The following is a 72,089-nucleotide window of genomic DNA, read 5'->3' on the forward strand; positions in this document are numbered from 1 at the left end:
CATCTTGCTCCTGTATGCCTCCTTATTACTGTTATGCTTTGTAATTCCAAAAGATAAAATGAATTAAAATAACACAGGGCCAAGTTTATATGGTTTACTATATAACACAGTTACTATAGAGACATCCGAGGCATCTACAGCATAGTAAAATTTAAATTGGCGCATTTATGACTAAAGATTTAATTGCAGAGGATTTCTTAGTCCTTTGGAATAATGTCTACTGACAAGGGAGTGGGGTTTACCTTGCTCAGCAGAAGAAATTTGTGTTGGCAAAACTATCTCAGGTTCTGGGGCCTCCTCTGTGGTGGCTGTAGGAGTTGACTCCGGAACTGCAGGAGATAGTTCTGACAACTCTGGGTACCTTTCTACTCAAAAAAAAATGGACTCTGCTCTTCTCAGCTGATTGATGTGTCATCTCCAAATGACATCAGACACAATCTCCATTGTGTAGGAGAGTGGTCCAGTTCTGTTCCCAATCTTTCCAAGTACCCACTTTTGATCATCTCTGTAGTCTCTTGCCACGACTGCTTGTCCAGGATTGAAACATTGAACTTTCTTTACTGAAGAGCCCACAATTTGTTTCAGCTGTTTGTCCTGCATAATCCTTTTCAGATTGGGTTTGAGGATCTCCAAGCACAAACACAAGGATGACCCAAGAACAGCATGGCTGATGAGTTGTTGGTTCTACAGTGTACTACATTGTGATATTAAACAAGGAAATTGAACTTCTAGAGTTAGTATATTGTGTTCAGTGTTAGTGTAGTGTTCACCTGACATTGCTCGCAGTGCTTTATTAAGACTTTGGACGAACTTTTCTGCCAAGTCATTTGTAGCAGGGATGCACAGTGCATATGTAATGTGTCTTATTTCATTCATTTTCAACGATGACTGAAACTGTTCCACCACAAACTGTGATCCATTGTCACTGACTAAGTGTACTGGAACACCAGTTCTCGAGAAAAGACTTCTCAACACATCGACAGTGTGTGAGGCTGTAGTGGAGGCTATTGGAAACACTTGTGGGTACTTTGTAGCTGCATCCACAACTACAAAGAAATTTGTGCCCATCGACGTTCCAGCAAAATCCACATGAATCCTCTGCCAGGGCAATGCAGGCCATTCCCAGGGATGGAGAGGCATTGATCTTGACATCTTCTAGACATGTTGTCAACCCAAGCAGTGCATGGTAATCTGCGATCTGCTGATCTATCCTAAGCCACAAGACAAAGCTTCAAGGCAATGCTTTCATGTTGTCCTTGCCTAGATGACCAGCATTTTGCTTCTCCAAGACTTTAGCTCTCAGCTTGGATGGTACAACAACTCTCAATCCCCACATAAGGCACTGCCCTTCAAGAGCATATTCATCCCAGCATTTGTAAAATTGGGGAAACGAGAATTTCTACTGCACATTTCAGCCATTTTAGGGGGCCATGTAGACATGAAACAGTGTAGGGTCTTTTTTGGTTTCAGATTTCCTCTGCCAGATTAGAGACTCTTTCAAGATGTGTAAGGGAGAACACTTCAAGCGGAGCATCCTCTTTTTGTAAATTTTTCAGTTATTTCCTTCTCCTAGTGTAAACAGGACAATCCATCAGCATTTCCACAATTAGCTGTCATCTTGAATATGATGTTATAATGTGTCCTTCAAGAAACAGAGTCCATCTCTGCATTTGTGCTGCTACTGCTCATGTAACACCCTTCTGTGGATTGAAAATAGACAGTAGTGGATGATGGTCGGTAAACTCTCTCCCACAAAAGTACTGGCTGAATTGTTTGGCATAAGCCATATTGCTTGCCTATTCCTCATTTTCATATTGTAAATCTCAAAGCTACTACTGCAAAACTTTCAACATTATTGTATTTTTCATCAATAGCATGCAGATTAGTTCTCTTTTTGAAACTTCAACTTTGTTTTTTAGCTTTCTTTTCCCTGTGCAGTCCATTTATTTTTGTCTGCTTGACATACTCCTTGTATGTGTCCTACATCGTTGCATTTTCTGCAGGTTTTGTCCTTAAATCTTCATTGGTCTGGTGAATGTAAGCCCCTGCCAGAACAGTAATATAATTTGTTCTGCCAGGCTGGTTTTTGTTTAGACATTGCAATTTTGTCCTGACTTTAATTCCTGACTGCAACCCAATTGCATCTCTTTCTGCTGTTTCCATTGATACAGCAATTTCAACTGCTCTTTTAAATGTGAATTGTGCTTCAGTTAGGAGCCATTTTTAAAAGTTTTCTTGTAGGATTCCACAAATTAAACAATCCTTCAGTACATCATTAAGCCCATTTATTAAACTGGCAATGCTCAAACAATATAGTCAATTCAACATCTAAGCTGAAATGGACTTCTCTGCCTTTTAATTCAACTTATGAAACCTAAAGTATTATGGAATCAACAACTGTCTGCTTCTAAATGTTCCTACATTACTTTCACAATATCAGCAATACTTATTTTGTCTGCTTTTTTGGAGCAGTTAAACTTCTAAGCAAACAGAATGCCTTTCCACCAATTACACTTAGTAACACTGGCACTCATTTTGCATTGGCTGTTTCATTTGCTTCAATTCACTCAGTATGTAGCCAGAAATTTCTGCTTTTTCTTTTTTTATTTTCTATTATTAACACCTGCTACTCATTGTTCATGAGCCCATGAATTTTGTGCATTTTCTGCCTTTGGCTTTAATTTGATTGTCTCACTGTGCTTCCAAAGGGAAAAAAACATGCTGTGCTTTTCATGAATTCTCTCTCCCATTTGTGAAGAAGGTACATACTACACTTCAACAGGTAGAGAGTCATCTTGAGTTCATTTTTAAACTTTCTCATCCGTACAGTAACTCCAAAACATAACTGAAAGAAAAGCACAGAGCTGAAGATAACTCATGTACATTTCATTTTACTGTAGCGAAGCATGAACATATGACATAGTAACGTAATGACATATGCCATTCACATACTTTTACATATAACCAGTAATTAATTATGTAACCAAACAAAGAATGCTTAATCATGCAACATATTTACAAGATTATTCAAATATTACTGAAATATTAAATACACAACAGTCGCATCTGAAATTCTGCCAACAATAGCTGTGTCATCAGCAAACTTAAGGAGGGTGTTTGAGCTGTGCCTATCTTCACAGTCAGGGGTGTGTAAAAAGCAGAGTGGTGGGCTAAGCACACATCCTTGAGGTGCCCCAGTGTTGATTGTCAGAGAGGCAGAGGTGCTATTTCTGATCTGTGCAGCCTGTGGTCTCTTGGTGTGGAAGTCCGGGATCCAGTTGTAGAGGGCAGTACAGAGGCCTAGGTTGTGGAGCAAGTTGATTAGAAATGAGGGTATGATTGTGTTAAATGCTGAGCTGTAATTCATAACCAACAGAATAATGTAGGCATTACTATTGTCCAGGTGATCCAAGACCAAGTGAGAAGCCAGTGAGTTTGCATCTGCTGTAGGCTATTGTGGTGAGAGGCAAATTTTAGCTCATTTGATTCAATAGTATGCTTGATTTGTCATGTCACTCAATGACCACTTTATTAGCAGCACTTGTTCATTAAAGAAACTATCTAATCGGGTAATCATGTGACAATATTCCAATGCATAAAAGCATGCAGACATGGTGAAGAGGTTCAGTTGTTGTTCAGACCAAACGTCAGAATAGGGAGGAAATGTGATCTAAGTGACTTTGACTGTGGAATAATTGTTGGTGCCAGACGAGGTGGTTTATGAATCTCAAAACCTGCTGATCTCCTGGATGTTATGCACATCAATCTCTAGAACAGGAGTTTCCAATCCTTTTTTTACCATGGAGGAATACCATTAAGCAAGAGGTCTGCGAGCTGGAGGTTGGAAACACTTAGAGTTTACAAATAATTATGTAAAAACAAAAAAAAACCCTGTGGGCAAACATCTTATTAAGGAGAGAGGTCAGAGGAGAATGGCCAAACTAGTTCAAGTTTACAGGAAGGTGCCAATAACACAAATAACCGTTCATCACAACAGTGGTGTGCAGAAGAGCATCTCTGACAGAGAATAGAGTAGGGAGCTGATGATGCAGCCTTATTGGACACCAGAATACCTTCTGCATGCTCATTTGCCCTCTATATCAAGCCTGCCATTTCTAAAATCAACCTAATGAATCTTTGCTGTGTTCCATCTATGGTAAGTGCATCTAATTTTAGACAAGCAGAGTAGAATTGTACACAATGATCCACATGCAGTCTCCTCAGTGTTGATACAATTGCAAGAAGACTTCCTTAACATATTCAAATTCCCTTATAATAATAGCTAACATATCATTTGCCCTCTTCAAGATGTACAAAAAAGTTGGATGAACTCAGCAGGTTGGGCAGCATCCGTTGAAAGAAGCAGTCAACTTTTCGGGTCAAGACCCTTCATCAGGACAGGTCTCGACCCAAAACATTGACTGCTTCTTTCAACAGATGCTGCCCGACCTGCTGAGTTCATCCAGCTTTTTTGTACATCTTGATTTGACCACAGCATCTGCAATGTACTTTGTGTTTATCATTTGCCCTCTTGCTTGTTTGCTGCATTGTATGTTGGACAACATTGTCTTGTGTACAAACATACTGAAGTCCCTTGGGACATCAGTCCCACACAATTTCTCAACACTTAACAAATACACTGCTTTTCTCTTTTGTGTATGAAACAACCTGCCAGAACAAGTTTCAGAATTATGGAGTGGTTGTTCTCTTATGTTTGCAACAATTAGAAAAAGAAGTCTGCTCTACTAATTTTCAGATAATCGCAATATTACTCCAATATTTCACATTTCCACCCTGGGAAAATGTTTCTGATTATTTCTCGCATGTTTTTATTGTACATACATTATTTCTACTAGATTGCCCTTCAGTCTGTGATGTTTGAGAAAACAATCCAGGTTTGTCCAACCTCCCTGATAATTAGTACACTCCATCCTGCTGAATCTTCTCTGCACCTTCTCCAAATCCGTTATGTCCGTCTTGTAATGTCCTTCCAGAAATGCACAGAGTATTCCAAATGTGGCCTAACCAGTTAGACCGAGTAGGCAATGTGAATTCCCAGCTTTGATTCTCAATGCCTGGCCAATGAAATCAAGCATACTCTGCATTTCTTTACCACCCTTTCACTTGAACTTGCACACATTTCAGGTCATCTGCAAACTTACTCATCAGAATGCCAACATTTTCACCCATAATACTTCTATATAACAAACAACCAGAGGCCCCAGCATCGACTTTACTGACTTCTGTAAGTATCTTACTATTAGTTACAGACCTCCAGTAAGAATAACACCCCTCCACCCCTAACCTTTGTAATCTGCAATCAAGCTAGCCTTAACTGTAATTTGTTTTCAATCAAGGCCAGTCAGCTTCAGCAAATAAAGCTGTTCCTGTTTAAGTGTATGAGAGGTCAAGTAGAGAAAGTATAATGTCCAAAACAACATCAGTGTTTAGGGAGCACAATCAGAATCAGAAGACTTAGTGTGGTCTCTGGTGAGAGAAGGGCAGGACTGGAAATTCAAAGTTCTGGAGTAAAAAATCTTCAGGGTGATGGGGAAGAGGAAATATAAAGAAAGAGGTGGCATTGTAATACTGAAGTAACAAGGTGGGATTTTCCAGAAGATTCTTCATATGAGACCATATGGAACAAACTGGGAACAAAAAGAGTGCTTTGGTAATGACCTTTAAACAATTCAGAGTTTATAAGCTGGAGAACTATCCACCATGGATCAGAACTGAAGAAACCTCTTGGATGAGTAGCGAAACGTCTTCTAGACAACACAGCAAGTCCAGTTGCACTAATTTACTACTGCCTGAGATATGTGTAGTTGTAGTAACTACAACATATAAAAAACATAATTGCACTAATGAGAATGCAGAGGAGATACACCAAACGTATGCCTATGAATTGATACCAACAAGTATTTCAATTATGAAAAGAGACTGGGTGTACTAAGTTTATTTTCTTGGAGTGGAGGAGGCCAAGGGAAGACCAGATTGAGATAAATAAAACTTATGGCATATATAGTAGAAGTAAAGAGAATATTTCCCCCAAAACAGAGGTGTCAAAAACAAGAAGATTTTGGTTTAAGGTAAGGGGAAGAAGTTTAGAGCGGATCCGAAGAAGAAATTGTTTCATCCATTGGGAGAACCTAGAATGTATTAGCTGGATAGGTGGGAGAAATGGGTACATACATTCCCACACAAGTCAATAGATAAGCACATCAATTGCCAAAGCATAGAAAGCTACACTCCATATTCTTGCTAATGGAATTAGCATGGATGAGTAACTGAAGTTTGGAATGGACATGATAGATCAAAGGTCCTGTTTCTCTACTGTATGACTATACGACTCTGCCTCATAGAAGTGAAATGTATTTTTAATATAAAATCATACTCATCTCTCTCCCACGCTTACAAAGAATATCACCTACTCCTTCACTATATCATGACAATAAGTCAAACAAGCAAAATTAGGCCATTCAGCACACTGTGGCTGGTGTTTCCCTCTCAACCCAGTTCTCCTGCCCTCTTCTGTGATGCCTTTGATCCCCATTCTAATCAGGAGCCTATCAACTTCCACCGTAAATACACTGAATGATTTGGCCTTCACAGCCATCCATGGCAATGAATTCCAGAGATTTATCACCTCCAGCTGGAGAACTTCCTCATCTCTGCTTTAAAGGTACATCCTGCTATTCTGGTGCTGTGCCCTCTGGTGGCAGACTCTCCCACTTCTGGAAACATCCTTTCCATGTCCACTCAATCTAGCCCTTTCAATTAACTATGTTTCAGTGAGAACTCTCCTCATTCTTCTAAGCTCCGGTGAGTTCATGCCCAGAGCCATTAAATGCTCCTCATATGTTAACCCTTTCATTCTTAGGACAGTTTTTGTAAACCTCCTCTGAACCCTCTCCAATACCAGAACATTCTTTATTCGTACAGGTTCCAAAATTCTCACAATACTCCAAATGCGGACTAAGCAATGTCTTATAAATCCTTAACATTTTTACTTCTTTACTTTTATATCCTACTGCTCTCAAAAATAACGCTAACATTGCATTTGCCTTCTGTACTGCTGACTCAACCTGCAAGTTAACCTTTAGGAAATCCTGCACTTGGACTCCCTAGTCCCTTTGTACCTCCAAGATTTGAATTCACTCTCCATTTATAAAATATTCCATGTCTTTATTCCTTCTATCAAAGGTGTATGAACGCACACTTCCCTACATTGTATTCCATCTGCCACTTTTTGCCATTCTCCTAATCTACTCTTGGCCTTCTGCATACTCTCTGCTTTCTCAACACCACCTGACACTCTACCTATGTATCATCCACAAATCTGGTCAAAAAAAACCCATCAGTTCTGCCATCTAGATCATTAACATATAATGTGAAAAGTAGCAGAGCAAACACTGACCCCTACAGAACACCACTAGTCACTGGCAGCCAACCACAAAAGACCCCCTCTATTGCCACTTTTTGCCTTCTTCTACCAGTCAGCCAATCTGCTATCCATGCTAATATTAATCTTGTAAAACCATGGGTTCTTGCCTTGTTTAGCAGCCTCATATGTGGCACCTTGTCAAATGTTTTCAGAAAATCGAATTAACAACATCCACTGACTCTCCTTTTTCTCTCCTGCCTGTTATTTCTTCAAAGAACTCCAACAGAGCCGCAAGGTAATGTTGTAGTTCTATAAAACCCTGGTTAGACCACCCACTTGGAATATTGTATTCAGTTCTGGTCATCTCATTATAGAATAATGTAGAAGCTTACAAGAGGTACAGAGGAGAATTACCAGGATACTGCCAAGATTAGGGAACATACCTTATGAGCATACCTTAAGTGAGCTGAGGCTTTTCCTTGTGGAACAAAGGAGGGTGAGAGGCAACTTGATAGAAGTGTACAAGCTGATAAGAAGCATAGAACAAATGGATAGCCAGAGACTTTTCCCAGGGATAATCACTAGAAATGGCTAATACCTTGAGACATCATTTTAAGGTGTCAAAGTATAGGGGGGATTGTCAAAGATAAGTTTTTGACACAGAGAGTGGTGAGTGCATGGTGCTGGCATGATGGGAGAAGCAGACACATTAGGGGCATTTAAAATATCTTAAACAAGCACTAGATGATAGAGAAATTGAGGCTATGTAGGAGGGAAAGGTTAGATAGATCTTAGAGAAGGTTAAAAGGTTGGCACAACATCATGGGCCAAATGGCCTGTACTGTGTGTAGCATTCTATATTCCATTTTCAGGGAACATTTTTCAGGCAAGATTTCCTCTTGAAATCATGCTTAATTCAACCTATTTTATCATATGCCTCCAAGTATGCTGAAATTTTAATAATACTCTAACATCTCGCCAACCACTGAAGTCAGGCTACCCAGCATATAATTTCCTGTCTTTTCTCGCCCTCCCTTCTTAAAGAATGGAGTGACATTTGTGATTTTACAATCCTCCAGAACAATTTCAGAATCCAGTGATTTTTAGAAATCAATACCAATGCCTCCAAATCCTCTTCAGCTGTTTTTCACTTTACTTGTCAGGCACAGTTCCCTCATCCTACATTTAGCTGCTTTTTCTTCTTTAGTATGAACTAGTCCAGCATCTTCTGAAGTGCTCCCAGTAGCTCCATCCATTACTGCTCTACAGTCATCATTACTAGTGTTTCTTCCCAATCAACTTTGGCCAGCACCTCTCTCATACCTCTGTAGTTATCTGCACTCAACTGTAATACCAATACATCCAATTTTAGCTTCTCCCTGCCAAACTGCAGGGTGGATTCTATCAAATTATGATCATTGCCTCCTAAGGGTTCTGTTACCTTAAACTCCCTGATCAGATCTGGTTCATTACATGACACCCAATGCAGAATTGCCTTTCCCTAGTGAGCTCAACCACCAGCTGCTCTAAAAAGCCACCTTGTGGGAATTCTACAAATTCTTTTGTAGAATAGGGGATTTTCCCAGTATTCCTGCATATTCAAAGCCCCCACTGTAACTTCACCCTTTTTACATTCCTTATCCATCTCCCACTGTAAATTGTATACCACATACTGGCTACAGTTCGGGGGCCTGTATATAATTCCCATTAGGGTCCTTTTTTATATTTGTAGTTTCTTAACCCTACCCACAATTGTTCTATATTTTCTGGTCCTTTGTCACTTAATGATTTGATGTCATTTTTTTTACCAACAAAGCCATTCACCCTCTCTCCCCACCTGCCTGTCCTTTGGATACAATGTGTATCCATGTATGTTAAGCTCCCACCTATGATCTTCTTTCAAACATATCTCTGTGATACCCATAATGTCTTTTACTTTACCTACCTTGTAACTACAAAATCATCTATTTTATTTTGTATACTGTGTGCCTTCAGATATACACCTGTGTGCTGCCTTTATGGCAGTTATTTAGTTTATAATATTTTCGCTTAGTAATTTGTTAGCATTTTTTAGTTAAAGTTAGGATTGTTTAAGTAAATTCATTTGTCTGTAATATATCGCGGCTGCGATGACATCACATCCGGTTTCACCGCGTCTTGTGGGAAAATACCGGTTTGGGATAAACGCAAGGGTGGGGGTCACTCACATGTGGCGCCACAGCGCGAGCAGTTTGTTCTCTACGCACCAAAGACACAGTGAAAGCAACGCTTTTTCACCATACGTTAATGTGAAGAGTGAACAGTAAATGGTTAATCTTACTGCGACCTTGTTTTCATTGACTCCGGTTTAACTCGACGTTTAATTCGGGTTCGTTACACCCGAGTGAGAACGTTACAACCTGTATTCACTCCCTCTCTTATGGACAGAATTATGGAATTTCGAATGCAGTCCTTCAGTGCCATGGAATATATGATTGACGAGGACTGAGGCAATGACTTTCCCTGTGGCAGACAACAAAGGGATGCCCTCTGTGGCGACCACAATCAGACTTCTTGTGTAATCTTCTTGCATTGGTCATGATTACAGCATTTCTGGAGGTAACCAAGTATATCCTTCACCTCCCAAATATGGACAATAAGGTTATAATTTGTGATGGAAGCTCTTCATTGTCAAGTTTTAGAATTCTAGAACAGGAATACAGGAACATGCATAGTCTATACAACTCTTCAACTATTCCTCTATTATTTAGATATGCAAAGCTCTATAGCTTAATAATATCTGTCCAATTCGGAACTGGCTCCCCAAACCCCTCTTTCAAAACCTACAAGATTATACTTAGAAATATATTTCTAGTATTAGTGGGTTATGTCTCTGAAAAACCTCAGTCATTCTCTGCCTCATCCCGATGATCACCATGTCACACACAATACCTTTGACTCTGTTAGCAGTTCACAGCCCAAGTTTCTGTATCCCAGACAGAAATTCTCTGCTCTCCCCCACGGTTACTCAAATAATCCTCTTTTCTCACTTCCCTGAAGACAGGTGCTTGTGTTGTTCTGTCTCCTCCTCCTCTCTCTAATTCATGTCACCTTGTGGAAAGGAGCTTCCAGCTGCCAAGTCCAATCATGAGACCCATCTTTCAATTAAATAGAGATTATCCTTGGCATCTGAATCACAAAGTGTCCAAAAATTAGCAGCATTAGCAGACTGTAAGTCAAAGACACGGACACAGGAGATACCACCGTTTATCATTCTGCATAGCATTCAGCATCCCTTCGCCCAATTTTTTTAATTCTTATTTATTGATACAGCACAGCATAGGCTCTTTCAGCCAAACAAGCCACGCCACCCAGCAATCCACTTATTTAACCCTAGCCTAATCGCAGGACAATGTACAATTACCAAATTAACAGGACTAACCAATCAGAAATAAGAGAAATCCGCAAGTGCTGGAAATACAAGCGACACAAGAAATGCTGGAGGAACTCAGCAGGCCAGGCAGCAGGTATGGAAAAGAGTAAACAGTCAACGTTTCATGCTGAGACCCTTCATTAGTCTTGATTAAGGGTCTCAGCCCAGAACATCGACTGTTTACTCTTTTCTGGCCTGCCAAGTTCATCCAACCTTTTGTGTGAGTAACCTACTAACCAATACATCTTTGGACTGTGGGAGGAAACTGGAGCACCCAGAGGAAACCCATACACACATAGGAAGAACATACAAAGTTTCCTCCTTAGGACACCAGAATTGAACTCCAAAACTCGATGCTCCAAGCTGTAACAGCGTTGAGCTAACCGCTACACTAGAGTGGCACCCTGCTATCAGAACACACAGATTACCATCCAAATCCAATGAAATTTTGCAGCCTTTAATGAACCATCTGTTCTAGGTACAAAATGACAGAATTGCATTATTTCTTTTTAAAACCCATCTCCACACTCCCAATCTCTCTCTCTCTTTCCTGTCCTCATAGAGTCATAGAGTCATGGATTTAAGCAACAACTTCACACTGACCACAGTGCCCATCCAGCTAGTCCCAATTTTCTGCGTTCAGCGCATATCCCTCTAAGCCCCAACACTCCATGTGATTATCCAAGTGCTTTGTAAATTATACTATTACACCTGCCTCAAACACTTCTACTGGCAGCTTTTTCCATATACTCGCCGCCCTTTGTGTGAAAATGTTATCCCTTAGGTCCCTTTTAAGTGCTTTACCTCTAACCATTTAATTTCTCGCACCATTCCCTGTAAACTCTCGAGATTGTTGTGGATAAAAATCCCAGGGTATCAGCAATTTCCGAGATACTCAAACCACCCTGTCTGGCACAAACTGATTGTCAAAGTAACTTAGGTCACATTTCTTCACCATTCTATTGTTTGGTTTGAACAACAACTGAACCTCTCGACCATGTCTGCATACTTTTACATAATAAGTTGCTGCCACATGATTGGCTGATTAGATATTTGCATTAAAGAGCAGGTGTACAACTATACTTAATAAAGTAACCACTGAATATATGTTACGTGGTTTTGCTTTGTAGGAGGTGATTGCATTCAAGCCCTGCCACAGCTGTCAAGCATCCTTCTGTGATCCCAATCTGGTTCAGAATTGCCACCTTGCATGTGAGATGGCTTTCTGGAGGTCATGCCTGAATGCCTTGTACTTTCTTTCATTGCCAACCATGAATGCCACTGATCTAGCTTTCAGCAATTTGCTGATCTCTTTGTTCATTCAGGACTTCTGGCTGGGAAGATTTTATGGGACACACTCATCCACAAGCGCCTTTATAAAGTCTGTCACAACCGTAGTGTATTCACCCAAGTTCTCTGAAGGAGGTCAAGGAGTGGCAAATGGATTTCAATGCATGTAAGTGTGAGATGGTGCATTTTGGGAAGTTAAACATATAGATTTTATATTGTGAATGATAGGGCAATAAGGAGTACAATAAGATAGAGGGAGTTAGGGGTACAGGTGCATAACTTTTTGAAAATGCCATTCTGCACCTAATAAAGTGGCCATTGAGTGTATATAACCCTGCTCAAATTGTTGTCTTTTAAACACGCTTGATGGTCTCCTTCCTCCTGCTTACAAGTCCCCAATACCAGCTGTCTACGGTTCTCCAGCATAAATTTCTCTCAGATTACAATTTCTCTCCTCTGGATTCAATTTCTCCTTTGAATTATGTCCACTCTCCCTGACAACAATTCTCCACACATCCATAATCTCTCTGTTGCCAGATGCTGCCTTCTCCTCACCCTTTGTTAAGTTCCCAAATATGATCTCACACCAACCTTCAACCTATGGCCACAATGTATCATCCTGACCAGGATATTCATAATCTTAATCATAAAAACCTGCTTACTATATTGCCCTCTCTTCTTTTCAGTCTCTTTGCTCAGTGATCCATGCTCCAAAGGTCTCTCAGGTGATAGGCATCTTGCTTTTAAGGATACCTGGATAAAAGTTTTAAAATACTTACAGCGGGTATTTTCTGCAGGTTATGCAGAAAATATCAGCCTGCCATTTTCCCACCTGTAGTTTCTCCCCATTTCACTCTTCAGCACTGTGAAATTTCCCATGAAGCCACTCATTACTGTCTAATATACTGAAACTCCCTGTACGCTAGGAGAAACAAAGAAAATAAAATCCTGCAAGCAATGTTCGCAAAAGTAAATCCTTTTTCCTCATTTCTCAATGTTCCAGAGACAAGCTGCTTCTATACTTGTATGATGATTGATACTGTAGTCAAGAATTTCCAACCCATTATCTCTCTGATACACTTTCTAAAAATACTTCAAATAATTAACATTTTAAATTGTCAATCATAAACTTAAGAAATTCTGCACTTGCTGGAAATTCAAAGCAACATAGACAAAAGCAGTCAATGGTACGTTATTCATAGAACAATTTGCAGAGCCAGACAGCATCCTTAATATATTTGTTAAGGCAGTGCTATCTAAAACTTTCCTTATCAAAACTTTATTCCAACCTGAACCAGCAATTAGTCATCTCAACTTATTGTTAGAAAGATGAAAGTATAAAAGGAACCATTATTGTTCAAGCAACAATATCGCACATCTTGCTCTTGATATATTTCTGGTCAACTATGTTATAATTTCAATACAATTTTCTCAAAATTATGGATATACAAAAAGACACATTCTTGTATATACACTGGATTCCAGTTCACTGGGCCATCAGTTAATCGGGGCAGCCATTTATTTGGGGCAATGCTCTAGGAACAAAAACTAATCAAGAAAATTGCTGAGGTTCCTTTTGTTTATTTGGGACACTATGTCATTTAGTTGGGCCAGAAGACTGTTGCTGAACAGGTGCTAACTAATGTCATTCATGCACACTTGTGTGGCAGTTAGATGCCACACTGTGCTGAGAGTGAATAGTTATTTAAATATCGGCGGATGAGTGTGTTTATGTTCAAAAAGCAGCAGTTTTTGCCACTGATAGTTGGTGAGAAATAAGCAGTAAGATAATTCCAAACTGTTTTGCTCACTGTGCTTTCAACCATTCTAACTTGGAGATGCTAGAAATGGAAAGTGAGTGAAAATGAAACAATTTCTCTACTTCAGGTTAAGAACTATGAAGAATTTCGAGGTGCACTGAGATCCTGCTTAACACAGAGGGCGTGTTCCTTGGAGGTGGAGCTCTATGCAAATCAGCACTATGCGAGGTCAATATAACTTTATGTAAAAGGACGTGTTCATGATTTTTAAAAAATCAAACCCAAGGTAAGGTATATGGTATTTTATGTATAGACAGTAATTTGTGGAGTTACAAACACGCAAATAGGCCTAACCTGTACATCAGTGGAGCAGCAACACATGGTAGCAACGGTGGGGGGAAGCGGGTGGTGGATACGTCCTGGAGAAGGGACCAGGCTGTGGGTCTTCCTCTAACTTTAGCTTCTTCTTCAAGTAAGCGTCGAGATTTGACTGTCTTTTCTTAAGTTTCCTCTCATGAAGCAGTTCTCGGTAGCAGAAAATCATGTGGAGAACACTTCCCTTCGCCTTATTGCTTCGCTCCCAGTCAGGGTCATTATCGATGAACTGGTCCATGATTTGTGCGATCGTGGTGATGCCAGTGCTGAGGAATTTTGTGGTGAGGTTTCTTGCTAGTGTTTCCGCTTCTCCATCCGTGTCCTCAGATCCACCCAGGGTGCGTTGCTCTGCCAATCCTCCAAGCTCTTTGTTATTAAGGCTCTCACCATGAGAATGCAGTAACTCTTCAACATTGCCATTGTTAACATCCTCTCATCCTGCTTCATTGGCCATTTCATTGATGTTTTGGATGAGTGGTTCCACCTGAAATCCTAGGATGTCATTGCGTACTCCTGGTCATAGCTTCTTCCACACTCCATTCATGTATTTTGAAGTTACTTTATCCCAGGCTGCTCTGATATTGCCCATGGTGTTTCAGAGTGATGCACAGTCATAGGCTTTAACTTATCCTCATCTTTAGCATTGCCTCCTAGCAAGAGAATTAACCAGTCTTTTGCAGCCTTGAACCCGGATGCATGTTTCCCTTCTCGGGAGATGAAATTATGAGAAGACGTTCTTCTTTCTTTACCAAAATAGGCCCTTTTCATCCACATTGAAGACAAGCTCAGCAGAGTAATTGTCCTTTTCGATATGGCCTTCAGTGTTACAGGAAAATCCTGGGCTGCCTTGCTGTCTGCACTCATACACTGTCTGTACACTATGGTGGTTACTCCGCTGTCTAAATCTATCAAACCGACCTCTGCTGGCTGTGAATGTTACCGATGTATCTTGTGGAATATGATTTATGATGCTTCTTGCCTTGTCCATTATTATCAGCTGGCTTAGAGGGCATGTTTTGTTGTGTTTGGTCACAACACCAACAAAATTTAGTCTTTTTTCCATTTTACAAGTAAATGGCTCCTTGAATGAGACACCTTCATTGATGATAACTTTGAGGTCGTCATTGCAGAAGCTTTTATCTTGTCTGCATTTTTTAATAATTGTTCTGATCGTCGATGGAGCCAATTTCAAAGAGGTGCCAACATCAACATCACCAGCTTCAAACACCGTATCACTTGCAGTTTCACATCCATGCTAGACATCTTACATGTACTACCCTCACTGGAAGTTGCAGGGGGTTTTGCAGACAACATGGGTGAAAAAATGGAACAAATTGGTGAGGGAGCAAGAGCGTTCACTCACATGGGGGAGGCAGAGCATGAACTAATATGTGATTGGCTGTGAGTGACTCACAGCGTATGTAGAGCAGTCTCACTGGCTGATTGAATGTTCACTGTAACGGTGGGCACTCTTGAGAAGCTTTAAGTGTTGTTTAGAATGTAAATTTGTAATTTTTAAAAAATTCAATAAAGAATTGAATAACCGTGTTGTAACAAATCAGCACTATGTGGGTAGCAATACACAGGGTCTGAGTGTAGCATCTTGAATGTTGTAATGAAAATGAAGATTTGGAGGATCCAAATGTCAGTAGTTGTGGTAAACTATGTATACCTGTCTGGACATGCCCCCTCTGCTGACTGCCCTGGTGGCTCCTCCCACAGACCCCTGTATAAAGGCGATTGGAGGCACTGCTCCCCCCTCAGTCTCTGAGATGCTGTGTTCCGTTTTGCTGCTAATAAAAGCCTATCGCTCGCCTCCCGTCTCCGAGAGTTATTGATGGTGCATCAGTAGTGGTACATTATCTACACTAGATGTCTGGATGGACTTGTTCATTGTGTACATTGGATGAATTCCACCATCGATAACTATCAGGAACTACTACACAGTTTTATAGTACAGTAGTACTATTGGTAGTGTTCTAATTTGTTTTGTATTTTGTTTAAATACATAATGTGCTACTCAGTTAAATGGTTATTTGTATTTTTTCTATCTATTTGTATTTTTGATACATTTTTAACTATTTTCATGAAATTTCGACTAGTTGGACAGCCACTTAATTGGGCCAAAATATGCTGGTCTTGGTGGTTCCCCGTTAACCACAATCCACTGTATTTATACTTATTATACTTTCTAAATTCAATTAGCTGCCAAAAAACATAATTAGTAAAAGGTTATTTTTAATCTTATAATGTGATTTTCAGTCATTTAAAATCAGTTACATGTGATGATCTGACACCTTCCATATTAAAAAAGGTCCATGCACTTGTAGAAAGAGACCATTTATAGTGGTACTATTGAAAATGCATCATGTTAATATTAATCATAGCAAAGGATTCTTTTGTAAGCACAAACCGTCTTTAAAATTATGTTCTAAGAAGCTGTTTGTTTGCTCTGGCTCATGGCAGGTTTTGTGTTTTTGAGGATAAGCAGGGAAATTTGATTAGAATAACAAGACAACTCTTTTCAAAACTAGACTCAAAAGAAGTCCAAACTGGGGCAAGTGATTACATCCAAAGCGAAAGTTATGGGCTAAGTCTTTACTTCTCCAGGAAACCACAAATCATCACAAATAATCAGTGAAAAAGCATGAGGTATCCTGTAGTTGAAGACTAATTGCTAAAATGCATTACTAATTAAATCTATTAACAAGAACACAAATGTAGTTATCAGATCATCAGTACTGTAAGAAAATATTGTGTTGAGGGTTTGTGGGATGAAGAGGGAGCAGTAATAAATCCTTAATCATAATAAATTTGGCTGCTTTGATGGATCAATTGATCTTTTCTTGACTGCTAATTTAATATGTTACTATTTGCAGTCAGAGTAGATAAATATTTCCACTTGGTGTTTTGTGATATGGGCTAAGTTACTCTAGAGTGCACAAAGAAACAGAATGTAAACAAAGGTGATCTAGAACTTGGAAAGACGGTAATAGAAGTTGACAACACTAATTTGAAACAAATTCATTCTTGCAGTTGCAGCCAAACCAAGATATTGTCCATCACCCCAAGGCAAGTGATTTAGTTTTTTGGCAGAGCACTGAACTGAAAATAACCTCAACTCTTAAATTAAAAGAGCCATTTAAATACCTCTAGAAGCTTGTTTTCCAAGCAATCAAAAGTACAGATTTAAAATACTGACAATTCACAATCTAAAACAAGAGAAAATCTGCAGATGTTGGAAATCTGAGCCCCACACACAAAATGCTGGAGGAACTCAGCAGGCCAGGCAGCGTCTATGGAGAAAAGTACAGTTGACATTTCGAACTGAAACCCTTTGGCAATACTGGAGAAAAAAAGACGAGAAATAGATTTAAAAGGTGGGGGAGGGGAGGGAGAACCACCAGGTGACAGGTGAAACGGGGAGAGGGAGGGGTGAAGTAAAGAGCTGGGAAGCTGATTGATGAGGTGAGGTGAGAGAGGGAAAAGGGAATGGAACATGGGCGGGGGGGGGGGGAGTTGAGGGGCATTACCCAAAGTTCAAGAAATCGGTGTTCATGCCATCAGATTGGAGGCTACCCAAACGGAATATAAGGTTTTGTTCCTCCAACCTAAATGTGACCTCATCACGACAGTGGAGGAGGCCATGGATGGACCATATCGGAATGGGAATGGGAACTACAATTAAAATGGGAGGCCACTGATAGATCTTGCTTGCTCTGGCGGACGGAGTGTAGATGCTCAGCGAAGCAGTCTCCCAATCTATGTTGAGTCTCACCAATGTACAGGAGGGCACACCAGGAGCACCGAACACAGTAAATGACCCCAACAGACTCACAGGTGAAGTGTCGCCTCACCTAGAAGGACTGTTTTGGACCCTGGACTGTAGTGACGGAGGAGGGGTAGGGGCAGGTGTAGCACTTGTTCCACTTGCAAGGATAAGTGCCAGGAAGGAGATCAGTAGGGAGAGACAAATGGACAAGGGAGTAGTGTAGGGAGCACGACTCCCTACAATTCACCACCTAAGATATTATTAGATCAAATTGTGATCCACTCCATGAGAGAATTGTTTTCATACATGAATCAACAAACATTCAGCTGGAGAACCCAGCAGGTCAAGCAGGATCTGTGGGGTGGGGCGGGGGATAGAAGGAGGCAGACTAAGGACGGAGGACGATGAAAATGGGAAGATAGTGAGGAGGGTAAAGGTGGAAACAGCTGCTGGAGGATAATTAGTGGAAATGGAAAATGCTGGCACACCTGGAATTGATCATTTAGGAAGGTGATAATGGGAACTATTGGGGAAGATGTAATAGGCAGAAGGAACCAAAAGCTGGGGGATAGTGGTGGATACCTATAGTAGGTAAATAGACCAGAAGGATAAGGAGAAGGAAACTGGGGAAGGGGTGCTGGAGTGGTTGAATGGGGAGAGCAGGTTAAAAAGTGTGGGACCAGGAGGAGATTCAACGAGTACGTGGAGAGACAGAATGCGATTAGGAGGAGTTGGTATGGCTTTGTGCATTGAAAACCCTGGGTCTTTGAGAAATTTTGAAGAGGTAACCAAAGATGCAGATGAAGGTTGGGCAGTTTCTGTTGTCTATTTGGATTTTAGCAAGGTCTTCAATAAGATCCCAGGAAGTTTCTACAGAATCCAGGAAGAGTTAGTTAAGTGAATTCAAAATGGCCTTTGAGTGAGGAAGCAGAGGGTGGTGGTTGGAGTTTGTTTCTTTGGAAGAAGGACAGTGTCTAGTGGTGTGAAGCAGGAGTTAGTGTTGGGACTTCTGTTATTCGTTTTTTAGAAAATGATTTGGAAGCAAGTGTATAAGGTTTGATCAGTAAGCTTGCGGATGACATGAAATTAGGGGTTGAAGAAGATTATTGCCGATTATAGTGGGAAGCTTCACCAGTTCAAAATTCAGATTAAATTTATTATCAAAATGATCATATGTCACCATGCCACCTGAGATTCAGTTTCTTCCTGGCATTCACAGTAGGTACAAGGAAATACAATAGAATCAGTGAAAAACCACACACAAAGACTGACAAGCGACAAATATGTGAAAGACAAACTGCAAATACAATAAATAATTCTGATAACGTGAGTTGTAAAGTCGCTGAAATTTGTGGAATCAGTTTAGTATTGAGATGAGTGAAGTTATCCGCTTTGGTTCAGGAGCCTGATGGATAGATAGATAGATAGATACTTTATTCATCCCCATGGGGAAATTCAACTTTTTTCCAATGTCCCATACACTTGTTGTAGCAAAACTAATTACATACAATACTTAACTCAGTAAAAAATATGATATGCATGTAAATCACCATCTCAAAAAGCATTAATAATAGCTTTAAAAAGTTCTTAAGTCCTGGCGGTAGAATTGTAAAGCCTAATGGCATTGGGGAGTATTGACCTCTTCATCCTGTCTGAGGAGCATTGCATCGATAGTAACCTGTCGCTGAAACTGCTTCTCTGTTGAAGAGTTGAACTATTACTGAACCTAATAGTGTGGGACCTAAAGCTCCTGTACTTCCTTCTTGTTGTCAGCAGTGGGAAGAGAGCTTGGCCTACTTTTTCCTGTGATGGTCTAGGCTGGATCAACCACTTTTAGCAGGTTTTTCCTTTCTTGGGCATTGATGTTTCCATACCAGGCCAATATAGTCGGTCAGGATACTCTCTACTGCGATAACACCAGTCAAGATATTTTCCACTGTGATAAAGCCAGTCAGGGTACTTCTATAGAAGTTTGTCAAAGATTTTGACGACATGACAAATCTGCGCAAACCTCTAAGGAAGTAGAGATGCTGCTATGCCTTCTTTGTAATAGCACTTACGTGCTGGTCCTAGAACAGATCCAAGAAATTTAAAGTTACTGACCTTCAACACCTCTGAACCCCTAATGAGGATTGGCTCATGAATCTCCTGTAGTCAATAATAAATTCTTTGGTTTTGCTAATGTTGAGAGAGAGGTTGTTTGCAGCACCATTCTATCTTATTTTGAATCTCCCTCCTATATGCTGATTCATCACCTTTCAATATGGCCAACAACAGTGGTATCCCCTGCAAACTTAAATATGGTATTGGAGCAGTACTTAGCCTCACGTCATAAACATAAAGTGAGTAGAGCAGGGGGCTGACACACAGTCTTGTAGTGCACCTGTACTGATGGTGACTGTGGAGGGGATATTGTTGCCAGTCCAAACTGACTGGTATCTGCAAGTGAGGAAATCAAGGATCCAGTTGCAGAAAGAGGTATTGAAGTCTTGGTCTTGGACCTTTTTGATTAGTTTCAAGGGCATGACAGCATTGAATGTTGTGCTGCATTCAATGAGGAGCATCCTGATGTTTGCACCTTCACTGTCCAGATGGTTCAGAGCTGGATGAAGAGCCAATGAAATGTCATCTGCTGTTGACCTGTTGTGACTGTAGGGAAATTGGAATGGATTCAAGTCACTCCTTAAGCAGGAGTTGAAATGCTACTGGACGAAACTCATTGAGGCAGGTTACTATGTTCTTCTTGGGCAACCGAATGATTGAATCTTGCTTATAAAGGGTGTGCACCTCAGACTGCTGAAGCGAGTGAGTTAAGCTGTTAGTAAACACTCCAGCTAGTTGGTCAGTGCAGGTCTTCAGTACTCAGCCTGGTACACCATCTGGACAGATGCTTTCTGTGGGTTCACTCTCCTGAAGGATGCTCTCACATTGGCCTCAGAGACTGAAATCACAGGGTCGTCAGGGACTGTGCGAGTTCATAAAGGAGCCCCCATGTTCTGTCAGTCAAAGCATAAATGGGATTAAGCTCCTCTGCGAGAGAAACTTTGTTGTTAAATACACTCTGTAGTCACTTTATTAGGTAACTCCTGAGTGTATTATCCTTATGGATCTAGTCCTTTCAATGTTCCTTTAGACAGTAGGTTTTCAAAGGCCTGGCAACTCAAGCAGAAACAAAGAAAACTGAAAGCTTGTTAAAACAAGGGCATTCAGTTAGATGACCTGGCTATTTTCACTACTTTTCAGCTGCTAGAGCCTGGCCAGCTTTGCTTATAAATAGCAACACTGAAACACGGAAAATGCTTTTACTTACAGTTCTATGTCATTGAGAATGAATTGGTTATCTGCACTTCCTCTGTGATCAGGTCAGGTAGGGTGTTAAATCTTTCAAATCTTGTCAAAAGCAATCGCAACCATTCCTGGGAGGTAAAATTGAACAAAATGTCAAAATGAATAAAACCATAAAATGAATTGAACACTGCACTGAATATGCTTGAATCAACTCATTTGTAAATAGAGTGAAACACCATTTATTCATTTTCTGTATCTAATCTAATTATGGCAATTATATACAGTATGCTTAGATTTAAAGATAAGATGTATGAAATATTTATTTATTAATCCTATTCTGATATACTGAAAGCACAGTGCCTTTTAAAGGCATTCAGGCAAGTAATATTGGCTACTGCTCATAACTGTCATGCTGGTTCCGGAATGGCAATTAGTTACACTAGTTGAATTAAGGCCTGTAAGTTAGAACCAGCAAAATGTAGGCCATAGGGACAGATTTACACTTTCAAAATAACCCAGGGGAAAATTGCACAGTGTTTGACACTGTTTGAAATGAATACACTAAATTATTAGTCCTCTGATTTTTGGCCCCGCACACAAACACACCATTTGATCTACTTTGCTGAACTTGTTATTTTAAAAGAAATATAATGCAAACCAAGTCCAAAAATTACAAGTCACTTGGTAACAGATAATTACACTGGTCCTTCAATCTGTAGGTTGATCTTTCTGTAACCTAAAGCCATAATTAAATACAGATCTGGCAAAATGCAATATAAACAGGGGCTTTTATACATCTTTCAGAATGACTCAATGTGCTTTGCAGCCAATGAAATACTTTAGAAAGCAGTCATGGTTGAAATGGGAATAAAGACAACCAATTTGCCACAGCAACTGTGGGACCTAGGTGAACAAGTACATGCTTCCCTAAAAGTGGTATCACAGGTAGACAGGGCGGTGAAAAAAGTTTGGGTCATGAAAGCCTTCATCAGTCAAGGCACTAAGTACAGAAGCTGGATGCTATGTTGCAGTTGTATGTTGTTAATAATGCTGCATTTGGAATGTTGTGTTCAGTTTTGGCTATCAAAATGGACAGAGTAAAGAGGTTGTCAGGACTCAAGGGCCTGAGTTACACAGAGACTGAGAAGTCTGGAGCTTTTTTAATTGGAACATAGGAGAATGAGGGGTGATATTGTAGAGGAATACAAAATCATAAGGGGCAGGGATAGGGGGAATGCATACAAGCTTTTTACCAGAGTTGGAGAATCAAGAAATAGAAGTTATAAGTTTAGTGTGCGAGGAGAGATGGCTGATAGGTAGCAAAGGGGTAACATTTTCAATTAGATGTTGGTCCATTTCTAGAATAGGCTGCCAAAGGAAGTAGTTGAGGCAGATATGATATAACGACAACATTTAAATGACTTTGGATAGACATGTGGATAGGAAAGAATAGGAAAGTTTAGAGGAACATGAACTAAACATAGACAAATGAAACTAGCTTAGATGGGAATGTTCGTTGGCATGAACCACTTGGGCCAAAGGACATGATTCAGTGGTGTATGATTATATGACTCTGCCAGAAACAGAAATGTGATTTTGTTATAGTAATATTGATTGATCAATAGATACTGGATGAAACCCAAACAATAATTCCTATGTTATTATTTAAAACAGTGCCTTGGGATCTTTTGATCACCTGAGAAAGCCAAGAGATCTTCAAGTTAAACTTTCATCGAAAAGGCAACATTTACTAATCCATCACTCCTATTTTGAGATAATCCAGAACTCACCAGGAAACCAAAATCTTTGCATTCAGAGGAGATTGCACTACTTATTGAGCTATTTCCAATACAAAAGTATTTTCCATTAGAGTAGTAATTAAAATTGGGAGCCATAGTAGCATAGCAGTTAGCATGATGCTAACTTGGGGCACTGGAGTTCAGAGTTCAATTCCGATGTCAGCTGTAAGGAGTTTGTACATCCTCCCCATGAATGTGTTCCAGTTTCTTCCCACAGTCTAAGTCATACCAGTTGGTAGGTTAATTGGTTATTGCAAATTGTCCTGTGATTAGACAAGGGTTAAAATTAGTGTGGTGCTGGAAGCGTAGCTCAAAAGGCTGGAGGGACCTATTTTGCACTGTATCTCTAGATAAAACAAATGAAATGAAGTGAAGTGTCCGTATCGATCATTAATGACAAGGAAACCTGGTCTTAAAATCTGTGAAGCACAGAGCAGTGGAAGATGAGCAAATAACTAAACTAACAAACTAACAAATAACTGAACTAACAATACTGTCCCTTAAATAGATGCAATGCTGGCAATTTTAAGCTGATATTTTGAGTGTATTTAAAAGAGCATCGATATAATTTCTCCTAATTAATCAAATTAATTTTAAACATTTGTCCGTAACCAATTTAAGCATACTTGCAGTGATTTGTGCCACTGAGTTAAATGGTGGAGAACTTGAAGATTCACATTTCTTCTTGTCCTTTTTGCTAAGAATACATTATAAGAAAAAAGGTTTTGTATTCTTATTGTAACTTTCATGAATTTTGGAAACCAGGGAACTTGAAAGAACATCATAGCCCTTCTTCATTTGGGATTTTTCATGTCTATCCAAGAACACACTCTGACAGCCACCACCAGCAGTGAATTATTCTCTCTGTAATGGACCAGGGGTGGTCATACATATAATCCTCTGAGATACTGGAACCCACAATCATAGTACATAAAAATGTCACATACAATTATCTTTTCTTGATCTCATTGCATTTTAGCATCATGCATTTTGTTCCCATTGTATCTTAGTCAAAATGAACCATTTCTCTTGGTACATCAGCTTAACATCAGATCCTTGCCAATTTAATGTTCACTTGTGAAGAGCATAGATGGAGCAAGTAGTGAGAAACTTCACCCCAACAGAGATGAATACATCTGAAGTACATAGGGTTGAAGAAAAGGGAAGAAAAACTAGAAGGTTTTATGGAACAAAATGTTCACCTGGAGGCTGAATGAGGCTGAATGCCCATGGGAAAAGTACCCACATAACATTTAAGAATGGGGTGGCACAATAGCATAGTGGTTAGCACAACACTTTACAGTACAAGCGATCTGTGTTCAATTCCCGTCATTGTCCATAAGGAGTCTGTACGTTCTTCCCATGACAGCGGGGTTTTCCTCTGGGTGCTCCGGTTTCCCCTCACAGACCAAAGATGTACCGGTTGGTAGTTTAATTGGTCATTGTAAATTGTTTCGTAATTAAGCTTGGGTTAAATCGAGGGTTGCCGGGCATTGCAGCTCAAAGGGCCAGAGGGCTTATTCCACACTGTATCTCAATAAATAAAATAAAGAAGAATGATTTAGATAATTTAGATGATTCAGGAGTTCAAGAAAATGGATCATTAAAGATAGGTATTTGATAGGTGGCATGGTCACTGTGGGTTGAAGAGACTATTATTGTACTCAGTGACTATGATATGACAAGTGGCTGTCCTTGACATGATTGAAATTCTTTGTTCATTATGTGTGAAAATTCCTGAGATAAAGGCATTAGGAAAGAAACTCTGGCTGCCTTTCTTTCTCCAGGCCAGATGATTCTTTAAGGCTTTTCCTTCTCTGCCAGAGAATCCTTCTTCTTATACAAAGTTCAAGAAGCAGCAGAAAATCTGAAAGACATTACTGCTGTTAATCAAACTTTAATCCTTTATCCCAGCCCTCTTCAAAGCAGCTTCTCCTAGAGACCAGATGGTACTTGAACTGTCTCCATCAGTATTTTATCCCATCATCCTCATTCAGGCAGAGATGTGTTAAAATTTGCAAAATATATTTTGTTGATCTCAAAACAAATACAAGAGTAATGGCAGATTTATATTGCTTGTTAGTGTTCTCATTTATCCACTGATGGGAGAACCAATTAGCTCATTGCAAGTTAGACCAGAAATCTTTCCAAATTCATAAACTAAAATAAACCTGAAAAATATCCAGTCCACTCCTGTCTTTGGACAGATTTTTGTCCGGTATTGTTCTAATTAAAGTCACAATTTGATAACTTTTCGCAAAAAAACAAGTGTTGACAGACTTTATAAGCAAATAATCCATAACTACAACCTGGTAAGGGTTACTTTAAATTAAAGAAAATTATATTTGAAAATCATCAACTGAGACAAAACAATTAAAAGCAGCATTCTGCAGATGCCAAATGTCTAAGGGCTCAAACAGAGCAACAAGACAGAGAAGCAAGCTCCCACTTAATTCTCAATTTTCTTTTGTTTCCTTCTCATTAAACTTATAGGACAAAAGGCATATAGTTATTCTTTATAAACCTGTGATGCACCATCAATAACTCTCTGAGACGTGAGGTGAGATATAGGCTTTTATTGACTGGAAGAAAGAACAAGCTGCAATTGACCACCATACTACATCCTGGAGACTGAGGGCAGGGCTCAGGCCCCAATCGCCTTTATACCGGGGTCTGTGGGAGGAGCCACAGGAGCAGTCAGCGGGGGGGTATGTCCAGACAGGTATACTTAGTTCACCACAACCTGCTTGCTTAATGGCCACCATTTGGAGTACTTTCTGGGGTATCACAAAGATTAATTTACATGATTTTCTTAAACGGTGTATCCTAGATTGTAAAAATCCATGTATTTAGTAAATTTGAGGTGATTGCCCAATAAATACTTATGTTGTTTTGAGTGTTATGGGCACAATAGGTCATCAGTGCAGATTTTCCAGGTGCCTGCTCAAATTAGGAAAGACTCCCTACCTTTCAGGGAGAATAATAGGTAATCATTCAAAACTAAGCCATGGACTGTGACTTTTGAAGCAGGTTGCTGATGGAGGTGCTTGCAAAATTGATATATGAGGTTGGCTCATTTTTATTGCTATTCAACCTAGAATTCTTCAGACATGAAGATATTAAGCTTTGTTTCCTCATCGTTAATATACTGTATGTAATGAATAGTTCGCAGTCCAGTACTGATCTCCGCAGTATCCAACAAGTTATTACCTAGTGTTCAACAAAAATATTTGCTCTCACTTTTTCTACCAGCCAACCAGTTCTTGATCCTTGCCAGTATCTTACCCCAATCCCTTGGCCTTATGCATTAATCTTTCACGTCAATCTTTTAAATGGGACTGACTGAGAGCTTACTGACTCCCTCATCCCCATCTCTGCAGGTCTCTACACTCTGTCCAGTAAGTCAGTAAAACATGAGTTCTTATTGATAAATTCATGTGACATTTAAACCTGTCACTCATCTCCATGTGCAGTGCTACTAAGAATATTCATAATAGATTCTAGAATTTGCCCCACACTAACTTTTACCATTTTTTGCTACTATAGTTTTTAATTGATCATGTTACTGCAATTATATGGGGTACTTCATGGAATTATTGATTCATATAGCATGGAACAAGCCATTCAGCCCAATTAATCCATGCAAACCAAAAGGCTCACTTCCATGTTAATATGATGCCCAGCATTTGGGCCTTAGCCTTCTTTACCAAGTAATACAAGTGTTCACCTAGACACTTGTTAAGTGCTGCCAGCAACCCAGCTTCAAATACTCTCTTAGGTAGTGAGTCCCAGGTACTTACCACTCTGGGTAAAGAAGGACCCCTTCATGCCCTCTCTAAGTTTATCTGCCTTATTCTGAATCTTGTTTTATATATTTCTGATATGGGGAAAGTTTCCTGCATTCTACCCAATCAATGCCCCTCATCAATCAAGTCCCCTCCTAACCTCTTCCACTTCAGAGGAAACAGACCTACATTTCTTCTCCAGTCTCTCCTCACAAATGAACTGCTTCATCCCACGCAACATCTAAGTGAATCTCCCTCTCTAGCGCCATCACATGCTTCCAATGTCAGAAATGCATGTTCAAGCTGATAAGGTAAAGCAGCCTTGAAGGGACAGATAGCCTAACTCTGCTCCGAACTTTCTTCACTCTGTGTCTGTGTTGGCTGAAGATTTGTGATTAAATCAGAAATAATACCCTGAAGATTCCTGAAATCTGCTTGCTTGTTCCATTTCCTTTCTGCCTGTTGTCAATCTGATGATTTTGATCTCATCTTTATCTCTGTCACACATCTTGCAGGAATTGTAGTCAGCTTGTGCAACATTTTGAGCAGACCTTGAATTCCTACTAGAGCTATTCCGCTTGCTAATTTCCTTTCTCTACCACACTGGAATGAAAAGTGATTTTCCTTTTTGCATTTGTGGCACGCCATTCCATAACCTAAATGTTTCTCCTTCGGTGTTCATTCTGTTTCCCACTATAATTATAGTTTATACTGTTGCTGTTCTTTGCTTCCATCAGGCTGACTAGACATAATTGTGCTTCCTACTATTCAACTCATCAGCTCTGGCTTTTGACAACTCTGAAACCCAGTAGGATTTGACACTCTCTCCAAAACTTAAGTCTGTTGCTGTCAACATTCTACATTTTCAACCCAAACACAACCTGTCATGGATGAACAAATCCCTCATATCTCCAACTGCAGCTTGAAACTTCACTTCAATTAAATGGTGTCAAATTGTCTCTCCATTTGCCTGATGTCACTTAAAAACTTGAATCTATCATTATCTCTCAGAAGTTTAAGATTTAAGCTTCTCATTGGGAGCACTGAAAAACATGCCAGTAAATCATCTACTGTTATAATACCATGGAAAATTCAAGCATCTGTAAACTCAAAAGAGACCGTCATAAGGTTGAGCATGAATGGAGGAAGACTAAACTAACAGTTCACTATAAAATATTGAGGGTTTATATAACTAATTCATCCCACGAGACAGTCAGACTTTTCTAAAATTATTAATGACAGTGCAGGTAATCCAAGAGTATTGTTTTCATCTATCGACTGTCTATTAAACCCAGCTCCATTGGTGGAATGGCTGCTGAATGCATCTGAGGTAAAAAGTGAGAGATTTGCTGCATTTTTACAGGAAAAAAACTCTAAGATGGAATATAATACAGATCTCAAGAATAAACCTTGCTGAACATCAACAAGTTCAACACTGTAACTAAACTCCTTTACTAAACAAGTTTACCAGAACTTCAAGAGGTAATTATTCAGCTAAAACCATCCACTTGTGTCCTTGATCCTATTTCCACAGGCTTTTTTAAAAGAAGTTTCTGATGTGATAATCACAGTGTACTTGACATCGTTAATTGCTCACTAGTTTCTGGTATTTTTCCAAATTCCTTAAAAACTGCAGTAGTTAAACCCCTGCTTTAAGTAAAATAATCTAGACTGCACTGTCTTTGACAATTTTAGATCTATTTCCAACCTGCCTATTTGAAGTAAAATTTTAGTAAAAATGTTTTTTGACAATTAAGTAACTGCTTGAATAAAAATTTAATTCTTGACAAGCATCAGTCAGGTTTTAGATCAAATCATAGAACAGAAAAATGCATTGCTTTAAGTAGTTAATGACTTACGACATAATAGTGATGGTGGTAACAAGTCAGTTCTTGGTCTTTTAGATTTGAGCGAAGCATTCTCTGAAAAAAACCTTAGTCAATAGGTAGATCTTCCTGGTACTGCCTTAAACTGGTTTCTATCTTATGTAATGAGAAGAAAATACTTTGTTAACTGTAGTGATCTTGCATCGAAAATCCATGATATTATGTTTGGTGTGCAGCAAGGATCAATTCTTGGACTGATGTTGTTCTACATTTTACATGCTCCTTTTAGGTCAGATTATCTCTAAACAGAAGGTCAATTACCACAGCTATGCAGATTACATAGAACTGTACTTGCCTATTATGCCAGATAACTCTGATGCTCTAAGCCCTCTTGTGGTGAACTACATATACCTGTCTGGACACGCCCCCTGATGACTGCTCCTGTGGCTCCTCCCACAGACCCCTGTATAAAGGTGATGGAGGTCTGAGCCCGGCTCTCAGTCTCCAGGATGTAGTATGGTGGTCACTCACTGCTTGTTCCTTCTTCCAGTCAATAAAATTGATCTGTCTTAAACTAAGTAAGAAAAAAAAACAGAAATTTTGGTTATTCGTAACAAAGAAAAATGTGAATCCTTGATCATTTGGTCTTACAAATCAAGCCAGAAATAAAGAATTTGGGCATTATTATTGACTGGATGCTAAATTTCAAATTGTGTATTAACCATATTATTAAGACTGTGTTCTTTCATTTTAGGAACATTGTCAGAGTTTGATATCTTATAACATCTCAAGATACAGAAAAAATGGTACATGTTTTTAGCCAAAAGATACTGTAATGCACTCCTTTCAGGCTGCCTAAAGATATTAATCGGGACAGCTTATTCAAAATTCAGCAGCAAGAATCTTAACCAAAAAAAAAGAAAATCTGAGCACATTTTACTCATTTTGGCATAAATACACTGGCTGCCTGTATCCTTCAGGATTCATTTTAAAATGCTCTTAATTGTATATAAGGCTCTGGATAATCTAGCTCCTCCATATATTTTGGAGTGTCTATTCCCTTACAACCCTAATTGTAATCTTAGATCCACAAGTACTGGCTTGCTTCGTGTCCTAGAGCCAAGCATATAAGAACTGGTGGTGTAGCTTTTGCTCTTATTAACCAAAAATCCTGAATACTCGACTGAGATATGCCAGGCTAGTACTGTGGAACATTTCAAAACACTTCTAAAAACATGCTTTTTAAAATTTGGCCTACTCAGAGGATTCCATAATGCCTGTTGATGTTGATTATTTTTATGTAATTTGGTATATTCGATTGCATTTTATTCTATACAATATGTGATTTGATCTATGATTTTTAATTTATCTCATTTCATTATGATTATATTGACTTAATTTTACAATCTATGTAAAGCACTTTGAGACTGCATCTTCATGTATGAAAGGTGGTATATAAACAAAGTTATTATTAATTGTTCAGTAGGCACTTACCGCCTTGCTGATCAACCAAATACAGCAGTGTTTTTATTTTACAAACAAGCTGGATGAACTCAGCAGAACGGGCAGCATCCGTTGAAACGAGCGGTCAACGTTTCGGGCCGAGACGTTGACTGCTCGTTTTAATAGATACTGCCCGACCTGCTGAGTTCATCCAGCTTATTTGTATGTGTTGATTTGACCACAGCATCTGCAGTGTACTTAGTGTTTAGTGTTTTTATTTTTGTTTTCTCCTCTGCATTAGATGCTGCCAATTCAATAAAGAGCGAATATTAATCCTTTTATAGTTTCTACTTATTTGACAAGTTACACTCATGTATAAGGCAAAAATATAATCATCTAATATACAATTGAATCTGATGAAGGGAGGCCATGCCTCATGTTTCACTATTTGGCTGCATGTCTACCATATGCTATCACACTGGATCGATACCAAGCTAGGATCCTGTTACATGGTTGTTGGAACCTGCACCACTAGAAGAAACCAACATTTGTCTGCGTCTCTCCTTACTATATGCTTCTTTTTTTAAAAAAAAGTATTGCCAGCAACATGCCCAAAATACTTCCTGCACCTTTTTGTACAATGTGATCTCCAGAAGATGTTTCTCTCTCTCTCTCTCTCTCTCAACTGAGCACCCTTTTCACTAACTATGAATTCTTGGTAACTTTTGTTATAAAAATAGTTCTGAGCTTCTCACGAGCCTCCAATGTTGCAGCCCACCATCATGGAAATGCATTCTGACCTGATAGCAACAAAAATACAATAAATATTTAACTAGGTCATTTTATAGAAATGGACAACACCTTTTAAACAACCCATGCTCCTCCTATTCAAAAAGTTTGTCCAGAAATTAACTCTGACTCTTCTTCTTTCTCTGTAGCATGTAGCATATAAACATGCACATTGCTAAATTAACATGATTATGAATGAAGTTTTGCCAGCATTCACCATTGCCAGAAAAATATAAGGTACGTAATCTCACAACATCAGTGCTGTCTTATGAAAATAGTCGCATACATTATCCCAAAAGTAATTAGAAAGTAACCGGGATCTGGTGCACCACATTCTGTTGTGACTGATGTGACACATCTAAATACCTTTAGAAATTCAGAGAGAATTCACAGGCACAGCCAAACTTCGGAAAAAATGCCTACTCTTCAGCACCATCTTTCATCGTTCATTTTATAGGAAGCATTGAATAAATAGAATATGGAGGATGCTTATTTTCTTTGAAAAATTCATACAGTGCTGGAGAAAATTTTGAACACTGCTGAATCAAACAGTCCACAAGTTGAAATGTTACATTAGTCTCAAGACTATTTTCATGATTTACTTTTCCACAATTCACTGAGAGGCACATCGCAACTGTGCTTCAGTATTAGTAACCCTTCGATTTTGATTGCACATTCAAAGATGAAGTAGTAATGGGAAAAAAATCTATTGCTAGTATTGGTATCGGAGATCTGCTGTATGTTCCTTTTGGTGAAAAAGATAATCTAATTAAGGATTTTAAGATGATTGAAGGAATTTTGCTTCAAGAAACAGTTCTCACTGTTTGGGGAATCCAGAAAAAAAAAGAGTATAACCATAGTACCTGTATTTGAATGTGCATAGTTTATGGAATAACATACATGGTCTTGTAGTACAGTTAGAGTTTGGCAGGTATAACATTGTAGGCATCACTGAGTTGTAGCTGAAAGAAGATAACAGTTGGAAGTTTAACATCTAAGGATATACAATGTATTGATAGGGCAGGTAGGTAGGCAGAGGGGGTGGGGTGGCTCTATTGGTTAAAATTAAAACCAAATCCTTAGAAAGAGGTGTCATGGGTCACAAAATGCAGAATCTCTGTGGGTATAGATATGAAACTGAAAAGATAAAATGATCTATATGAGAGTTATATATAGGCCTCTGAACATTAGCTATGATGTGGGATACAAGTTACAATGGGAGATAGAAAAGGCATGTCAAAAGGGCAGTGTTACAATAGTCATGGGGGATTTCAATATGCAGGTACATTGGGAAAATCATTTTGGTGCAAGATCCTAAGAATAGGAATTTTTAAAATAACTACAAGATGGCTTTTTAGAGCACTTATTGTTGAGCCCACTAGGGATAAGGTAATTCTGGATTTAGTGTGTCATGAGCCAGATTTGATTATGGAGTTTAAGGTAAAGGAACCCTTAGGAGACAGAGATCGTGTTATGAAGGAGTTCACTCTGCAGTTTGAGAGGGAGAAACTAAAGTCAGATGTATCAGTATTACAGTGCAGTAAAATGAATTACAGAGACATGAAAGAGGAGCTAGACAAAGTTGATTGGAAGGGACAATGTCAGGGTTGATGGCAGAAAGGCAATGTCTGGAGTTTCAGAGAGCAATTCAGAGGCACAGGATAGATACATTTGAAAGATGAAGTAGTATTTCAAACAGAGAATGAGGCAACCGTGGCTATCAAGGGAAGTCAAAGATACCATAAAAGGAAAGGAGAGGGCATATAAAATAGCAAAACTTTGTGGGAAGCTAGAGGATTGGAATGATTTTAAAAACCAAACAGGTGGACTAAACCCCAGAGTTCTGAAAGATGTCACTGAAGAGATTGGGGAGGCATTAGTAATGATCTTTCAAGAATCACTTGGTTCTGGGCACTATGGTCAGCTTAACCATTAGCATAATGCTCCTACAGCAATATGTTGGACTTCAGAGTTCAATCCCAGCTTTCTCTGTAAGAGTTCTCCTCCCCATGGAATGCATGGGTTTTCTCCAGGTCCTACAGTTTCCTTCCATAGCCTAAAGGAATACTGGGTAGGTTAAGTGGTCGTTGTAAATTATCCCATGATTAGGTTAGGGTTAAAATAAGGATTTTCAAGGGTTGCTGGATGACGTGGCTTGAAGGGACCAAAGAGACTATTCCACACTATATTTTTAAATAAATGAAATTTTAAAATGGATTAAATCCCAGGGTTCTGAAAGAGGCAGCTGAAGAAATCGTGGACGCATTAGTAATAATCTTTCAAAATGACTTTATTCTGGAATGGTTCCAAAAGACTGAAAACTTTCAAATGCCACTGCACTCTTTAAGAATAGAGGGAGGCAGTTAATGAAAATTATAGTCCAGTTAGCCTGACTTCAGTGTCTGGGAATATTTTGGAGGCAATTGTTTAGGATGAGGTTTTGGGGTACTTGGAGACACATAATGAAATGGATCACATTTAGCATACTTGCCTTGAAGGAAAATCTTGCCAGACAAATCTGTTGAAATTCTTTGTGGAAATAACAGACAGGATAGACAAAGTAGAGTCAGCGGATGTTGTTTGCTTCGATTTTCAGAAGACCTTTAACAAGGTGCTGCACATGAGGTTACTTAACAAGATAAAAGCCCATGGTATTACAGAAAAGATGCTAGTGTGGAGAGAAGATTGGCGGACTGGCAGGAGGAAAGGTCTGGGAATAAAGGGGGCCTTTTCTGGTTGGCTGCCAGTGACCAGAGATACTCTGCACGAGTTAGGTGTTGGGACCACTTCTTTGCATGTTAGATGTCCATAACTTAGATGATGGAATTGATGATACAAAAATCAGTGGAACTGCAGGTAATATTGATGAAGCAGGGAATGTGCAGAAAGACTTAGACAGATTGTGAAAATGGGCAAAAAAATGACAGATGGAATACAGTGCAGGGAAGTGTATGGTTATGCATTTTGCTAGAATGAATAAAGGCATAATAGAAATGAATAAATAGGGATAAAATTCATAAATCAGAGGTGCATTGGGATTTGAGAATCCTTGTGCAGGATTCTCCACAGGCTAACTTCCTGGTGGAGTCAATGGTGAGGAAGGCAACTGCAATGTTAGCATTCATTTTGAGAGGATTAGCATATGAGGACAAGGATGTAATGTTGAGACTTTCTAAGGCAGACCACACTTGGAGTATAGCAAGCAGTTTTGGACCCATATCTAAGAAACGATGTGCTGGCATTGGAGGGGGTCCAGAGGAGGTCACGAGAATGATTCTGAGAATACAAGGATTAACATATGAGGAGGATTTGATAGCTCAGGGTCTGTACTTGCTGGAGTTTAGAAGAATGAGTGGGGATTCTCACTGAAACCTATCAAATATTGAAAGGCTAAGATAGAGTGGATGTGGAGATGATATTTCCTTAGCCAGAGGGTGGTGAGTCTGTGAAATTTATTGCTCCCACAGGCTGTGGAGGCCAAGTGATTGGGTATATTTAAAGCAGAGGTTGATTAGTCAGTGTATCAAATGTTACAGAGAGAAAACTTGAGAATGGGGTTGAGAGGGATAATAAACCAGCCATGATGGAATGGTAGAGCAGACTCTAAGGGCTGAATGGCCCAAGGCTGTTCCTATATCTTAAGGTCTTATTGTCTTATTAGGGTGAAGCCATTATGGGGAATGACACACTTTCACATGAAGAGCAAAGGGGGATTTTCCAGAGGCAGATCCTTCCCACTGTTCAATTTGTGCTCTGCAGTACAAGGTTAGAAGCACTGGGCTTCAAAACAGAAAGCTGGTGCAAAATCACATTATTAACTGATCATTACTTCAATCTCCATATTCAATATATTGCTGTCAAGCTGTAAATGTGCACAAACTTAGGCACTCACCTACATGCTGGTCTCATGATGTATGTCACACACGTACACGTGTCCACCTTCAGCTGGTAAAAGCTCTGACGAATCCTGTCCATATATGAAATACATACATACAATAATCAGTGGATAGGAATCAAAATATGAAAACGGTGGATTTCTTTTCTTTTTTTTCTGGCATAGGTATTAGCAGGAATTGCATCAGCTTCAAAGTGCACAGGCCTGACCCGCAATGCCTGAGGTAAATGAGCTAACCTGACTCAGCACAATTCAAAGCATTGCCGTTCAGCTAGCAATCTGGCAAAGCATTGCCAAGAAGTAAACTAACATTCAGGGTTTTGAAAGCAAACATTTCTTTGTACATGAATAATCTCAGACTTAAAATTAATGATTCCAGGGAAAATGATTTCACTCAATTATGAAGGATATTTTCTGGTTGCATTGACATTCTATAGATCTAATAGAATGAGCATCCATATTTCCACTCTAAATACTTAGAGCCACATAGCACCATCTCATCTCACCCCTCATCTCATTTTGCATAATTAATTATTGTTGTCCCTCAGCAGGTCTTATGCCTCCAGCAACTAGCTAAGGTTAACTATTTAAGGAAACACATTATTCTAACTTGAGTCCATTCTTCCTCAGAATTGCTCTATTTGGAAAGAATCATTTACTGCCTTCTATGTCACAGTGAACCTTCCAACATTAACTTTTGAATATTTCTGTTCGCACCCAAAATAATACTAAAAAAACATTGAAGATCATTTAGCAAATGCATAACTAATCTGCACTGCCTATTTTTCATGCAAAGCTCAAACCATTATCATTTTTCAGGAGAGCAAAATCTTGTTAGTAGAAGCTAAAGATTCCTCAGAATAAACAACATTCAACAGAGAATATGATATTTTGATGCACTTGGCATAACATCTATTACAATAGTCTCAACAGATCTGTGAAACACATCAATCTGCTGGTGAAGCACTTCAATTTATTTTCCGTGTCCATAATCAGTTAATTCTAAATGTTTTAAGTCCTGATGAAGGGTCTCTGTCGGAAACATCGACTGTTTATTCATTTCCATAGATGGTGCCTGACCTGCTGAGTTCCTCCAGCATTTTGTCTGTGTTACTTTGGATTTACAGCATCTGCAGAATCTATTGTGCTTGTAATTATAAATACTGTTGTTTTCTCATCCAAAATGTGTGATGGGTGCATGAACAATTGCTAAACAAATTGAAATATTTTAAATACAATATTGAGAAGTTTTTTCTATATTTTAATGCTCCTGTCTCACAAAAATATTCTGGAATTGTTATATTTCAATACAAGCCTCCTTCAAATTTAAAAATTCAGAAAAAAATATCTCAATTGCAAAGTGGTTATAAAGAGTGGGAGATCCCCAAGGGGGTATAAAGAGCCAAAGGACTTTGAAAGTTAAAAGAGAGCAAGATATCCCTGAAAATACAAACAGTGGGGGAGATCTCTGAGTGAGCTTAAAGAGCAGATGATTCTTCGGAGTATCAAGAGTGGGAAATCAGAATGAATAAAATGAGTAGATCTGTGAGACTACAAAGTATGGAGATCATTGAAAGAATATCATGAACAGGATATCCTTGAGAGTATAAAGAAAGTGAGATCATTATGCAAATAAGTGGGTGGTCCATAATGTAGTATAATCACTGTATAAGAAATGTTAGATTGTAGAATGAAACAGCATCAGAATCAGATTTAATATAACTGGCATATGTTCTTTATAGCTGCAACAATATGTTATGTCCAGGTTAGGTCCTCAGAGATACCGACACCCAGGAACTTGAAATTGCCCACTCTCTCCACTTCCTATGAGGACTAGTGTGCGTTCCCTCTTCTTACCCTTCTGAAGTCCAGCATCAGCTTTTTGGTCTTGCTAACACTGAGTAGAAGGTTGTTGTTATGACACCACTTCACCAACTGGTATGTCTCGCTCATAAATTTAAAAATGAAATAACAGATTAAAAACTCAATTATTGAGCTGTTATGACACAGACCCATCCGCACCTGCTTCCAAGGTTTAGACATTCTAACTCTCTGGCGTATGGATAGCTGATGCATCTCCTTTAAAGATTCAAGACACTTCTGCTAATTGGCAGTCATGTTTTGGGCACCAAGGACTGAGCATTTAAGGAACACCTGAAATGAGGTTTGATACTCAATTGTAAGCTTACTTGTAATTTTGTCTAGTGCTTGTTTTGTGCTCAGATTCTCGATCCAGTCTGAAACCATGTCTCGATCCTAGCCTCGGATTCTCCATTTGGGTCCAAGCCATCCTTGTTAAGGACTGTCGCCGCAGTACAATTCAACCAACACAGACCCAGTGGAGTATTGGAGTCTTTCATCAGCTATGGCCAGCCACAGTGAGAAAGTTTCCAGACAGAACCTAGAGAGATATATGACCTCCTGATTGCCGAGTGCCAACTATTGCAGGGAGGTAGCTAAAGGCACTTGGGTGCGGCCGTCGGTCGCTTTGCAGAGCCAGTCCATCTCCCAACCCCAGAGAGATTCGATGGAGACCCAGGTTCTTGCCACGGCTTCCTCATCCAGTGCTCATTAGTATTTAAACTCCAGCCTCCCCAGTTCCCTTCAGAGCACAGAAAGGTATCCTTCATCATCTCCTTCTAACCAGAAGAGCCCTGGCCTGGGCCACCACACATTTGGAGCACAGGTCAGAGATTTCCTCAGATTCAGAGGAATTCATGGACGCCATGAGGAAGGTATTCCATCACTCTGCTGGAGCCAGCCAAGCCTCAGATCACCTGATGAAAGTTCAACAGGGAAGAAGGTCGGCACTGACTATGTGATTGAATTTTGGATTTTGGCACAAGACAGTAACTGGAACAGGGAGGCCTTGATGATGCTATACCACCAAGGAATCCAAGATGAACTGAAGGGTGCCCTCACCAGCCAAGGACTTAGAGGTTCTGATCGACCAATCTATTCATCTTGATAATCATCCGGCATCATCCAGTACCTTTCTTAATTTGCTTTCCATTTATTCTATTGCATGGTATGTGGCATGCAAGTAGTGGATAGATCTCCAATCAAGTTGTAATTGTCTCAGCCAGTCATCAGCCCATAATGCTGGCCGTCCTGATTTTACCACATTGTGGCTTGTTGGTTGTTGCATTTCCCTGTTATGAATGTCATTTCTACATGAGTTATCTTTTCTCCAATATAAATTGTTAGTTAAATATCTGCAGGCTTCAGTTCAGTATCTTTAAAATGCTGTTCAGACTCATTTTGTGGAATGAATGAAACAGCCAAGCCAGTGTCCAGTTTCATTTTAATAGATTTGCCGATCACTTCTGCCATAAGCTATATTCTTTGTCTATTGTTAATTTTCACATTATGAATCCCAAGGCTACTCAGTGTTACTCTCATCATTATCAGATTTTTCCTCAACAGTATGCAGATTCGTTTTCTTTTTGAAACTATAACTTAACATTTTTATCTTTTTCTCTTCCCTGTGCAGTCCATTTATTTTTGTCTGCCCAACATGCATGTATGTGTCCTACTTTGTTGCATTTTCTTTAAGTTACACCTTTAAACCTGCATTGGTCTGGTGTATTGGCCTGCCACAATGATAACATAGTTTGTTCAGCCAGGCAGGTTTCTGTTTCGAGGCTGCAATTTTGTTCATGGGCACTCTCATTCCTGACGGCAACTCTTCTGTGTCACTGGCTATGGTTTCAGTTGATACAGCTATTTCAACTGCTCTTTTGAATATGAGTGCACGTCAGTAAGGAGCCATTTCTGAATGTTTTCTTTTAAGATGCTACAAACTAAATGATATCTCAGTACATCATTAAACCCATCACTGAACTGACAATGTTCAGACAATCTCTCAATTCTTCTTCCTTTTGATTGTACTTGGGAAATCTAAAGCATTCAGCAATCAACAATTGTTCTGGTTCTAAATGTTCCTGCATTATTTTCACTATGTTAGCAAAGCTCAATTCAGTTGGTTTGGTTGGAGCAGTCAAACTTCTAAGCAAACTGTGTACTCTTCCATCCAATACACTCAGCAAAACCTGCACTCACTTCTCATTGGCTATTTCTTTTGCTTCAAAATACAGCTCAGTTTGTTCCATATACAGCACCAGGTATCATTTGTGCAATTGAACATGTCCATCTATGTGATGTAGCCAACCATATCTGTTTTAAAATTTGTTATCAGTATCACACAGTACTCAATGTTTATTAACCCTTGAATTTGTCCATTTTATAGCTTTTATTTAACTTGATAGTCACTGTCCCTTCTCAAAGAAGTACATCCTGTACTTTTTTTTTAACTCAACCATTTCTCACTGCGTTTTCTTTTAATTCAAATGATTTGCTACTCTTCAACAGGTAGGTAGTTGCCTCAGGTTTATTTAAAACTTCCTCATTACCATTGTTATGTTTTGTAACTCCAAAATGTAAAACCAATTGTAAAAAAAATGTGAACCTGGGAATACTTGTCTTAGTTTTGTTTTTACTTTATATGAGGCACACACGTATGTCATGGTGGTGTGATAATGTATGCCATTCACGTACTTTTACATGTAACCTGTAATTAATTATTTACACAAACACGGATGTTTAATCAAACAATATACTTACAATATTACTCAAATATTACTGAAATATTAAATACACAACAAGGCAGAGTTGGGAGGCAGCAGCAGATGAATGATAGGTGGAGACCAACAAGAAAAAAGAGGCAGATAAAGTCAGATAGGGGAGGAGAGGGTGATGCAAGAACACAAAGTGTTGGAACTTGCAGAAGGTGATCATGGGAACTATTAAGGGAGAGTTGAGGGGCAGATTGTACCAGATGAGTGGTAGGTGGGGGGAGGATGATCTAGTGGTAAAATGGAGCTATATGGCACCAGGATGGGTGGTAAGTATATGGAACCAGAAGGGAGAAGGGATGAAATGGGTGATGGGGGTCTGGAGCGGGTAATGCAAAATGGAACAAAAATAGGATGACTGGAAGAGGATTGGAATGTGCAGATGGGGTGGTGGGCAGAAATGCAAGAGGTAAGAAAATTGGAAGAAAGAGGCACATGAAATTGGAAAATTGAATGTTCATCCCATTGGGTTGTAGACTAGCAAAGCAGAATATGAGGCGCTCTTCTAATTTGCTACCCATCTCCTTTCCCACAGAGGAGGGGGGAAATGTTGGATCCAACTTTTTAATTCTGAGATTAGAATGCTTAATTGTTATTTTCTTTGCTGTTTAACAATTAATTATCTGCTTGTATTTAAATAACTCTTATATTTATGGCATATGCAAGTTTGATATATCTCTAATGGCTATACAAAGTATAATTCTAGAAAGCTCTGGAAGCTTCTTTGCTCTGCATTGCGAATAAGTGTTTTCTCATTGGTTACCGCGGTACTGTGGTTTTTAAATAGTAGCTTTCTAATTGATTAATCTTAAAATTTAAATGGAATTTTTCCTTATCTCTGTGATATAAAATAGCAAGACACAAGCAGTGCCTTCTTTAATCTTAGCTATCCTTTCTTTATCACTGTCTGTTCAATTTCTCTTTGTTCAGTCAGCCTTTAATAAAACAAGTTGGTTCTTTCCTGACCCCTAAAAACAATATCAGAAACATCAGAGTCCACCTGAAAGGATCCAGTTGTTTAAAGCTTTGATATAGGTTGGAAAAGGGAAAAAGTTTCTACTGAGGCAGTATAGGATCTCAAGTTTAATCAATGTTGCATAATGACCTGAGCAAACTGACATAAAGCTAATAAGATTAGAGAATTCAATCTATGTCTCAAAGATCAGACAGGGAAACTAGGATATTGTTTAACGAGCATAGCACAGGTGCAGGAAATATAGAAAATGGGCATCATTTGAACTAAGATCATGAAGAGGGTTTCAACCCGAAATACCAACTATCTATTCATTTCCATAGATACTGCCTGACCTGCTGAGTTGCTCCAGCATTTTGTGTGTGTTGCTCTACATTTCCAGCATCTGCAGAATCTCTTGTATTTGTCATTTGAATCAGGCCGGTATCAGCGTCCTCATGAATCAAATAACTAGTGCAATTTTAAATTAAATAGTGATGGCAGGAATGGAGGCTTCGTGTGAAGAGAAATTAAGGAAGTTAAAGCGAAACAAGAAGGAAATAAAGCAAGGTTGCAGAATGGATGTTATCAGTCACAGTGTGATAGGAGGAGACATTGGAAACAAACGTACAGTACAACTGCAAATACAGTCAGAATGGCAAAATAATGGTAGAAAGTCAAAAGTTACGTCAATCTGAATACTTGCTCAGTTTGTAACAAGAAGGATGAATCAATCAATCACATATATAGAAATAAATTGGAATGATGTGATCTCCATTATAGTAATGTTATTGCAGAGCCGGGTCAGAATTTTCCAGGGCATTTGGCATCCAATCAATAACCCCAACCACATTCCCAATGGCTGCTAATGAGCTGGCAGCAGGAATTTTAAATGGCATACAGAACTACATAAAAAAAACTCCTTGAAGTTACAGTGCATGGAAACAGTTTAATGCAGACTGCAGGACAGTAACTTGCGTGTTATTAATTTACAGTGTTGTCGGCTTTATACATAGCAAAGTAGAGCTGCTTACATATGCAATCAAGATTCAGAAGGAAATACCGGTAACTGCATTCCAGGTGATTAGTCTAGTTGTTGTGCTGAAAGCCTGTGAATTTGAATTTATGTAATCATATTTTAATTTACAGCAATTTCTCACATGCAAAGCCAAATTATTTAACAGGATATCGGTGGTTATCAGTAACAGTACTGTATGCCTTCCAGAATCAGGAACTTAGAATACGTTATGCTCAATGGATGTGCTTAGATTTCACCTACAAATAGAAGTCTCAGTTCTGGTCATAGAGAGGTAATTTTTACTGTGAGGGATAATATATACTGTATATCTTGGCACGGTCACTAATCATCTATAACTGCCAGTTCTGGATTAGCTGGGAAGGCAATAGGAGGAGAATTGATTGATATGCAGGTATTACATAAATTGTTTGGATCTTCTGGTGCCCATTTTTAGCTCATACTCTCTTTGGCCAATAACTAAATTTGGCCCAATATTTAGAACGTTGGAAGTATATCCCCAAACACAAGCCACAGATGGTAAGAGATAAGCCAATATTTTTCTTCACAGCTGGCCAGTCCTTACAAAATAAATTCCCTGCCCAGTCCATGGTTAGTACAAATAAAGAGCCATGTATTCTGCCAGGAGAGCTGACATGTACATCTGTGATAATACTCCCTTGGTTGCCTCTATAATGAAAACAGATGCAGCCTGCTTCTCCTCTGGGGCAATTTGGAAAATAAAATGCAATCCTCCCACTATATGTGGCCAGCTTCATTTTGACAGACTGATTGCTTCGCCCTTCTAATTGTCATCATTCAACAGTATTTGAATACATCTGCCTCCCTTTGCATTGCTATTTCTGGATTCTTTCTGTGGATCGTAGAGTGAAGGCCTGTTCAGTTTAATGAATCTCAGGGTAGTATATAGTGACATACATGTACTTTGATAATAAATTTACTTTGAACTTTGTACTTAAGGATTGTTAACCAATGTTTAGCTTTTTATCCACTGGAAATGGGGTGCAATGACCATGGGTTTTATATTACAAGCAGAAAGTCAAATTTAAATATGGTGTATTTTATCAATCTTCTTGTAACTTGAAATAACACTCTTTCTGTCTCCAGATGTTCAGCATTGGCAGATTTTCTTGTTTCAGTTCAGGTTTCCAGTATCTACATTTAATACTGAGTTATTTTTTTAAATACGTGTAGTGGTCATTTAGTGCAAAACACTAAGAGCTGATCAGTTAGGTGGCATTTACAGAGAGGAACTGACATTTGAAGTTTCGAGTTGGGACACTTCACCTGAACTGAAGGAAACAGTATAAAAAGATGGAGGGAAAGGATTGGCCAGATTCCAGCATCTACAGTCTTTTGTCTCTGCAGCTGTCATTTGGTACCTTAATGCTTTTGCTTCCAGACAGTGCACACAAACAATAATGGAAATTATTTCTTAAAGTATTTATCTGAACACATTAGCAAACTTACTAGATTTCAGATTCACTCCAGACTCTGCATCCAACTTTGCCAGCTTCTGCAAGTAACCCAATCACTCCACTGAACTGAACTATGACCCTGAATCATAATGAATAGTTGTTCTTTAATATTCAATATTGTTTTTGGATATTGCAGCAGAATTCAAGAATGTTTGCAATCATTTTGAAAGACATATTATAATATCTACAGAGACATTTTTGCAACAAATGAATAAGCTAATTATGTTTCTTAATTAGAATTATACAGCTTGGAAATAGGCCCATCAGTGTAACTCTCGACCATGTCTACCAAGGTGCCAATTGGAGTTAACTGTAGAAACAGTGAAAACCAAGATTTGAAATCATACCAGAGGCATGGGTTTGGAGCCACTTTATGGATGTAAAGATGCCCCAAGGAGGTCAGTTTGTGATCTTGTGCTGCAAGCTTGTTTAGCATGATCTTAGCACAAAAAGATACCTTAGAAAATGGAGCTGAAATGCAAACTAGAAGCAGAAACTCTGAGAAGCATTAAGATTTTGGTAACTAATCAATATGGCTCCTGATACTTCTTTAATGAAGTTATATATCATTTGCAGCTTCCTGCTGCAATTACCAAGATAAAACAGAAAATGCTGCAAGTACTAAGCAGGTTAGGCTATTTCTGTGGAGAGAGATACAGAATTAATTTGTTAGATTGAGCAGAATGATCTGGGAGAGGAACAGAGCTACTTCAAGAAGGGCAAAGCATTCTGCTTTAGGACTGCAGCAATCAATTTATACAGCAGCAACAGGCTAACCACACCCATAAACATGCAGGTGGTCATTCGTCATACCAAACATCTGATTTGCTGAACACAGTAGTCTTCTTCTGAAACCGGGCTGTCTTATGAGTTGTGGTCCAAGTAGTATTTGGTTCCAGTCACTTAGCTGGTCCCAGTGACAGTAGTTGTGATTACCATAATCTGTTCTGTCTCTGTTGCTCCCCTCCTCCTTCCAAGAAGGTAGATGACAAACACAAGAGATTCTGCAGATGCTGAAAATCCAGAGTCCTGGTGAACAGTGTCAGCCGGAAACATCGGCTTTTTGTTCTCCTCCATAGATGCTGCCTTACCTGCTGTGTTCCTCCAGCATTTTGTGTGGAGATGACATCGCTGTTGTGTAGAAGTGAATGTTGCACTCATAACAGACAAAGCTAAAATGGTAATGTAGAGTGTGCGGGACTTATCTGACCTGCTGCCAACATTTTCTGCTTTTATTGCAAGATTATAGATTTCATCTCTCTGTTCTATTTACCCTCCAATCAATGTTTATTCAAAGAAATGTATATTAGGATACCTTAGACCAGGTCTTCCACTGTCCTGAGATGTCTGGTGGACCATGTTTCGTCCAGTATGGTCTCAGGTACAATCCTCTGCAGGGACAGCAACCCCCAGTTCTTCAGTGTGGCATAAAGCACCACAGGACCTCTCTCAGTGCAATCAGCCAGCTGCACTGACACAACTGCTTGGACAGGGGATGAGGCCCCTAACCCGAGGGTCAGCAGCTGTCAGAGCTGTCATTTAGAATCAATATTTGTGAACATCTGACATTCATAAACATTGAAAATTGCTCAGATTCTAATAAAAATAGCAATAAAGTTAAAATAATATAATTATTTTTTAAAAAGTTCAAACTCTAAAAAAACACACAGGCACTAGGAACAACATAGATGATTTTAAATTACATTAAAAATATCGAACAAAAACATTTACTTGCCTTTCCGCTGGCAGCTCATTTCATTACCCATGGGTTGCAGTTAACCTTGGACCTGATCACTGGATGGATTTCCCTGACTGAGAACGGGAATTATGAAAAGCTCTACATTGGTTTGTTGAACTCTTTGAGTCCACCAGCGCTGTGTAGGTATCTCACAGCCGATGCACTACTGATCAGGAGGCCGCATGATAGACTCCACTCAGGAATAGCCCTGTTACAGGCAAGTTCTCAAAGAAGGGGATTTCATATGTTCCCACCGTGGAACATCTACAGAGCACTGGCCAGTCAGAGATCCGAAGAGTGTGAAGACATAGCTGACTGAGATTCACTGATTGAGTATATGAGCATTGATTCACAGCGGTTTGGTGTATTGAACAATCGGCATTGATTGGCAAGAACAAATTAAAATAAGGCAGGCGAAAGCAAAGTGGAAACGCCATCATTGAAGTAGGCATTGTTTGAGTGGAGATTTTAAGGCTTTAGCTCTTCAAGGCTTCAGCATGGAGAGACTTGAGTGAGAGAAAGCAAAAAGCTGAAGGTAGATTTTTTCTACAGTTTATTTATTGTTTTTCCTTATTTGCTCAGTTGGAACAGTAGAGATGTCAGGCAGGATAGTTGAATGTTCCTCTTGTGGGATGTGGGAAGGCAGACAGACTTGCAGTATCCCTGACTACTACAACTGCAAGAAGTGCATCTAGCTGCAGCTTCTAACAAACTGCGTTAAGAAGTTGGAGCTGGAACTGGATGAACTCTGGATCATTCGGGAGGCTGAGGGGGTGATAGATAGGACATATAGAGAGGTACTTACACCAAAGGTGCAGGACACAGGAATCTAGGTTACAGTCAGGAAGGGGAAAGGAGTTAAACAGCCAGTGCAGGGTACCCCTGTGGCCATCCCCCTCAACAACAAGTATAGCACTCTGTTGGGGGAAGATAACCTAGTAGAGGAAAGTCACAGAGGTCAGGTCTCTGGCACTGAGTCTGGCACTGTGGCTCAGGAGGGAAGGGGGGAGAAGATGAGAGTTGTGGCAAAAGGGATTCATTAGTTAGGGGAACAGAAAGGAATTTCAGTGGACGAGAATGAAATTCTCAGATGGTATATTGCCTCCCAGGTGCCAGGGCCTGAGACATCTCAGATCAATTCCTCAGCATCCTTAAGTGGTACAGTGAGCAGCCAGAGGGCTTATTTCACTTTGGTATCAATGACATAGGTAGGAAGAGTGACAAGGTTCTGCAAAATTAGTTCAGGGAGTTAATTGCTAAGTAAAAGGACAGGACCTCCAGAATTGTGATATCAGTAATTCTACCTGTGCCGTGTGCTAGTGAGGACAGATAATACTGTTTAACATGTGGCTAGTGTCATAAGGTGGGCACTGGGAGCGGACCCAAATGCAAGACACAGACACTGAAGTACCGAGAACTGGACTGGACTGGAGTTAGGGACAGGACTGGACACAAACTAGGAACTGGGACAGGAAAACAGACTTGGGCTATGACTTTGCCTAGGAAAGCAGGACCAGGACAAGGAACAGGGAACTAGGAGCCTGGGCTTGGACTCCGAGCCAGAGTCTGGACAAGGACCCAGAACCTAGGTCTTGACTCAGGCTTGGACCCTGGAACTAGGCGAGGACATGATGTGGCTACAGGACTGCATGAGGCTTGGGTTCTTCGAGGCTTGGGCAGGACGAGGCATACCTTCTTAGAGCACAGGGCCAGGACCCTTCCTAGGACGCAGGGCCAGGATGCTTTCACAGGGCCGGGCCCCTTCCTTAGATGCCAGGCCAGGATGACTGCCAAGGTAAACTGCCAAGGAAACTGTCAGGGATTCAGGTGGGGAGGGGAGGAGAACAGTCTTGCCTCAGGGTAACGACAAAGACAGCCTGGCTTACCCAATGGAGGCAAGGATAGGAAGGAACAGATCCAACTGCAGGGTAACAGCAAGGATGGCCTGACTTACCCCATGGAGGCAAGGACAGGAAGGGAACTCAGTCCGAGGTGGCTCCGAGTCTCGGGGCGGCCAGCAACCTTGGCTGGCTACAGAAACAGCCGAATCTATATCTGGCTCAGAGTGGCAGATGATCACTCGCCTGGCCCCGGAAATGGCCGAATCCATACCCCGATGACTGCTCCAACTAGAAACAACAAGGCTCCATGAAGCGGTGGTCCTTCAACCAGGCCGAGAGATCACAAATGGCTGCTCTAGCCTTCTACCAGCAGGTTGCTCCAAGGGGATACTGACAAGATGAACCAGCACCCACACTCAAACCCAGGGCCACTTATATTCCCAGCCCCAAGTCGAGAAACAGGTGTCTATGATTAAGCCCCAATGAAGCAAGGGACAGCCAGAAGACCCGGAGTCCACGGACCGGACCGTGAACCGGAATGCGGACCTCATGGACCAGACCATGACAGCTAGGTTGTTGGTGTAGGAGGGAGAGCATAAGATTTTGGATCATATATAACCATATAACAATCACAGCACAGAAACAGGCCATTCCGGCCCTCCTAGTCCATGCCGAACTCTTAATCTCACCTAGTCCCACCTACCCGCACTCAGCCCATAACCCTCCACTCCTTTCCTGTCCATATACCTATCCAATTTTACCTTAAATGACTCAACTGAACTGGCCTCTACTACTGCTACAGGAAGCTCATTCCACACAGCTATCACTCTCTGAGTAAAGAAATACCCCCTCGTGTTTCCCTTAAACTTTTGCCCCCTAACTCTCAAATCATGTCCTCTCGTTTGAATCTCCCCTACTCTCAATGGAAACAGCCTATTCACGTCAACTCTATCTATCCCTCTCAACATTTTAAATACCTCGATCAAATCCCCCCTCAACCTTCTACGCTCCAATGAATAGAGACCTAACTTGTTCAACCTTTCTCTGTAACTTAAGTGCTGAAACCCAGGTAACATCCTAGTAAATCGTCTCTGCACTCTCTCTAATTTATTGATATCTTTCCTATAATTCAGTGACCAGAACTGTACACAATACAGTTTATTGGGTTCAATACAGGATCATTGGGCTTTCTTTCAGGGAAGGAGGACTCTGTACCGAAGAGACTAATATCCCAGCAGAAAGGTTTGCTAGCGCTGCACAGGGGAGTATAAACTAGAGTTGCAGGGGATGGGTACCAGAGTGCCAGAACAGCTAGTGGAGAGGCCGTGGAGACAGATGTTGGTAAGACCACAGACAAAGTCAGGAATCAAAAGTTTATGGTGTGACTAATTTCCTGAGCTCTGTATACTTCAATTCAAGATGTATCGTAGGGAAGGCAGGTGAGCTCAGTACATGGATCAACAGGTATGATATTATATCCATTAGTCAGACTTGGTTGTAGGAGGGGCAGGACTGGCAACTCAAAGTTCCAAGGTTTATTGTTTTAGACGCAGAAGAGCATGAGACATTAAAAGAGACGTGGTGGTGATACTAGTCAAGAAAAATGTCATGGCAGTGCTCAGTCAGGACAGACTGCAGTACTCGTCTAGTGAGGCATTATGCGAGGAACCAAATAATAAGAAAGGTATGACAACGTCAATGGCATTATATTACAGACCACCCAACAATCTGAGGGACTTAGAGGAAAAAATTTGCAGAATGTTCACAGACTGTTACAAGAAACTTAGAATCATCTACTATAACAACCTTAACTTTCCATATAATAACTGGGACTCCCATACTGTAAAAAGACAAGATGGGATAGAGTTTTTCAAATATGTTTGGGAAACTTTTCTTAATCAGTACACAGAAATCCCAATAAGAGAGCACGCATTACTAGATCTGCTATTAGGGAATGAGACAGGGTAGGTGACAGTGTAGGGGAACACTTTGCACCTAGTGACCATGATGCCATAAGTTTCAAAGTTAATATGGAAAAAGATAGGTGTGGTTTGCAGGTTAAGATTCTAAATTGAAGAAAGGCCAATTTTGATGGTATCAGAAAGGATCTGGCAAGTGTGGACAGGGACAGAGTGTTTTCTGTCAAAGGTGTAATAGGTAAGTGGGAAGCCTTCAAAAGTGAAATTGTGAGAGTATAACACTCGCATGTACCTGTCAGAATAAAAGATAAAGGTAACAACTATAGGGAACCTTGCTTTTTCAAGATATATTGAGGCACTGGTTAAGAGAAAAAAGGAGTCGCATAGCAGGTAGGAAAAATTAGGTACTTCAAAAGTGAAATTTTGAGAGTACAAAGCTTGTATGTGCCTGTCAGAATAAAAGGTAAAGATAACAGGTATAAAGAACCTTGGTTTTGAAGAAATAATGAGACCCTGGTTAAGGAAAAAAAAGAGGCTCATTGCAGGTATAGGCAGATAGGAATAAATGTGGTACTTATGGAACGTAAGAATTTCAAGACAATCGTTAAGAAAGAAATCAAAGGGCATGAGATTGCCCTACCAGACAATGTGAAGGAAAACCTAAGGAATTCTGCAGATATATTAAGAGCAAAGGGATTGCAAGGGACAAATTTGGTCCTCTGGAAGATCAGAGTGGTAATCCATCCGTGGAGCCAAAAGAGATGGGGGAGATCTTAAATTATTTTTTAGCAGCTTTATTTACTCAGGAGATGGACACAGAGTCTATAGAAGTGAGGCAAAACAGCACCAAGTTCATGGAACTTATACAGATTATAGAGGAGGAGGTGTTTGCTGTCTTGAGGCAAATAATGGTGGATAAAGCCCAGGTCCTGACAAGGTGTTCCTCAGACTGTGCCGAAGGCAAGTGGACAAATTGCAGGAGCCCTAGCAGAGATATTTAAATCATCCTTAGAGACAAGGGAGGTGCCAGAGGGTTAGAGGGTAGCCAATGTTATTCCATTGTTTAAGAAAGGCTCTAAAAATAAACCAGGAAATTATAGGCTGGTGAACCTAACATCAGTAGTGGGAATGTTATTGGAAAGTATCCCAAGGGATCAGATATATCTGTATTTGGGTAGACATGGACTGATTAAGGATAATCAGCATGGCTTTCTGGATGGTAGTCATGTCTAACCAATCTTATAGAGTTTTTTGATCAAGTTACCACAAAAGTGGATGAAGGCAAGGCTGAGAACGTTGTCTATGTGGACTTTAGCGAGGCATTTGAAGGGTCCCGCATAGGAGTTGGTCAAGAAGGTTCAGTCGCTCGGCTTCAAGGTAGTAAATTGGATTAGACATTGGCTTTGTGGGAGAAGCCAGAGAGTGGTAGTAGATGGTTGCCTTTCTGACTGGATGCCATAAGACCATAAGACAAAGGAGCAGAATTAGGCCATTCAGCCCATCGAGTCTGCTCTGCCATTCTATCACGGCTGATCTCAGGTCCCATTCAACCCCACACACCTGCCTTCTTGCCATATCCTTTGATGCCCTGACCAATCAGGGAACGATTAACTTCTGCTTAAATATATGCACGGACTTGGCCTCCACAGTAGCCTGTGGCAAAGCATTCCACAGATTTACTACTCTCTATCTAAAAAAATTCCACCTTACCTCTGTTCTAAATGGCCGTCCCTCAATTTTGAGGCTGTGCCCTCTAGTTCTGGATACACCCCATAGGAAATATCCTCTCTACATCCACCCTATCTAGTCCTTTCAACATTTGGTAGATTTCAATATGATTCCCCCCACATTCTTCTAAATTCCAGTGAGTACAGGCCCAAAACTGCCAAACACTCCTCATGTGTTAACGCCTTCATTCCCCGAATCATCTTAGTGAACCTCCTCTGGAAGCTCTCTAATGACAACACATCTTTTCAAAGAAATTATGCCCAAAACTGTTGACAATACTCTAAATGCAGCCTTGATTAGTGTCTTAAAACGAGGCCTGTGACTAGTGGAGTGCCACAGGGATCAGTGCTGGGTCCGTTGTTGTTTGGCATCTTCATCAATGATCTGGATGATAATGTAATTACCTGGATCAGCAAATTTGCAGATGACACCAAGATTGGGGGCGTAGTGGACAGCAAGGTAGACAATCATAGCGTGCGGTGGGATTCGGACCAGGTGGGAAAACGGGCTGAAAATGGAAGATGGTATTGAATGCAGACAAGTGTAAGGTGTTGCACTTCTGAAGAACCAACCAGGGTAGGTCTTACACAGTGAGTGGTAGGGCACTGAGGAGTTCTGTAGAACAAAGGGATCTGGGAATATAGGTCCATAATTCATTGAAAGTGGTATCACAGTTTGATAGGGTCATAAAGAAAGCGTTTGAAATGTTGGCCTTCATAAATCAAAGTATTGAGTGCAAGAGTTGGGATGCTAAGTTGAAGTTGTATAAAACTTTGGTGAGGCCTAATTTGGCGTATTGTGTGCAGTTTGAGTCACCTACCTATAGGGAAGATGTAAATAAGGTTAAAAGAGTACCGAGAAAATTTACAAGGATTTGCAATGTTTGGAGGAGCTGAGTTGTAAGGAAAGATTGAATAGTTTAAGACTTTATTCCTTCAAATATAGAGGATTGAAGGGAGATTTGATAGAAGAATACACAATAATGAGAGGTATAGTTATACTAAATGCAAGCAGAGGGGAGTGGAGAGGTGTCAGAGGAGGGCAAAGGGTTGGGGTGTTCAGGGAAGGAAGAATTGGGGGAAAGTGCAGGCTCTGAGGACCCAAGTGGAGGAGCCTGCGATACCTGGGATTGAAGAGTAGTAGTGGGGCAGAGAAGCACAGGGGCGAGCGAGTAAGGTCTTGGCCTGGAGGCAGTGGCTGCCGAAGTCTGGGTTAGAGCCGGGGCTAGAGGCCATGTAATACATGGTCTGAGAGCATCCAGGGTCATTGAACGCCTCCGTGATCTTTTCAGCTACCTCTTTCACTAACAGGGTGTGTTGTCCATCTTGCCATTCAGGCCTCTCATCTTCCCAGACACCTTCTCCTCAGAAATAGAAGCTATGTTGATTTCTGCTCCCTGACACTCTGGAATTTTTGGTATGTTGCCAGTGTCTATAAGAAAGAGTTTGCCATTTTTTTTGGTTCCCTATTACTACCTCTCCAGTGTCATTTTGCAGCAGTCTGATGTTCACTCTTGCCTCCTAGACTCTTTCTACATCTGTAAAAAAATGCTGGTATTACCTTTTATATTAGTGGCTAGCTTACCTTCATATTTCATTTATTTTCTCTCTATTGTTTTGTTTTTCAGTGATGAATATCAACTGATATTTCAGCTTCTAAATAAACAAGCAGCTCCTTCCACAATATCATAAAGTAGCTTGGACAAGAGAGAAAAGAGAACCACAATAAAGATGTTTTCTTGTCTTTCACAGTATTTTCAGAAAAGGTCAACGTGCTTTTTCATGGGGTGAATCAAGAATGCCAAGCTGGAGTGAGTTCAATGACATACCGTAGATTCCGGATTATAAGCCGCTACTTTTTTCCCACATTTTGAACAGCTTTGAACTCTGCGGCCTATAATCCAGAGCGGCTAATACATGGTTTTTTTTTCATGCCGCCTCGTAAACATTTTGCCTCGTAACAGTAGACCAATAAAATTGATGAGTAGTTCACAGAGGTCCAATGAAATTGTACGATAAATCAAGCGCACTTTCACAATTAAATTATTGTAAATCAGTCATTTGTACTCACCCTCATCAACATGGAAAATACTCGAAGCAAGACCCGAGCGCGTCAGACCCGATTAGACCCGATCGCAATGCGCAAGCGTCAGACCCGATTAGACCCGAGCGCATTGCGCAAGCGTCAGACCCGATTAGACCCGATCGCAATGCGCAAGCGTCAGACCCGATTAGACCCGAGCGCATTGCGCAAGCGCGTCAGACCCGATTAGACCCGATCGCATTGCGCAAGCGTGTCAGACCCGATTAGACCCGATCGCAATGCGCAAGCGTCAGACCCGATTAGACCCGATCGCAATGCGCAAGCGTCAGACCCGATTAGACCCGATCGCATTGCGCAAGCGTGTCAGACCCGATTAGACCCGATCGCAATGCGCAAGCGTCAGACCCGATTAGACCCGATCGCATTGCGCAAGCGTCAGACCCGATTAGACCCGATCGCATTGCGCAAGCGTGTCAGACCCGATTAGACCCGATCGCAATGCGCAAGCGTCAGACCCGATTAGACCCGATCGCATTGTGCAAGCGTCAGACCCGATTAGACCCGATCGAAAACGCTGCTTTTAAGTTAAAGTCGATCAATAACTTTTCCTGGTAGGCTGCAATATATATATTTTTACCAGTCGCTAGGAGATATTGGAATGTTGTTCGTGCTGTTCAGTAAAAAAGTATATGCAACGTAATTTGTGTTACCGATACGTATGTATATTTAAAAGTAGCGGTGCGGCCTAAAATCCGGTGCGGCCTTTACAATTAAAAAATTGATTTTATTTCTAAAATTAGAGCCTGCGGCTAATAATCAGGTGCGCTCTGTAGTCCGGAATCTACGGTAATATAATATATCAAAATGCAGAAGTGAAAGACATCAAGTCATGCTGATGAGCTCTGCCTGAAACACACTCAGAGAGTCACTGAACCAGGTAGGAGCACGAAAAAAATTTCAGTTATGTGGGGACTTAAGGGGGCAGAATTCAGCTCAACAATATTCCATAACTGGGCACTAAGAATGCCACTATAGCCTATACAATATTGATGCAAGCTACATTGATGGTGAGAGGAAATCTCTTCAGAAGCACTGGTGTGGGAAGTGTGGTCATCAGAACATGATTGGGGATGAAGAAACTGGGAGGATGGAATGGGGTCATTGTTGGAACAAGAAAAACAGGCGAGGCAGGGAATGAACAGGACTGTGCAAGGAGTGTTTGTGATATAAAGAGAAAACAATTCAAGAGATTACGTAGTTTGTCACATGTACATTAAGGCATTCAGTGAAATGTGTTGTTTCCATAAAGAAACAACTCAGTCCAAGGATGCACAAGGGGCAACAGTAAGTATCTCCTTGCTTCCAGCACCAAATAACATGCCCACAACTTAATAACCCTAGCCTATATGTCTTTGGATTGTGGGAGGAAACCGAAGCACGCAGAAGAATCCCACACGGTCACAGAGAGAACATGCAAACTCTGCAGAAATGAACTAGGTCACTGGCACTATAACATTACACAAAACAACATGCTACCATGCTGCCCCATATATAAGTGATTTGTATGAAAATGTGGATGGATTGGTTTGGTAAGTTTACTGATGACAGCAAAAGGAGGTGTCAAATGGAGTTTAAACAAGTCAAGTGTGAATTGCTGCACTTTGTGAGATCAAAGGTAAAGGAAAAGTACACAGTTAATGGTAGAACCCAAATTCGTAGCTCCCTCAAATTAGCCACAGAAGTCAATGGAGTAGTAAAGAAGATGTTTCGCCTGCTTGACTTCATTAGTTGAGGCACTGAGCTAAAAATGGAAGTTATATTGCAACTTTATAAAACTTTGGTTAGGCAGCATCTGGAGGCCGTAACTGAAATATTACATTCATTTCCAGTCTCCCCATTAGTGGAAGAATGTGGAGGCTTTGGAGAGGAGTTTTTCAGGACCTTGCTGTTTGCTACCTATTGTTACATCTGGAAATATACTGAATTTCTTTATTCACTGTGAGATAATATTAAATATCCTGTACATACAAAATGCAAGGACTGTTGGCGTCCTTACGATGCAAGCTCCCACTAACTGCACACAATCTGTTTTGTCAACTCTGTGGTTCTACTACTTCAATGCCCAGTAAGTGCGTGACCAAACAAAACACATTATGTAGCATCTACACAGCAGTTGTGATGCTTTCTTTCCGTTACTTTCTGTTGTACTATGTGTTAAAGCCATTGCGCATCAAGGCTATGCACTGACAAGTTGCCAGATGGCCATGACATACACAATGTGAACAATGTGATTCAGATGTGAATTAATCACAATGTGATTCAGATGTGAATTAATCACAATGTGATTCAGATGTGGATTTTGCTCGACCTGCCACTTGTGCATGCCGTTGCGCTATATAGGTATAGCCAACAGAAAGGTATTCTTCCTGGCCGAGACTGCTGATAGCGAGGTGCAAGATCTGGTGAAATGGAGCAGAGGTACACAGCCTGACCAGAACAAACCCCAGCCATTGTACTATATGTACTTATTGAGATACTGCATGGAATAGGCTTTCCTGGCCCTTCGAGCCTTACCACCCAGCAATACCCCAATTTAATCTGAGCCTAATCACAGCACAATTTACAATGACCGATTAACCTACCATGAATAGTTTGGCCAATATAAAAGCCATGTTTCACCATTGCTGCCCAAGTTGGTGAATGTTTCTGTAAGTCTCTGCCATTACAGAAAATCTGAAAGCTATTAAAAATGGAGTAAACAATTAAAATATGTTTAAAATTGTTACAATTGTACTACATCACCTAAAGAACACCCAGAAGCAGTAATACAGGTATTTCATTTTAAAATATTACAGAAAACAATGGAAGCTGCTGTATCTTATCTTATTTTTATCTTCCTCCTCAATGCACTAATCCCTTCATGTAAATCCAGCTCAAAGATTAATCTGTTTTCATGATTTCTCCATATCCCTATAGTTGTAATTGTATAAACTTTTCTAGAGTTTCTGCTTTCCACTAGCTCTGTGCTTTGCTTTTTTTCTTACATAGAACCTTATTCTGTCATTGTGTCTGAACGGGGAATCATCCTGTTTCGGGAAGAATACAAGGAAACAGAAAGGAAGGGAGGAGAAAAATCAAAAAGAAAGTAATAGCCAGTGGTATATAAAAATAGCTGCTGTACAAAGGTTAACAGTAGTATGACATAATGAATTAATGAGACTGAAAGCAAAGTGTGTGAGAACTGGAAGTTGAACTCATAAATAATGAAAGAGATGTAGGAGCCTATAAACTCCACTAGTGAGAAGGGCTTCATTGACAGGAACTGGAAAAGTGAGGGCGAGAAAGCGGCACGCACAGAATTTTATCAGCTCTGTGTATGCTCCACCAACCACATTAAATCTCAACTATTTTAGCTCACTCAACAGAGAAGTGAAAATAGCTCAATTTCCCTGTTAAAATAGCAACTGGGTTATTAGTCAATAGAAAAACATTCAATGGCAGTGCTGTCATTCATGCAAAGGCTTAACATGCACCATTGTAAATATTCTGTCTGGGTACATAATAGCTTGGTATGGCAACTGCTCTGCACGTGACCTCAAGAAACTTCTGAGAGTTATGGACACTGCTCAGCTCCTCAAGGACCTAATCACCCCTCTGTGAAGTCTGTCTCTACTTCCCATTGCCCCAGTAAAGCAGCTGGCATAATGAAAGCCTCATAACCCCAAACATTCTCTCTTTTCCCATTGGACAAAAGATACAGAAGTTTCTCCCCTGTTGTTATAAGAGTAAAACTATAGACAATGAAATGGACGCTTGATGTCACAATCTACCTTGTTATGTTCTTGCACATTATTGTTTACCTGCCAGCACCTTCTCTGTACCTGTTTTTGTTTTAATTTGTGCTAACTCAACACACTATATAAACGTTTGTTCTAAGTTAAAAGCATATAAGATCCAAAACCTGGGCCTCTGTACCTCCCTCTGCTACTGGATGCTTTATTTCCTCGCCAAGAGGCACGGTCAGTGTGGATCGGAAATAAAATCTTCTCGTTAACAATCAACACTAGCACACCTCAAGGATGTGTGTTAAGTCCACTGCTCTGCTCTCTCTACACCTATAGCTGTGTGGCTGGGCACAGCTCAAATGCCATCTATAAATTTACTGATGCTACAACTATTGTTGGCAGAATTTAAGATGGTGACAAGGAGACACAGGTTGATCAGCTGGTTGAGTGGTGTCACAACTACCTTGCACCCAACGTAGGTAAGATCAAGGAATTTGTTGTGGTCTTCAGGAAGGGGAGATCAAGGCAACACATGCCAGTTCTCATCAAGAGATCAGCAGTAAAAAAGGTGAGCAGTTTCATGTTCCTGGGTGTCATCATCTCTGAAGATCTATCCTAGGCCCAATATATTGATGCAATTACAAAGAAGGCACGGCTCTATCTACCTGTAACACCACTTTCAATGAATCATGGATCTGTATTCACAGATTCCTCTGTTCTACTGCACTCCTCAGTGCCCTACTGCTCACTATGTAAGTCCTACCCTGGCTTGTTCTCCCAAAGTACAACACCTCAATAAATTCCATCTATGTTTTCTCAGCCCATTTTTCCAGCTGGTCCAGGTACCACTGCAAGCTTTGATAATCTCCTTTGCTGTCAATTACACCTGCAATCTTGGAGTCATCTGCAAATTTGCTGATCCAGTTTATCACATTATCATCCAGATTTTTGATATACAGTAGATGACCAACAACAATGGATCCAACACCAATTCCTGTGGCACACCACTAGTCAGAAGCCTCCAGTCAGAGAGGCAACCAGTTACTACTACTCTCTGGCTTCACCTGTGAAACTAATGTCTAACACAATTTACTACCTCATCTTGAAAGCCAAGCAACTGAAACTTCTTGATCATCCTCCCATGCAGGACTTTGTCAAAGCCCTTGCTAAGGTCCATGTAGACAATATCCACTGACTTCCTTTTATCAGCCTTCCTGGTAAATTCCTCAAAAGACTCTTTCAGTTTTGTTACACATGACCTACCTTGCACGAAGTCATATGACTATCCTTAATAAGTCCATATCTATCCAAATACACACATATATGGTCCCTTGGAATACCTTCCAATACCTTACCCACTAATGATGTCAGACTCATTGGCCTTTAATTTCCTGGCTTATTCATGGATCCTTTCGTAAACAATGGAACAACATTAGCTATCCTCCAATCCTCCCACTAGGGTACCTGCTATTTCTGCACTAACCTCCCACAGGGTCCAAGGGAACACCTTTCCAGTCCCGGGGGATTTATCCACCCTCAAGAAACCAAACAGCTCCTCCCCTGTAATCTGTATACAGTCCATGACCTCACTGCTGCTTTGTCTCACTTCTATAGACTCCATGCCCAAATCCCGAGTAAATACAAATGCAAAATATCCAGTTAAGATCTGTCCCATCTCCTTTGGTTCCAAGCATGGATTACCACTCTGATCTTCCAGAGGACTAACTTTATCCCTTGCTATTCCTTTGCTCTTAATATATCTGTAGAAATCATTAGGATTCTCCTTCACGTAGAACAACTTCATGCCTTCTTTTAGCCCTCCTGATTTCCTTCTTAAGTGCTTTCTAGCATTTGTTATAATCTTCAAGTAGCTCATTTGCTTCTCCTTGACAATACCTTCTTTTCACAGTTCCTTCTTTCTCTTAACCAGATCTGGCCATTTGTGCCTATTATCATTTTGATTCAGTTTCATTCTATTCCTATATATAGTCTGGCCCACAAGGCATGTCTCACAACCTCATAATTACCAACTCATCACATAGCTTGCTTGTAATTGTTCCCATTAACCCTATTAGTGATGGTAGATGATTGCTTTTGTGATTGAGTGTCTGACCAGCAGGGTAACTTAAGGATTGTTGCCGGGCCACTATGGTTTGCTATACACAATAACATTTGATTGTGAATGTAGAAGATGTAGTTAGTAAATTCACTTAAATTAGTGAAGCTGTTAATAGTGAGCAGGGTAGTCTTAGGCTGGAAGATAATGTTGATGAGTTGTTGAAATGGGAAATTAATCCTGCTGTTAATCCTGTTACTATTTTTGAATAACTATTAAGAAAGGGCATATACAAAAGATAGTAGAAGCCCAGTAAGAATTGAGGAGTAGAGAGGCCTTAATATACAAATCCAAGGATTTCTGAAGGTACATAAGATTGTTAATACATAAGCATACTTGGCTTCATTAACCAGAGCATGCAATATAAAGCAAGCAGGTTATAGTACAACTCTCTAAAATATTACTTCAACTTCAGCTTGAATTCTCTGTGCACTTTCAGTCATGACATTATAGAAAGGAAATGATTGCACTGGAGAGCAGGCAGAGGAGCTTCACTAAGACATTTTAGTTATGAGGAGAGACTGGCCAGGCTTAGTTTGTTTTCTCGGAGTAGGGGAGGCTGAGGTAAGATCAGATAGAGGTATACTAGATTATTAAGGGTATAGAGTAGATATGATAGGAAATAGGAAACTTTTCTCCATTGTAGAGGAGTATAAAACCCAAGGAATATAAATTTGAGTAGGAAGTTTAGAGGGAACCTTAGAAAACTTTCATCAGCCTGAGTGTGTTTAGAATCTCAAGCACGCTGCCTGTTGAAGAGGTTCCAGCAGAGATTCTTGCAGTACTTAATAAGCATCTGGACATTTGAACCACTAAAAGACATAGAAAGCCATAGAGCTCATATCTGAAAATGGGATTGGTAAAATTAGGTGCTCAAAGATTCTGTCACCAGAGAATGTATCCATGTTATGTGACTTATTGATTCTATGATTCCAGGACCTAGTGCTAAAAACAGTGTAATTTAAGTTGTCCTCCTTAGATCAGGTAGGGTCATGTGATAGACCATCTAAAAATAAACCTCATCCAATAAGGCAGATTAATTGGCTTTACTTCTTAGGGTCATTTTGAACATTAGGAAGGAGGAACCTGAGCACACAAGCCTCCAAAGCGTGTACTTTTTATACCCCCTTACTTTAGTTTAAATGGGCACAATAATCCTGCACATTCTACAATTCTCCATGAATGACAATATGCTTTACCTATCCCGAAAGCAAGTACAGTTATTGAAATGATTTCAAGCATGAATATGCAATAAGCTCTGGTTTACTACTTAAGGAAAACAAAGATGTCTGTGCACTAGGTGAAAATTCAATAAGAATTACATCAAAATACAAATGACAATATAATGAAAGGAAGTAAATTATAAACTAAACTCTACTCCCCAGTAAACTTGCTTCCTGTTAACAGAATCACAAAAACTGCTTTGTGCAACATGAACTTACCCTTTCACCTTTGTAAGGTTTTACACAAGTTATGATGTTTCCTCTACTCTTTCATTGTAACCACTGAAGACAAAGCAGAGCCATTATTATCATTTGAGTAAATAATTTCAATAAAACAAAAATTAGTGATGACACACAGGAAAGCGGGAAAGCTGTGCAATGGGCATTCACAGCCAAAAAGGGATATAGATAGATAAAGCAACAGGGCAAAGATCTTGCAAGTTGCATAGCATGTGAGAACATATCAAACAATTTATTCTGACTGGAAACATTTAAAATGAATAGTATCTGCATGGCAAAAGATCACTTAACTCTGAGGTGCAAAGAGATCTTGGTATCCTCATGCATGGACTGGTAAGCAGGCACAGGTTCAGGAAAGTTGACAGAATGTTATTGATTATTATTAAGGGAAATGAATACAAAAGCATATGCTTCAGCTATGAAGACCATAAGTGAAATAACCTCTAAAATCCTGTACGGTATTTCTCTCATTTTGATGTTAATGGATTAGAAACAATTCATAGAAGGTTTGCTCGATTGAATAAGAGGGGGTGACGTTTTTAGTAAGGTTGTCAGGCTGTCCAAATACACTTTTAAGTGAGCAATCAGGCGGCCTCAGTAAGGATATCAATGAAATCTCTGGATTCCTACACTTGGCGAAGTGTGCATTTCGAGAAAATATCTATGTTCAATCTGCCTGCTCCTGAATGAGAGAGATTAAATCATGTTTCCTTGAAATCCAGGTGACTTGCCGAGTTGAAATGGAAGAACACTCCATGGACAAATAATTGGAACCAGCTAAACAAGAAGGAATCTTAACATTGAGGAGAAAGTGGATAGATGCATGTGGGAGGTAAACTGGACTGAAACGTTAGCAAATCCAAAAGCAACTCCATTGGGTCTAATCCAGATTGGCTTGGTTCTCTGCATGCAACTTACAATAGGAAGATGGATTAATGATAGCATTTCAAGCAGTGAATTGCAATGAAGTTTCAGCTAACATTTACATTTAATGGGAACAAGCATGATGTAACAAGCTTGCTGAAAGTCACCAATCAAATCCAAGGTGAGAAAATATTATTAATTCACACAACTCATCAGAGTTCGGACAAACATATCAGTTGTCATACTCCCAGCTACATTCATAGAGTCAGATTCATGTAACTTTGGAAAAGGCTATTCAGCCCATACGATCTATTCAGAATAATGAGGATCTGTCCATATTAATCCCACTTTCCAACATTTCATGTATAGACAATTCAAGTGCTATTCATTCTTCCCTCCAGTTAGGAGAGAGCTAATTAGATGTAATGTTGAGTAATAGGGTGAAAAGCCAGAAAGTTGCTTTCCTAGTAACAAGACTATACAGACTTTGTCCAGTTTAAGAATGCCCAACCTATGAATATCCTTACATAACAATGAGCTCTCATTATTAAATTCAAATTCCAGGCATTTAATTATTCCTACACTGTGTAGGATGTTGGTGAACATGAAGTACTGCATGGAGTTTTGGTCTCTTTTTTTTAAACAAGAGAAATATATTTACCTTGGAGCCTGTTCAAAGTTTCACTAGGTCACTAGGCTGAAATGAAGAGATCCTGCTATGAATAAAGGTTGAGCAGTTTGGTCCTATGTGCAATGGAGTTTAGAAAGGAAACACTGATCTAGGAGATAAAACTTGTGCCAGTTTACAAAGGAACTAACTCTTTCCCAGTATCGAAACTGCAGCTCAGAATGCTTTGTTATCCTGGCATAATAAGTGTTTTCTTTTCACTTTGCTGGAGTCATTGCAACTTTTGTAGTGATGAAGTTGTAATAATTTTATAGCCCATGTGCTTACAGCAGATCAATCCCCTTCAATGAATCCCTTTATATGAAAAGGGTGAATGTAGCATATTTTTAATATTTGCAAGATCCATCAGTTTAGTTTTAAAGAAAAGAAGCACCAAATGGATTTACAAGAACTATATTTGTGTTTATTTCCTATAAAATCTTGCTTAACTAAAACAATTGTTTTCGAATTAGAAGCAACTTACATTTTTCTTTTATTTTGTTACACTTTCAAACCTATGGATGGTTTAATGTGTTTTCTTAGCATTATGAAAAAGCAATAAAGAGATGTTTAAAAAAAAGAAGCAATCTACGTTAGAAGATGAAAGAATCTAATAGCCTTTCAGGCAATTCTATTCCCTTTGATCACTAAAAATAAAAAAAAATCCACAAATTTGTCACTGCCTAGTGAAGCAATTTGGATATGGAAAAAACAGCAATGTAAATGCATTTTATTTCTTTCCAGCTGTTAAAGGAATCTTTTGAAATTTCAGAAACATATTCCTGATGTTTCTCTTTAAAAATTCAGTTTAATTATAGTCCCAAATGTTCTGTGGCTGTTCCCCTCAATAATAACTTTGGATACTGTTGGGAGTACGACCTACTAGGGGAAGCCAGAGTGAATGGGTCTCTGGCACCGAGTCCGGCACACAGCTCAAAAGGGAAGATGGGGAGAAGAGGATGGCAGTATTGATAGGGCATTCCATAGTTAGAAGAGTAGATACAAAATTATGTGGATGCAATAGAGACATCTGGATGGTACGTTGCCTCCAAGGTGCCAGAGATAGGAACGTCCATGGCATTCTAAAGGGGGAAGGTCAGCACCAATGACATAGGTAGAAAAATGGAAGAGGTCCTGAAGAGCGGATTTAGGAAGCTAGGTAGAAAGCTAAAAAACAGTACCTCCTGGGTAGTAATCTTTGGATTGCAGTCTGTGCCACGTGCCAAACTGTAAGAATAGGATGATTTGGCATATCAATGTGTGGCTGTGGAACTGGTGCAGGGGACAGAGCAGCAGATTTCTGGATCATTGAGATTTCTTCTGGAGAAGGTATGACCTGTATAAAAGGGATGTGTTTAGGCCTGATCCCAAGGGAGACCAATATCATTGTGGACAGATTTACTGGAACTGTTGGGGAAGATTTAAACTCATTTGGCAGGGGATTGTGAACCAGAGTGATTTGACTTGAGGGTGGGGGTGTTGATTTACAAGCAGAGGCCATGTGTTGTGAGACTGTGGGAAAGGACAAGCAGATGATAAGTCAAAATTGCAGTGATTGGGATGGGTTAAAATGCAACAGGACGACAAAATTAAAAAGGGTGATAGATGTTATATTTGAATGCACACAGTATACGGAATATGGTAGTTGATCTTACAGTGCAGTTAGAAATTGGCAGGTATGGCATTCTTGCCTTCACTGAGTGGTTGCTGAAAGAAGATTACAGTTGGGAGTTTAACATCCAAAAACATTAAAAGGACATGCAGGTAGGCAAAGGGAGTGGGATGGTTCTGTTGGTAAAAACAAAATGAAGTTAAATCTTTAGGAAAAGCTGACATAAGTTTGGAAGAAGTAGAATCCTTCTGAGTATAGTTAAAGAACTAGAAAGGTAAAACAACACTGATGGGAGTTATATACCAGCCTTCAAACAGTAACCAGGATGGGGCTACAAATTACAACAGGAGATAGAAAAGGAATGTGAAAAGGGCAATGTTACAATATTGATGCAGATTTCAAGATGTAGGTAGATTGGGGAAATCAGGTTGGGGCTGATTTTGGATCACAAGAAAGAAAGTTTGTAAAATAGCCTCAAGATTGTTTTTTAGAGCAGCTTGTGGTTGAGCCCACTGCAGGATCAGCTCATTTGGATTGGGTGTTGTGTAATGAGCAGGACTTGATTAGAGAGCTTAAGGTAAATGAACCCTTAGGAGACAGTGATCATAATATGATAGAGAGGGAGAAGCTAAAGTCAAATGTATTAGTATTACAGTGGAGTAAAGGGAATTACAGAGGCATGAGGGAGGAGGTGGCCGAAGTTGATTGGAAGGGGGACTAGCAGGGATGACGGCAGAACACCAATTCCAAAGGCACAGGGTAGTTACATCCCAAAGAAAAAGTGTTCTAAAGGAAGGATGACACAACCATGGCTGACAAGGTAAATCAAAGCCAAAATATAATCAGAAGAGAGGGCATATAATAAAGCAAACATTAAAGTTTGGGAAGTTAAAGGATTGGGAAGCTTTAAGTACCAATAGAAGGCAACAAAAAGAGCAATAAGGAGGGAAAAGATTAAATATGAAGGTAAGCTAGCCAATAATATCAGAGACGATAGCAAAAAAACTTTCAGATATATTAAGAGGCAAAAGCAGATATGATACTGGAGAGTTAGTAACAGTGGACAAGGAAATGGCAGAAAAATTGAATAAGTATTTTGCATCAGTATATTGCAAGTTTGAGAGAATCAGGGGAAGAAGTGACTGCAGTTGCTATTACTAGGAAGAAGGTACTAGGGAAACTGGAAGTTCTGAAACTAGATAAATCACCTGAAGTAGGGTCTCTGCCCGAAACATCATTTCTATAGATGCTGCCTGACCTGCTGAGTTCCTACAGCAATTTGTGTGTGTTGATTTGGATAGAGCATTGAGCATTGAGTGATGGCTGCCAGTGCCCAGTAGTGTTCTGCAGGGGTCGGTGTTGGAGTGTTGGGGCCGCTTCTTTTTACGCAGAATGTCAATGATTTGGATGATGGAATTGATGGCTTTGTGGCCAAGTTTGTGGACAATATGAAGATACGTGGAGGGGCAGGTAGTGCTGATGAAGCAGGGTAACTTGCAGGTTGAGTCAGTGGTGAGGAAGGCAAATGCAACATCAACATTCATTTCAAGAGGACCAAAATATAAAAACAAGGACAATGCCGAGAATTTATAAGACACTGGTGAGGCCTCACTTGGAGTATTATGAGTAGTTTTGGGCCCCTTATCTAAGAAAGGATGTGTTAACATTGGAGAGGGTTCAAATGAATTCACAAAAATTATTCCAGGAATGAAATGCTTATCATTTGAGAAAAGTTGAATTGCCCTGGGCCTTTATTCACTGGAATTTCAAAGAATGAGGAAGAGATCTCATTGAAGCCTACTGAATGTTGAAAGGCCTGGATAGAGTGAATGTGGTGCTGATGTTTCCTATAGTGGAGGAGTTCTAGAACCAGAGGGCACAACCTCAGAACAGAGGGATGTCCATTTAAGATGGAGATGAGGAGGAATTTCTTTAGCCAGAGGGTAGTGAATCTGTGCAATCCATTGCCATAGGCAGCTGTAGAGGCCAGGTCACTGGGTGTATATAAGGCGGAGATTGATAGATTTGTGATAACTCAGGACGGGAAAGGTTATGGGGAGAAGGCAAGAAAATGGGTTAAGAGGGAAATGGATCAGCCATGATCAAACGGCAGAACTGCTCGATGGGCTGAAAGGCCTAATTCTTCTCTTATGTCTTATGGTCTTCTTTTAGTCAAATGGTGTATACATAGATTTGCGGCACTGTCATGTAGTACCTACACTATATTGATAATATTAGCCTGTGTGCCACCAATATACATTATATGTTTTAGCTCACTAACCAAGAAGTAATTCATATCATCATAAGAAACAGATTAAGATAATGAAGTGTCGTTTTTTCCGGTGACGTCATCGTCGCGAATGGCAGCTTAAACACTAGCTTCTCTGGAAAAATGCGTATTAAGCCCCATTAACCCGTCAAATATAATATTTTTCAAAAAATATTTGAACTGCAAAGAGGGGCATGAATGGGGAGCCTGCGTCCGAGAGGAGTGCAGCGAGCGGCTCTCCGACCCAACCGCATGCGAGCGAGGCGGCCGCCGGGCCTCGTTCGGATGAAGCGGCGAATATGTTCGAAATCCTGAAAGAGATAATGGAGGCCCAGAAAGATATAAAGCAGCAGCTCCATGATATTAAGGCAGAGCTCGCCAGCGTCAATCAAATAATAGCGGTGGCAGAGACTCACATTGAGAAGGTGGAAGATCGCGTTCAAAATGTGGAACAGATACTGAGCAAGACAATAAAAATCATACATCACCAAGAAGGTAAACTGCTTGATCTGGAGGGAAGATTACGGCGGAAAAATATCAGAATCTACAACGTTCCCGAAGGAGCAGAGGGCTCGTCTATGACGGAGTTTGTCGGAAAGTTACTGCGGAATGCACTGGAGCATCCCCCGGCTATGAAACTGGAAGTCAAAAGAGCGCACTCCGCATTAGTCCCAAAACCTACCCAGGATAGAAAGCCACGATCAATTATAATTAAATTCCTTTGGTACAGCACCAAGGCGGAGATTCTACGAAGGGCCTGGGGTAAGAAGAGGATGTTTTTAGAGGATAAATTAATATATTTCGACCAAGATTACCACCCCGCAGTCCTCCAGAAACGCAAAGAATACTCCGAAGTAAAGCAAGTACTAAAGCAAAATAAGATTAGATTTCAAACTCCGTACCCTGCTAAATTTCGAGTGTTTTATGACAACGGGACGCAGTTGTACCAGACAGTGGAAGAGGTGACTACAGACATGAAGGCCAGAGGGTTGCCCGTCAGCATGACCAAAACAAAAGAAAGCCTGGCTGAGGAATTATCTCGCTCGGCTTGGGAAATAGTGCGAGAATCAAGAAGGCAGGAGACGGGAGGAAGCCAAGAGAAACATATCAGGAAGAGACTGAGAGTATCCCAAAGACAGTCCTCCCCCCTTTCAGAAGAGTCATAAGGTTTGGCTAACTTTAAAAATGCTGAGAAGCTAAACAGAAGCAAAAGTACACGGTGATATACCTATCTCGAGAAATACTTATTATAATGTGGATTTTATATTACTTAGTTGTTATTCTTTATTCGCTCACTTACTCCTTCTTCCCCACCAAAATGAGAATATGTATATATATATATATATATATATATATATATATATATATATGTATATGTGTGCATATGTGTATGTTTGTAATGTGTGTGTATATATACATATATATATATATATATATGTGTGTGTTTATGTGTGTGTGTGTGTGTGTGTATGTGTATGTATATATAGGAGTACACCGGGAAATCTTTTCTGTGTAATGGATTTGTTCACTGACTTTTATGAATACTGCAATGGGAGCCATCAACTCACAAATAGGAGGGGTTATCCCCCACAGCTAGACATTTGCTCTAGCTCAAAGGAGGGTCATTTACTAGAGACCTCAGCCTTGGAATCACACGTTCGTTGCCATTTTTGTTATTATTTGAGTTTCTTGGTTCTTATTTGTTCAGGGAGTAGATCAATTAAGTTTTATTCTAATTTCAATGATACATTGACAGATAAATACAGATGGCTAAGGACAAGGTAAGATTCATTTCTTTTAATGTAAATGGGCTATTAAATCCAATCAAATGTAAGAGAATTTTATCCAAAATGAAAAAAGAACAAGCCCATGTAGTATATTTACAGGAAACTCATTTAAGTGATAATGAGCATAAAAAACTAAAGAGAATGGGCTTCACTAATCTGTTTTTCTCCTCATATAAATCAGGACATAGGAGAGGAGTTGCTATTCTTATCTCAAGTAAGCTAAATTTTAAAAAAATATTCAAAATGGGAGATAAAGAAGGCAGATATACTCTGGTAAGGGGGAATATAGATGGCAATTCAGTTACTCTATTGAATATATACGCACCCCCGGGAAGTGATATTGGTTTCTTTCAGAAAATTACTGATATTATGGTAACGGAAACAGAAGGTCTCCCGATATGTGGGGGAGACTTAAATTTACAATTACAACCAAACTTAGACTCTTCCAATAGAAAAACCTATGAAACAAAATCGTTACATAAGAAAGTTAATACACTTTTTGAGGATGTTAGTTTAATTGATATATGGAGGGACCTTTTTCCTGACAGAAGGGATTACACTCATGATTCTGCTCCACATTCTGTATATACAAGAATAGACTATTTCATAACATTTGGAAAAGACAAAGACAAAATAAACACCTGTGGAATTGGGACAATAGATGTAAGTGACCATGCACCTATATATTTATCTGTTGATTTTGACCTGCAATTAGTAGGTTTAAATTAGGCAAGTCACCGGGATCAGATGGGTGCACGGCAGAGCGGTACAAAGAATTTAAAAATGAGTTCATTCCTGTTTTACTCCCCACACTGAACTGGTCTCTAAAAAAGGCACAAATGCCACTCAGTTGGAAGGAAGCAATTATCTCAGCTATACCGAAAGAAGGCAAGGATAAAATGGAATGCAGGTCATTTAGACCAATATCCGCTCTTAATGTAGATTTTAGGTTATTTACCTCCATCATGGCCAAACGATTAGAGGAGTTTCTACCCATACTGATATGTAATGATTGGACAGGTTTTATACGACAACGCCAGACTCAAGACAATATACGAAGGACTCTTCACATTATGGATCATATACAAAAAAATAAAATCGAAGCAATAGTGATAAGCGTGGACGCTGAAAAAGCATTTGATTCAGTTAATTGGAATTTTCTTTACAGTGTTTTGCATAGATTTGGTTTCCAAGACACAATTATTAAAACAATACAGACACTATATGACAATCCTACTGCTAGGATTAAAATCAATGGATGTTTATCAAATTGTCTTACCCTAGAGAGGGGCACGAGACAGGGTTGTGCATGGTCACCACTACTCTTCGCGCTATATCTGGAACCATTAGCTCAGTACATCAGACAAAATGAAGATATCAGGGGAATTACTATTAAAGGGACAGAGCATAAATTGGCTTGTTATGCGGATGACATTTTGATCTATCTAGGGCAACCAACCTACACTTTACCTAATTTGATGCAATCCTTTGAACAATACGGTCAATTATCAGGATACAACATCAACATAGATAAAACCCAATTACTTTCATATTACTATAGCCCACCAAGAGAAATTGAAAGTCAATACCCCTGGGCATATCACACAGAGTCTTTCAAATATTTGGGCATCATTATGCCAAAAGATTTGGCAAAATTACCAGAATGTAATTATTAGCCTCTATATAAAAAATTTAAGGAAGATGTGGCAAGATGGACCCTGATTCCTTTTTTCAGTCTCAGTTCAAGGATTGAGTCTATTAAAATGAATATACTGCCCAGACTGTTAGAACTCTTTCAGACCCTACCAATAGAGATTAATCAAAATCAATTCAATGAATGGAACAAGATGTTATCAAGGTATATTTGGCAGGGTAAAAGGCCTAGAGTTTGTCTCAAAACTTTGCAATTAGCAAAGGAAAAGGGGGGATGGGGCTTGCCTTCTCTTAGAGATTATTATTTTGCAGCACAGTTGGGAGCTGTGATATGTTGGTGCAACCCATCATATGACGCTCAATGGAAAAACATTGAGGAGCGGGTACTTCCCATCCCCATACAAGCAACTTTGGCTGATAACAACCTGCAAAGGTACACAAATACTATTGATAACCCATGGGTGAAATTGACTCTTAAAATATGGAAAACCACTATAAAAGAATATAATCTAGTGGGAGATATTGCAATTCTTAAATGGTGTGCATATGACTTGGATTTTACACCAAATAAATTGGATGCTAGATTTAAGGACTGGACAGCTAAAGGAATAACAGTTCTTTGCAACATAATGAAAGAAGGAACACTGTTCAGTTTTGAAATGCTTAAAGAGAAACACTTATTAGAAAAACAAGATTTTTATCGGTATTTACAGATACGACATTATGTTAATAAGACGCTTAAAAATGTAACCAAGGCAAATACATGCTTGATAGAGCTCTTTAGAAAAGCATATAATTCAGATAATGGTAATAGAATAATTTCAAGCATGTATAAGGGGTTGTCAAATCTTAAAACACACTCAACTTTATACATTAAAACAAAATGGGAGAAGGAGGGAGGGATAATTATATCTGAGGAAGAATGGACAACAATATGGAGATATCAATGGAAGTGTACCAATTCACAGAAATGGAGGGAGTTTGGATGGAAAAACTTGATAAGATATTTTATTACACCCTCTCAGAAATCCCATTATGATAGTAACCTCCCTGTTTGCTGGAGAAATTGTGGAAATCAAAATGTAAATCATTATCATATTTTTTGGGACTGCCCTGTTATCAAAAACTATTGGAGGGGGATACACAGTGCCCTACAAGACATCTTTAAATGTGAAATACCCTTGGAGAGTAAGACCATATATTTTGGATATATACCTCAAGAATGGTTGAAAAGAGATAAATATTTAATGAATATACTGTTGGTGGCTGGTAAAAAGACTCTTACTGGGAAAAGGTTATCACAGGAGAGCCCAACTTTAAATACATGGATGGAAATTACAATGGACATTTACAAAATGGAGAAGATAACAGCATCTGTTAATCATAAGCTGGGACAATTTGATTCATACTGGGAAAAATGGTTTAACTACATAATGCCTCATAGGCCTGATTTTATTCTCACAAATCAATGAATCTGTTGTAAAAAAAAAAGATCACACCCTACTTGTACATAGTTCTTTCCTTTTGCTTGTTTTTTCTTTCCACTCTTTTTTATAAGTGTATACCTCAGATAAGTACTTTGTGGAGATTTTGTGATATATATGATTATATGATGTATATGTACAATGTCTGAAATACATCTGATGGAAATGTTTGTTTGATGAACTTCAATTAAAAAAAATTACAAAAACAGATAATGAAGTGTCAAAGAAAAGAATGACAAATTGGGCGGGGGAGCATGAAGTATCATTCTTCCATGTGAAGCTAGCCCACATTAACTGAACAAAGTTAACAGCAAGAAAAAATGCAGAAAATGCTTGAACTATGCAGCAGGTACCTATAGTAAAAGAAACAGAATTAATGTTTAAATTAGATAGTATTTCAAAAGAACTAGGAAATTTTAAATAAACATGTGTTGTGTTGTAGAAAATGGGAAGAGACAGGGAATAAGAGAAAGTCTGTGAGCAGGTGAAGACCAATGAGAGATTGAATGATGAAAATAGTGGTGGTGATAGTTCAGAGTGGGTGGCAAAGGCTTCAAAATCACACTTCATCTATCTGTGAGAGGTGTAAATGGACATAACTGAAAGAGAACTGAGGAGAGAGAGGAAGATTGCTAGAAATCTGAAGTAAGAGACTACAGGAAATACCCAAGACAGGAAGCATCTTGGTAAGAGAAATGCTGAAATACTGTTACAGAATGACAGTCTTTAAAACAAAGCTGACCAATCCTGTCACAGAATGGAAAGATTTTAATCGGAAATTGTTGAATTCAATATTGAGCCCGGATACTGACTAGAAATACATTTGAGGCAGTGGCAGAAACACGATGGCTGCAAAAACAAGGTCATCACCTGAGCTTGTTGATGGAATCCAGAACAAAGAACAGACTGCAGGAAAAAATCATTGAGTCAGGTGCTACTGCAGAGCCAAAAGCATGCTCGACATTTCAGGTTGAAATGTTGTATCAGGACAGAGAGTAGAGGGAAGATAAAAGTGTGAGGAAGGGCTGAAGCAGAAGCTGGTAAGTGATCATTGGACCCAAATACTGGAAGGATGATAGGCAGATGGGAGGGCAAGGAGACAGGAAACAGAACCTTGGGAAAAATAACTCAATTGGAAAAATGGGCAGATGGAACCAGATGAAGGTGGGTAACAAGCCTTGGTAATGATCGGGGAGAAATCTTTAAAAAGCAAACAATGAAGAGAGAAACAATACGGTCTGATGGGACTCTAAAATCACTGAAACTGGAAAAATCAACATCCTATACACTCAGGCTTATGTGACCAGTCTCTACACGGAATCCATTTACAAGTTTGGATCACAAATGCCGATGAGTCAGCATAAATGAAGGAGATAAAGAGCCTCGTTATATGGTGTCATGACAACAACATTTCCTTCTCTGTCAGTAAAACAGAAGAGGTGGTCTTTCAATTCTGGAAGTGGATGTATACATGCTCCTGTTTACATCAACAGTGCTGAAGTCGAGAGGTTTGAGAGCTTCAAATTCCCAAGAGTGGACAAAACCAAAAGCTTGTCATCGTCCAACCACAGTGATGCCATAGCAAAGAAGATTCACCAGTGTTTCTATTTCATCAAGAGGCAACAGAAGCTTGGCATGTGACCAGTTTTTATCAAGGCATCTTAGAAAGCATCACAGGATCACTGGATGCATCACACACACAAGAAACTGCAGAGAGTAGTGGACACAGCTCAGCCTTTCCTCCATGGACCCTGCCTACACTTCTCACTACCACAGTAAAGCAGCCAGCATAAACCAAGACCGTACCCACCCCGGTTGTTTTCCCTTCTGCCCCCTTACCCCCCGCCCCATTTTGCAGAAAGCAGTGAAAGCACATACAACCAGGCTCAAGAACAGCTTCTATTCAACTGTTATAAAACTATTGAATAATTCCAGAGTGCAAAAAGTAAGACTTTTGACCTCTTCTCTCTCGCTATGATTTTATATCGAGAAAGTGACCTGCAGTTCATTTTCTTGGTGTGAAGTCATAGCAAGGTAGAGGAGGTCAAGTGACCTGTAGTTCACTTTCAGAGTAACAGTAACACTTTATTCTACATTCTGTTATTGTTTTATCTTCTACTATTTCAATATACTGCTGTAATTAATTAATTTGTATGAACAGTATGCAAGACAAGTTGTTCACTGTTCCTTGGTACATGTGAT

The 72,089-nt window shown here is 39.8% G+C and overlaps 1 long non-coding RNA gene across 1 annotated transcript; it reads right to left on the reverse strand.

The window, feature by feature from the left end:
* Positions 1–3,156: 3,156 nt before the first annotated feature.
* LOC140731454 (uncharacterized) lies at positions 3,157–34,971 on the reverse strand. The gene is made up of 3 exons (XR_012099837.1): positions 34,816–34,971; positions 21,304–21,409; positions 3,157–3,300 (listed from the first exon to the last, which is right to left on the reverse strand). It is a non-coding gene; the product is annotated as an uncharacterized lncRNA (long non-coding RNA).
* Between the last annotated feature and the right edge of the window lie 37,118 nt (positions 34,972–72,089).

This window comes from Hemitrygon akajei, chromosome 8 (assembly GCF_048418815.1).
Source record: "Hemitrygon akajei chromosome 8, sHemAka1.3, whole genome shotgun sequence".
Classification (NCBI taxonomy): Eukaryota; Metazoa; Chordata; class Chondrichthyes; order Myliobatiformes; family Dasyatidae; genus Hemitrygon; species Hemitrygon akajei.